The sequence below is a fragment of the Triturus cristatus genome, chromosome 4_1 (genome assembly GCF_964204655.1).
Source record: "Triturus cristatus chromosome 4_1, aTriCri1.1, whole genome shotgun sequence".
In the NCBI taxonomy this organism is placed as follows: domain Eukaryota; kingdom Metazoa; phylum Chordata; class Amphibia; order Caudata; family Salamandridae; genus Triturus; species Triturus cristatus.
The window spans coordinates 969,902,422-969,974,510 of record NC_140585.1 but is presented as its reverse complement, the minus strand read 5'-3'; the positions used below and the strand labels follow the sequence as shown (position 1 = coordinate 969,974,510).

The window sequence follows — 72,089 nt, the reverse complement described above, 5'->3', positions numbered from 1 at the left end:
GGTGGTGGTATTGGTGGTAGTGTTATTGGTGGTGGTGGTGGTATTGGTGGTGGTGGTGGTGTGGTATTGGTGGTGGTGGTATTGGTGGCGATGATATTGGTGGTGGTGATATTGGTGGTGGTGGTATTGGAGGTATTAGTGGTGGTGGTATTGGTGGTGGTATTTGTGGTGGTATGGGTGGTATTGGTATTTGTGGTGGTGGTATTGGTGGTAATATTGGTGGTGGTGGTATTGGTGGTGGTGGTGGTACTGGTGGTGGTATTGGTGGTGGTGGTAGTGGTAGTGGTGGTATCAGTGGGGGTGGTATTAGTGGTGATAGTATTGGGGGTGCTGGTCATGGTATTGGTGGTGGTATTGGTGGTGGTGTTGGTGGTGGTATTGGTCATGGTGGTATTAGTGGTGGTGGTATTGGGGTGTTGGTGATATTGGTGGTGATATTGGTGGTGGTGGAGGTATTGGTGGTGGTGGTATTGATGGTTGTGGTATTGGTGGTGGTGGTGGTGGCATTTGTGGTGGTGGTATTTGTGGTGGTGGTTGTATTGTTGGTATTGGTCATGGTGGTTGTGGTATTGTTATTGGTGGTGGCATGTGTGGTGGTATTGGCATTGGCGGTGGTGTTGGTGGTATTGGTATTGGTGGTTTTAGTGGTGGTGGTATTGTTGGTGGTATTGGTATTGGTGGTGGCATTGGTGGTGGTATTGGCATTGGTGGTGGTATTGGTGGTGGTGGTATTTGTGGTTGCGGTGGTATTGGTGGTGGCACAAGTGGTGGTGGTATTGGTGATGGTGGTATTGGCGGTGGTATTGGTGGTGGGTGTATTGGTAGTGTTATTGATGGTGATGGTGGTATTGGTGGTGGTAGTGGTATTGGTGGTGGGGGTTGTGGTATTGGTGGTGGTGGTGGTTTCGGTGGTGGTGGTTTTGTTACCTTTCTTGGTGGTATTGGTGGTGGTATTGGTGGTGGTGGTGGTATTAGTGGTGGTGGTATTGGTGGTGGTGGTAATGGTGGTGGTGGTATTGGTGGTGATATTGGTAGTGGTATTGGTGTTGGTGGTGGTATTTATAGTGGTATTGGTGGTGGTGGTGGTACTGGTGGTGGTATTGGTAGTGGTGGTATTGGTGGTGGTATTGGTTGTATTGGTAGTGGTGGTATTGGTGGTGGTGGTATTAGTGGTGGGGGTGTTGGTGGTATTGGTGGTATTGGTGGTGGTATTGGTGGTGGTATTGGTGGTGGTGGTATTAGTGGTGGTGGTATTGGGGGTGTTGGTGGTACTGGTGGTGAGATTGGTGGTGGTGGAGGTATTGGTAGTGGTGGGGATGGTGGTGGTATTGGTGGTGGTGGTATTTGTGGTGGTGGTATTGGTGGTGGTGGTATTGGTGGAAGAATTAGTGGTGGTGGTGGTATTGGTGTTGGTGGTGACATTGGTGGTGGTATTAGTGGTGGTAGTGGTATAGGTGGTGGTATTGTTGTTGTTGATGGTGGTGGTGTTGGTGGTGGTATTGGTTGTAGTGTTATTGGTAGTGGTGGTATTGGTGGTGGTGGTAGTGGTGGTGGTGGTGGTATTGGTGGTGTGGTATTGGTGGTGGTGGTATTGGTGGCGATGATATTGGTGGTGGTGTTATTGGTGGTGGTGATATTGGTGGTGGTGGTATTGGAGGTATTGGTGGTGGTGGTATTGGTGGTGGTATTAGTGGTGGTATTGGTGGTGGTGTTAGTGGTATTGGTGGTGGTGTTGGTGGTGGTGGTATTGGTGATGGTGGTATTGGTGGTGGGGGAGACGGTGTATTGATGGTGATGGTGGTGTTGGTGGTGGTATTGGTGGTGGTGGTATTAGTGGTGGTGGTATTGGGGGTGTTGGTGGTATTGGTGGTGATATTGGTGGTGGTAGAGGTATTGGTGGTGGTATTGGTGGTGGTACTGGTGGTGGTATTGTTGTTGGTGGTGTTATTGATGGTTGTGGTATTGGTGGTGGTAGTGGTATTGGTGGTGGTGCTGGTGGTATTTGTGGTGGTGGTATGTGTGGTGGTGGTATTATTGGTATTGGTCCTGGTGGTTGTGGTATTGTTATTGGCGGTGGTATGTGTGGTGGGGTTCGCATTGGTGGCGGTGTTGGTGGTATTGGTGGTATTAGTGGTGGTGGTGGTATTGTTTGTGGTATTGGTGGTGGCATTGGTATTGGTGGTGTCATTTTTGTTGGTATTGGCATTGGTGGTGGTATTGGTATTGGTGGTGGTGGTGGTATTGGTGGTGGTGGTACTTGTGGTGGTATTGGTGTTGGTGGTATTGGTGGTGGTGTGGATGGTGGTGATATTAGTGGTGGTGGTATTTGTGCTGGTGGTATTGGTGGTGGTAGTATTGGTGGTGGTATTAGTGTCGGTGGTATTGGTGGTGGTATTAATGGTGGTGGTGGTATCGTTGGTGGTGGTGGTATTGGTGGTGGTGGTGATATAAGTGGTGGTGGTATTAGTGGCGACAGTGGTATAGGTGGTGGTATTGGTGTTGTTGATGGTGGTGGTGTTGGTGGTGGTATTGGTGGTAGTGTTATTGGTGGTGGTGGTGGTATTGGTGGTGGTGGTGGTGGTATTGGTGGTGGTGGTGTTGTTAATAAAACAAGCTTTTGAAAACAACCTGTCAGTTGGCTTTAGTACAGATGACATGTAATATAGATGTGCTGTTGTCAGTTTCAGCCTATTAGCGCAGTATTATGTGCTACCTTGAATTTACATGACTTAATCTCCTAATCATTTCTAAATCCATTTTACTTGGGGGAGAGGAGGTTGAAACAGACACAAGATAATGCTGGGTTAAAGTGATTGAAAGCAGGCACCTGTGTTACGGGGGCGGCCTGCTGCTTCAAAAAACAAAAGCAGTTACAGCTGTAGAGGCGCATGTCCGGCCTGTAGTAAGAGAAACTCAAGATAGTAAATAGTGCTTACAGACTAAATAACAGGTCCCGTGTAACAACCCAAGTAAAAGGGCCATTTGCCATTAGAGGGTACAAATGAAGACAAGGCAGCACTAAGGAGGGACTAACAAGCCTATTAACGAATCCAAAGTTAGCATTTATGAAAGACAATAATTCAAGCCAATGTAAAATATGGGAGGAGAGTGGGCACAGCTTCCTACAGCAGTATAACAGAGCGAGCAGCTCATGCACGCTGCTGCTAGGCTCGACCTAAAAACGGCTTAGCTGTTTCACACCAGAAAAAAACCCAGTCTGATTTCTGCTCAAGCTGCTCTTCTGTGTGGCAGATTCTACCACCATAAGGAGGCAGTTGAATTACTTTTACATATCAGTTGCGGGTGACAGCATTCTTACTGTTGAAAGTGATCACGGCCAGTCAATCGCCAACTGGTACCCAATTTATGAAAAGAGAGATGGTGTTCAGTTGCAGAGACATAGCCTTGCAATCCGAGGACAACAGTTTGAGTGGCAAAACAGAACAAACAGGCAGGCGAAGACCGAAACCCCGAGTCACAAACATTATTCCTGGCACACAGTAGATTTCAACCTGAAAAAGGAGTGAAGCACCCAAGATTCACAAGAGGAAATAAATGCACAGTTTATGGACGCAAGTGTGAATGCGTGCCACGTTGTAGTCACTCAAAATCTAAATGGACCTAGTAAGTAAGCCATACCATGGATCAAGTAGGAAAATTATCCAGTTTGCACACACAAACTGGGTAAATCAAGAAACTGGTGAAAGCCAGGCACTGCAAATGATCACGTGCTCCAACAAAGGACAATGTCCAACGGCTAGTTTATTGATTTATAATCCAGGGGCCAATAGACTCACATTTCTGCCTGCCTATCTTGCTTCCTCTAACCTCAGCCTGATGAGTGGTATGGTAGCGGGTGGAAAATATTAAGACGTCTTTGGCAAGGTCACCCCTATAATGCTTGCAGTTCTGCTAAGCAGTGTTGCTATGATTCGGCTGCTGAGGTCTCTGTAAGTGGAATCCGTTAAACATAACTTTTCTCTTTTGTGACAGGTTTAAGCTGCCAAAAATGGACAGCATTGCTATCTTTATCACACCTAATAATTTAGTGTGAAATCTTAATTTAAACAGATGATAATGAGATTATTGTAGATTTATGCGATGACATACAAGACAACCCCTAGGTCTTCCAGCACCTCTGAAAAATTAACCAAAAAAGGATGATCAGACAATAACCTTTGACCATCTACTTGAGGGACTTATCCCAAAACAATGTCAACAGCCAGAAAAATTGGCATCATCAGATAATTGTCCTTAGAACCCCAGATTGGTGCCACCACCAAGTCCTGTTTTTTTCATTGGATATCTACGCCTACTCTAAATTGAACTATAGCAATGCAAACTATCTTGGCTTAAAAAATGCATCTCAACTACAGGCTAGGCAGACAGCTATAATTGGAATTCAATTCAATTGAACAAATGTGATCATGTCCCACAACATCTTAACTGCTGCATACCTGCATTGGCTCCCTGTAACGAAGGGCCTGATTCCGATGTTAGTGGGTCCGACACCGATGGCTCATTGGTGTCGGACCCACTGACATCTGCCCCTGTGTTTTCCCTGCCACATTACGATGCAGCAGGCAGAAGCATCTGTCAGAGGAACCATCCGCTGTGCTTCGGACCGGCTCAAGGAGCACGTAGGTTCATCGGAGGGTCAGTAATCCCTACAATGAGGGGGATGCCTCCTCAGGCACCTCTGAAGGGATTACAATGTCCCTTTTTGCTTGCCCTTTCAAGGCCGTTCACCCGACATGAAAAAGCAGGAGTTAAGTGACTCTGGGGGCCCCTAGCAGGTCCCCCTTCCCCCGTCCCTCCAAAATGTGGCCAGCGGGGCACCTATGGTGCCCCATAAACATCACTGCACCATGTGGCAGGCACCGTATGGTGCCTGCCACATAGTGCAGAGATGTTTTTGATGTGTTTATTTTCTATTGGGGAGTGTGCTGCAGCCCGCAGCACCTGCCGCAATAGAAAAAATACACATTGCGACCTCCATGAAGGCGGTTGCATCGTAATCAGGTCAGCGGGACCGCTGACTTCTAGTTGGGTGGTCCTGCTTCTGCTACGTGCTAGTCAGACGAGAGTCCAACCGGCATTGTAATCAGGTCCTAAATTACTAAATGAATCGTGTTCAAATCAGCTTGTAGTCCTTATAAAATATTTTATAACAATGGTCACTCCTTCATTGCAGCTAAATTTAAAAAAATAAAACACTATCCCGCTCATCTTCTGAGACCTCAGAACAATTTGGAGGTTTCCTAGAAAAAAAATTAACTCTTAAAATGGGGCACAATATCCTTTCTAGGTCATGGAACTCTTTTATGGAACTCCTTTCCTTTTCCGATCAAATCTGAGGTTGTTTGATGTTTCATAAGCTTCTTAAATCTTAGCTCTTTAAACTTGAACTCTATGCCTTTTTCCTAGTTTGTCAGTTTGTTCTCTCTTTTTAGTGATATTTTTTGCAGCACTAGGAGACTCTACTCATGAGCAACAAAGTACTCCACAAAAATCTCAATTAGATAAATAAATAAGTGAAAATAATACCTTGTTATGAGAATCCAGAGCCCTGCATGTTGGGAAAATGGACTGCACAATCTTCTAATTCTGCCATGGTGATGTTGGACATCTTTATTAAGTATACATGGTTTTCTAGGTACAGGGCCTTGGATGAAATTAACAAATTTGCAAATGCTTAATGGATCATGAAATACAGAATATTAAAAATTATTTCAAGAAACAGTTTGATATAAAACTGTGGGTCACTGTAAGTGACAGACAGACTATGTTGTGGTCAAGGTTTTTAATTTTGTAAAATGCTTCAAAACCATGTGACAAGAAACAGAGAAGTTGAAAAAACACATATTGACCACAGATTCCATTATTGAGCCGAGCTTGGATTGAATACTGAGGGTCCTAATACTGAAATGCCAGACACTACAGCAGGCAATAATTATAAGGGAACATTTTAGACAAGATATAACTTCTGAAGTAGGGCTGGAGAGGGTTGATCAAGATGTGGAAGACCCACAGAAGAGAGGTGAGTAGAAACTATAAAAAGGAATAGGCCAAAAATATAGTAGAACATCTGTAACAAGAGGGACTTGCAGCCACAATGGAATGACTTGCAAAGCCAACTAGAATGATATTAACTGAAACTGAAATAGGACTTTTGGTATTGGGAATCTCTTTTTGTCATAAAGTGAAGTTACATTTTGTATGGCCCAGAATAGCATATTTCAATTTGGACACAAATCTTCCTGCGTATTTGTTCCTGTCCTACATGGAATACAGAGGGCAGTGGGAGCGGGGCACGGTGTGGGAGCTCATAGTGCATATATATCAAACACGGAGGGAGTTAGAGGATAAACTGAGTTCATCCTCCAAACTAAATTCATGCCGAAAAATGGGGACCCAGCCTTGAGAAGGAGGAATAACTCTCTGTTTGAAGAAAAATAGTACTTTTAATATGCTTCATCATTGGGTCTACCCTGCTCCGCTTCAGTTCTAGGCTTGCTACGGCCTACGGAATACACAGGAGCACTTTTGGTTCTCAACGTGCTATAGTCAGTTGTGTTCCTCCTAGAATTTTTTTCACTAACTGGATATAAAGCGTGGTGTTTTGTTGCAGCCTAGGTTTCTTTCTGACTTTGTGTTAAAAGCTCTGTTAAGTACTTGGGGGATTTATGTTGTTTGGCTTTCTGGGTGATACAGAGGGTGTTTAATATCACTTTTTGTTCGATGGACAGCTACTTTAGTTTGGAACAATAGGAAGCTATCTAATCATAATTTCTCAGACCAAAGATGATTCGAATGGTTCCTTTTTGCACCATTTGCAGTTTTGTGAGGGTCTTCAATAAACTGATACACTGTAGAAAATTACCCCTCTCATCTACATTGCCATCTCCGAAAGTTGGTAAGTTTGAGTTAGAACTGAAGAGTTGTTGGAGTGCTGGAGGATGACTCTGAGGTAAGGGCATGGTTCTATTGGATTGAATTGGACTGGGACCAAGTGTGTCAGTATAGCTATGCCTTTGGGATACAATCTCAGCCTATGTGCCACCTTAGATCTTGGTTCCAAATTGGAAGTCTGCTTTGCAACCAAAGCAGAACCAGAGATGGGTTTAGGAGGCACAGATGGCATTGCGGACAGATGTGCCAGTCGCAACCTGACTGGAGGCTTCCGTGGAGATGGAGGCATTCTGGTATCCTCGCAACTTCTCATTCTGAGACAGAGCTTGAAAGAAAAGAACCCTTTGAGGCAAGCTGAACATCTAGCATACGTTGGAGCTTTTTTAGAGGATATAATGTGTGTTTTCGGGTATTGCTTGTGCTTGTGGTGTAAAAATGAAATCTGAATAAATGATAACTCTCAGGTCATGTGCTATTGTGACAGAGACACGACCTAAGGTTCAAGATCTGATGGCTAATTAGAGGGAAGTTTTTATTCATTCAGGTTTTCATGGCTACCAAGCAAGGACCAATTGCTGAAATGTCAGGATTGCCTTGGTAGAGGTTGATTAGGATTTAAGTGTCATCAGCATACATTTGAAATGTTATAATATATAAGGAGATCACATCAGCTAGGGGCCACGTGTTGGAATTAAAAGGTAAAGGGGAGAGGTCCTTACAGGTTCCCATGATTTTTTTTTAAACCGGTTATTAAATTAACAAACCTGGCAGCATGATAGTCAACAAGTACATTCAATACATTTACATTGATACACTGTTTGTTGTTCTGTTTTCTTTTTCTTGTTTTCTTTAACATCTTTTAACATACTAGGCAGAGTCAGTACACCAAGGCAAGGGTAAGTACATTTCAGTGTGTTATCGTACATAATTGCTCCCGCTACTCCTGCACACGACTAATAAGTCCCGGTGCCAGTCCTCTGTATTGCACCCATCCTCCCTATATTTTGTCCCATTTCTTTGGGCACCCCCTCCCCTGGAACACCACTTTCTCTGCGCTGCAGCACCAGTCTAGATCCTCCTGCCATTTCGTCATGCTCGGAGGCTGGCTCGCCCCCCACTCCCTTGCTATATTGCATTTGGCAACTATGCTTGCTGTTGTAAGCCATATTTTAGAATATTTAGACCAAGTTACCTCCCCGTCACACAAAGAATATGGCATTTGGCCTCGCATGGGACCTCTAGAGCGATTACATCTGTCGTGACACTTACAACATCCTTCGAAAACTGCTGTATCTTAGGACATGACCACAATATATGAAAGAAGGTGCTTACCTCTCCACATTCCTGTGTGCACTGGTCAGTGTCACTGCGCCCGATCCGGCGCAAGAGTACATTGGAGGTGTATGATCTGTGCAATATTTGCAACTGTATTAGCCAGAATCTTGCCCTTATTGCCGCCTCCCTTGGACTCTGTATCGCCTCCGTCCAGTCGTCATCGTCCAACGTCTCTAAATATCTTGTCCAGGCCTCCCTAAGAGCCACCAATGGGTCAGCGGAATCAGGATCCCATGATTGATACAATTTATATGTGCTCTGTTAAAGTTTGATGCATTGTTTCCTGTATGTTAGAAAGGATTGTCTCCAAGCGGAAGTTTTTCCAGTGTGAAGAAAAGCAAGGAGAATTTCATGATCAAATATATCAAAGCCTGTGGATGGAACTAATAGTATGAGTGTTGCATTGTGACCTTTTTCACAGATGCTACATAGTTGTCTCTGATGTTTAGGATTGCAGCTTCTGTGCATTGTAGTCTCTGAGTAACTGTTTTGTCTCCATATAGCTTATCATCTAGGAGGTGGTTAAGGACTCAATGATTTTGGCCAGGAATTCAAGGGGAGGAAAGGGGTCTAAGTTTTCAAGTACTGTAGCACCTGAACTAGGTTTTTTCAGATAAGGGTAATGTTAGCTTGGTTTAGATTTTCAGGGTATATCCCTTGCTGTGGTGAGGTATGATTTGGAAAAATTCTGCTATGGTGTAGATGGGTGACTTAGTTAGAAGTTGGGGTAAGCTGCCATAAATAGATCCAGGAGGGAGGGAATGCTAATGAGAGCTATAACATCAGTTGGGAATATTAGGTCAAAGTGGTTGAAAGTGGGATGGCTGTGATGTTTGTTCATTTGTTTGACTGTATGGTTTATGATGGAAGGGTTTAAGATGGAAGCCAGTTGTAATAATTCTTCTACTGTACCACTATTTTTGTGTGAAGTGAGACCAAAAGGTATTACAGAGCTCATGGGACAATGCAAACTGAGTTGAGGATCCTGGTGGTGCTATACTTACTTGCTAACTTTTGAAAATCAATGCTTTCTTTGTAGGAAGCTATTTTAAGATAAACCAATTTCCTGTTTGTAAATGTAGTTGTGGGCTTTGCATTTTTGTTTATTTCTGCCGATTGTGTTGCAGTACTCATCCTTTTTGTTTCAATAGTTTCTACGATTTGGGGCATTTGTGACTATTTTATCAATCTGCATGTTGAAATGGACTATGTATTTGGCAGAAAGATGATTTATTGTAACCTGAATTATAACAAAAAGGTCCTTATTGAAGGTGGGTAAAAGCAACCCTGACTGTGAATAAGTTCACCTCCCCATAGGGAAATGTGCTCCTCCCAGACGGGGAAGACAGTTGAAAATGTCAGCTTAGGAGTGCAAGTGCATCATAGGACAACATAGGCACAACATTGCTAGCCTGGGTCCAAAATATGGAAGATATGTGGTGGCTTTATGTTGATCAGCAGGACATTTTTTGTTTTCAGAAAACATTGACCCTTAATGAGATCACAGTAGAAGAATTTGTGTCCTAATATGAACTTTCAGTAAAGTATAAGTTCGTAAGGTAAGTGGATGGTTCAATTACTTGATTCTGAGTCACTCTGTGTACAAATTTCACATATTGTTGAGCTCTGACTAGAATCATATAACCCATTAGACTTGAAGGTGCATATACAATAGGAGTAACGATTTACATCTTTATTACATGCAATCTCCAGGGAACTCTGCAGATGGTGAGCTGCTATTAAACGTCCTAGAGGCCCCCACTGAGCAGCTAAGGCCGAACTTCACTATTGGAGACATACTAATATGTGCTAATTTTAATGTAACGCTGGGTAGGTTGGTTGATGAGATTTTTTAGGAATGTCCACCTGAAGACTTCAGTGGCAGAGGTACCAATGGGTCTAAAACAGTTGGAAGAGGGCCCAATTCACATCAAGCATGGTTGCAGGCAGCCTTTATTTTCTAGATGGCTGTACCCATGCTAATATCCTGGAAGAACAACTTCAGAGCAATAAATATATGAAGCTTCATAGATTATGATCTTATTAATTTGGAAACTTGGGAGCCGATTATGATGGCCCGGAGACCGTGGGGAGGGACAGGCTGTCGGTGGCGGTCTCCCCGCCATCGGAGACATGTTTCCCACCCGAAATATTACAATGGCGGGCGGGGTGATGGCGGTCGGAAAATCCAACCGTCATGCATCCGACAGGCTCCTTAAGCCTGCCGGTGCAGTGGAGGGGCTTGTAGTCCCTACAATGTTGCCAGGCACCGCTGTAGGGATTACAATGTCCCTTTCCACCGGCCTTTTCATGGTGGTTAACCCGCCAAGAAAAGGCTGGCAGAAAGAGACTTTGAGGACCGTAGCGGGCCCCCCTTCCTTCCTGGCCCTGGACTTTGGTGTTGGGGGGCACCTATGGTGCCCCCAACATATCCCTGCACCATGTGGCAGCCACCGCATGGTGCCTGCCACGTAGTGCAGGGATATGTTTCCTGCCCATTTTTTGTATTGTAATCACAGAAGGATGCATCCCCACCCTCCCACAAGCAGGACAGTAGAAATGTGTCTTTGAATGAGCAATTGTCCGCCTTGTGTTTTCAGTGCAAATGCAGGACTGGTTTTAATTTCAGGCTGGCACACATAATTTATCGATGTTTGTCTTGTGATCATTGGTTTGTTGTATATATTTTTGTCACAAATAATGTTTGGTATTGTGTATGTGTTGTATATATTGTCTCACAAAAGAAATGATTATAAATCACGCATACAAATGTGTTGCAATTGTGTGATTTACTACTGTGGTGTTTCCTTTTAAAAGACATGTCCAATTGATTTATGAATGCCTTTTTGAAATATCAAAACTAAGCAGAATAAATGCTCACAAACTTCAGAATTAGTGGTCTCAGATTTATCACGAATATTTAAAATAAACCTCCCTTGACACCTTTCTGTGATTTCAATATTTGTGTGGTCCAGTCTGGGGAGTTCAGGACTCAAACCTTCCTTGTTTTCACTAGTCGTAGAGCGGACGCTGGTCCGCAAGGCTACACATATTATCTCTCAGTCCAGTAACTACACACATTCAGGGTTCCCTAGTCAGGCCAACGCGGTCCCCTAGGTCAGAGAAGGAAACACTATCCTTTAGCGAGGACCACATTCAAAAACTTATCTCTGACCCCACCTTGTTTGCCTCAGTCGCACTAAGTAATACTGCTAAACAACAGAATGCTTCTTATAAACTCATTAGACTAAAAAAGAAACACATCAGAACAGAGCTCCACGGGCATTTCTTAGTCGAACATTTAAAAGGGGGCACAAATCCATGGGGCCTCCAGGTCAAGAATGTTCCAGTAGTCTTCACAGAGGACCCACAGTACAAAAAGGGTTTCAGCTACATCAGTACGAAGTGCAGCCGGGGCTTGCTGGTCCACTTCGTTGAAACTGCACACAGGATTTGCAAAAAGGAAGCCGAGGAAATAGAGGAGCAACTCCAGGCAATAAAAGACAACCGGAGGCAAAAGCTCTTATAGAAGAAATTGAAAAAGATATTGCTGTGTTCAAGGACAACACCATCAACTTTAAGGTGAATAAATTTGAGAAGGATAAAAAATCTTTCAACCTTGAGACTGGAGATCCATATCTCAAGGAGGACTTTTACACAAAACCCAATTCTAGGAGGTTACTATCTGAATACCAAGGGAGATCTAGATGCACATTTTTGACTTTTTTGGACACGTCATCCTCTGAGTCAACAGGTGACTCGGATGCAGGAGAGGGATCTTCCGGTCGTAATCAACAGAAGAAGCTTTTTTAGGGGATGGCCAACAGAAACCCCCAGGGAGATACAAACCTCCGCCCTGGGAGATGAGAACACGGAGACAGCATTACAAATCATGAAAAATTCCGCAATCATCAACCTCTCGGACATGACACTGTCAAAGGAACAAACTGAAGTCTTGGAATTAGGTCTATCGTTTGTTCCGGGAGTCGCTATGGCTTTCACAAAGGTGAAAATGGAGATTTTAGAACTGTTCCGGATGATACGTCTCAAGGCATTTTTCATGAATAAAGAAGAGAAGACATTTCCAGAGGCCTCTGGGTTATGAAATAAATCCACATTTTGCCCACCAACATACAGTACACCTAAGAATATCATCGCTTTTGAACATGCTGTGCTGTCCCTTAGATGGGATGGAAAAGAAGCGAATTCATGTGACAAGAAACATCACGCAAGAACATAGAAAAGCAATACCTGCATTGAAGGAACAACAAATGGCAGTGATCAAGCCAGTGGACAAGGGTGGGGCCGTTGTACTCTGGTCCCAACAAGCCTATCTATCTGAAGGAAGAAATCACATGCAAAATCCCCTATGGTATTGGAAATTTCACAAGAAATCGCAAAGGTGGTGACTGAAGGTGTTGAACTGGGCATATTAGGACCAAAAGAATCTGAATACTTAATAAAAAAACATCCCAGGGTGCCCCTACTCTACTTCCTCCCGAAGGTTCACAAAGGCGCAACCAATCCGCCGGGTCGTCCAATTGTTTCTGGGTGAGATTCCATCCTGGAACCACTGTCCAAGTACTTGGATATCTTTCTTAAACCATTCCTGCAAGAAATTCCATTGTACCTATGAAACACCATGGACTTCATTAAAAAAATAGAGGGTGTCCCTTTGATCTAGAAACCAATCTACTAGTCACAATGGACTTGTCATCACTATACACTCAGATTCACCAACAAGATGAACTTGATGCCATGGAAGTATTTTTGGAATCTAGACCTAGACCTCATCAGGTTCCGACGGAATTCATTCTGAAATTAGCATCAACCTCACTGAAGAAGAACTTCTTAAAATTTGACAATTAATTTTTTATCCAAGTCAAATGCGTAGCCATGGGCTGTCCATTTGTGCCTGAGATGGCAGTCCTCTATATGGATAAGTACGAGGAGCAATTCCTGTATCAGAACAATCCATACAGTCCATACCTGAAACAGTGGTACAGGTATATCGATGACGCTTGGTTCCTGTTGGAGGGGCCCGCCAACATCCTACAAGAATTCCGCACATGGTTGAATGATCGCAGCCCAGAAATCCAATTTAGCCTTGAATACAGCAATCAGAGTCTTGCATTCTTGGACGAGAGTGTGAAAACTTCACTCAGTGGGTTAATTACCACACTTTACACAAAACCCACGGATAAAAATAATGCCCTCCACTACAGAATTTACCAACCCAGAAACCTCAAAGACAATTTGCTGTTTGGCCAATTTTTGCGCATAATTGCTGAAGAAGGGAAGACTACGAGTTCCATGCAGAAGCACTTGTTAACAAACTTCGGGAAAGGGGGTTTCCTAAGAAATTGTTAAAATACTCTCTCTAAAGGGCATGGTTCATACCTAGGGAACATTTGCTAACCCAAAAAATCAAGTCACCTACTGATCGTATTGCATGTGTTTCCACGTTTGGGCCCTACACACAACCCGTGAAGAAAATTATACGCAACAACTGGCACTTGATTGAAGGTACAATTCCTATCATCGGACCACCCCTCTTCGCTTTGAAAAAAAACAGAAGTATTGGGCAATAAGTTACCAACACAGCAGACCAAAGTAAAAAACCGTCTCCACTTTGCACCATGCTAAATCTTCCACCTGTGCAGGGGCATCATAAATGTGGAACATGTTGGGTATGCAATTCCACCACTGAGGGTTGCACTTTCACTGACAGCCAGAGACACTGGCATCACAATGAATTTACGAATTGCAAATCCAAAAACATGGTGTACGCAGTTACATGTCCGTGCAAAAAGATTTATATTGGAAAAACTTCGCAAGAAGTACGGAATCGGATTGTGCAACACCGCTCACGTTTGAAGAATAAAATTCTTACTGCCCCCATGGTCGAACATTTCATAACTTTGAACCACAGATTTGATGACTTTACATTTACTGTATTGTCACTGATAACAAAGAACAACCTGAGAGGTGGTGACCCTGGGCAAGTATTGGCACGAAGAGAGGCCTTTCTCATTATGAAATTTAACACGGCCTTGCACGGCCTGAATGAGTTATCTGAAATTACTAAACTCTGAAATGTCACCTGTTTTGAACATGGCATACATGGCCCACCATCCCCGGGGCCTTTGACCTCACAGTTCCGCTTCCAGGTTGTTTAAGGAAGTATCAGTGGCAGTTACCAAGTGCTGCCGGTTTGAATGAGAGGAGCCAGATGATTTTCTAACTGCCTTCGCATGGCTGAAATGAAAGGCAAGTCACAATCTGCTGTTGGGATAGTTGGGGTTTCACAAAATCCAGGAGCCTCTTTTCATGTAGTTTTCCATTCACACAGGAAACAGTCAGGATTATTGGAGAAGAAATTCACAGCGTTGCGCCCAGGAGCTCTAACTACATTTCACGAGTCTCAAGGTAACATTGTAGCGCGAGTCAGCTTTTGACTGTTGAACTCTAATGCGCACACAGAATGCAGGCAGAGTCAGTACTGATAATAATTTCACTTACCATTCCTAGATCCTGGACCGTTTTAAAATCATTGTCAAGAGTTTCCACACGCCCAGAAAATGTAAGGTAGGAACTCCGTTCCATGATCCTTTGAAATACGATGTGTTTCTCATGTAGTACATCGTACATTTAATGCCCTGATGTCTATCTTTTTGTAGCCTCGATTAACACTATGAATTGAAGAACAGATAATGGACATCTGTCTGCAGCACAATTGAGGTACCTATCATACATGTGCTGGCCATTAAGTTCTGGTCATACAAGGGGTCATCAGATTTATAGCAACATTTTTTCTTTTCATTTTATAGAGCCCAAATCAAACCAAGTTCAAGTCCTGAAGAGAATCCCGGAATTATTCGAAACGCGTTGGCTGTTGAGTGTGGGGGGCGGTAGAAGAGGGTGTGCCACGAGGGGACTGAATAGAAATTATTTCCCCCTTGTTCTCGGTTGTCAACACCCTCAAGTAGGATATCCATCCCCACCCTCCCACAGGCAGGACAGTAGACATGTGTCTTTGAATGAGCAATTGTCCGCCTTGTGTTTTCAGTGCAAATGCAGGACTGGTTTAATTCAGGCTGGCACGCGTAATATATCAATGTTTGCCTTGTGATCATTGGTTTGTTGTATATATTTTTGTCACAAATAACGTTTGGTATTATGTATGTGTTGTATATATTGTCTCACAAAAGAAATGGTTCTAAAACATGCATACAAATGTGTTGCAATTGTGTGATTTACTAATGTGGTGTTTCCTTTTAAAAGACATGTCCAATTGATTTATGAATGTCTTTTTGAAGGATCAAAACTAATCCGAATAAATGCTCAAAAACCTCAGAATTAGTGGTCTCAGGTTTATCGCGAATATTTAAAATAAACCTCCCTTGACACCTTTCTTTGATTTCAATATTTGGGTGGTCCAGTCTGGGGAGTACAGGACCCAAGCCTTCCTTGTTTTCATTTTTTGTATTGCTGCGGGTGCTGCTGCACGCAGCACCCGCCGCAATATAAAAGATGGACAGTGCGACCAACTTGGAGGTGGTAGCATTGTAATTTGGTTGACGGGACCGCCAACAGCATATCCCCTCCCCTCTCCAACCTTCCTCCTGTCTTTACATCTGAAGCAGATGCAAGGAGGAGCACACTGAGGGATATGAGGGAAGGATAGTTGGAATGGGATAAGGAGGACTACGAGTCAGGATAATGAAGATTACCGGTAAGTAATGTGTTCATTATCACCTCTAGTATCCTATTTGATAATACGGTGTTAAAGTTGCATTGCTTCATACCACCAAGGACTTGAAATAGCACTAGTCAAAAATGTGTTGTGATCTGGCCCCTAGGGTCTAAATCTAGCAGAGATCTGGAATCTCTTTTTCAAAAGGTTTGAGTATGGATAAGGAGTTGTCAATCGAACTTTGAAAAACATATTTCTTATTGATGAGATCTGTGGACTGATTAGTTTAGGATCCGATATCTATTTTATTATCATGTTAATATGAAATTGTATACTTTGAATTGTGTTGAGTGTTGTGTGTGTTTTTTGTTTAATTTCACTAACGTTTTCATTGATCAGGGTCATTAGAAAACAGAGTGATAATTCAAAATCATGAAACTGGAATGTCTAAAATCTGCTCACTAGGGCTGAAACGTTTTCCTTCTATTTGCACAAATGGTGAATTCCCTGTAATAAATAATATTCAGGGAAAGTTGATGAACAGGCTATATTTTACCACCTTAGCATTTCGAGAATGTATCACTGGAGAAATGATAAGTGGAACAGAAACGCAATTTGATGTCAAATAGCATTTTTGGCAGCTGCAAGTGATTGACTCTGAAATGTATGGACAATAAACAACTCGAAAAATGTGATTAATACGAGTAATACTATCTAAATTAATAATGGGCCAAATGATGGTCCAATGGAGTAGCTTCTCTGTCGATGAGCCTTTCCTTTCTCTATGTGTGGGTGAAATCCTTTTTTTCTACTTAAAAAGGTACAACACAAAAATAGTACATGGACTATGGCATTATTCTACATAATGAGAACGTCTCCAGGGAACAGAAGCGTGTTGTTGTTTAGCTGCCTTTATCATGAATTAAAGATGACATTTAATTGCCACAATGAGTGAATGCATCCCTTTGCTTGCCGCTTGTGCATGTACACATGCATGGGGAGATATCTTGTAATGTCCCAGAAACAGAAAAAAAAAAAAAGAAATTGCAAAAAAGAAATTTAAAAAATGCCAGAGGAGTGGGGAAAGTTCCCCCATGAGTTTTAAGATTATTTATTTTAAGATTAGTTAAAAAAAAAACAATCATAAAAAGCTAATTAATTAAATACATTAAATATTTGCATTATTCACCCGATTCTATGAGGACGGTGCATCCAATTGGCATTCAGTCGAGGCGACTGCATGTCACTAAGTAATCGCAGAAAAAGAAGCAATGACAAGTTAATGAAAGTCAGAAATTTAGTAGCAACAGGACCTAATGAAGTATCTATAAATATTTTTATGAAGGACCCCAACGTGTGGGCCTCTAAAATTACACCTTTATTTTCAATCAGCCTGAAATTTTAATTTGTTCCAGACTCCTGGAGAAGTTCAGTCGTAAATTCTGTATTTAAGAGAGGGAGTGTAACTAACCCAAAGGATTATCGCCTTAAAGCCTTATGTGATTCAGAGGAAAAGTTGTAGACCAGATTCTATTGGAAGAATTAGGAAACTATACCAAAGAGGCTACAATATTCCACTTTGATCAAGCTGGGTTTAGGAAACATTGTGAATCTCTGGATAATGTAATAGTCCTTAATGTTGTCAGTCAGAGGATGGTTGGGTACCCCAAGAGGGGTTGCACAATTGGCTGGGTACATTCTCCCACTCCACCACAGAGGCGCCATTTTCAGTCGACGTGCTCTAGTAGTTGGAAGTGGGCTTTTCCTAACTCTTTAAAAGGAGGGCTATGCAGCCCTGCAGTGGCGTTTTTTGCTGGTAACCTGACTGTTTACTCTTTTTTATCAGTTGGTTGGTGGGTGTCAAGACTGTAGAGAGCTACTTATTTTTAATTGTACTAGGTTTTTAACAAATTTTAACGGTTTAAAAAAAGGCATAATTCTTTACTAGAGGGGCTGTTCAATTGCCTGGGTACTTTCTGGTTATCCCCATGCCACCACAGACAACATTTTTGGTCAACGCACTCTAGTGGGTGGAAGTGGGTTTTTCCTTACTCTTTAAGGCTGTGCTGCGGACGCAAAGCGGGTGTGCCACTGCCACGCTGGAGGCATGCCAAAGGGAACCCCGTCTGAACTGGACCGTGTCTGGATCACGTCCAGTACCAGCCATGCTGCTTGTGAGCTGGGCAAGCACCCTCTGTTGCAGATATATTCCAGGGATGAGCTGTTACTGGCTCAAAAGTCTCCTGCCATTCCGGTGTGTACTCATACATTCAACTTCTGCCCTGACTCAAACGTGGATGCTATAGCCAAGTGCCCATCCTGCGATTTCTCTTTTATTCATTCGAGTAGCATTTTGCTGTGCGCACTCGTAAATTCTTCATCTGAGTATGAGGGTCAGCAGAGCCTTACTATTTTGGCTTGCTTGATTAGCTGCAGATTCCTTCCAAAACACTCTTTTGAGATTTGTATGCTGCTAACAGAGGATAATTTGAATGTATCGTTCTTGACGGAAATGTGACTTATGCATTCCTTTGCACATGACATCGATTTCGCCATCCTGCAGGGGTTCCGAATTAAGTTTATTAATAGGACTGACAAAATAGGTGGTGGAATGGCTACAGTGTACTGCAATACTTTTAGATGCTCAATATCTAACTTGGCTAACATTGGGACCATAGAAGGCCTTTCCTTCTCTATCATTGTGGATCACTCTTTCACAGGGGTTGTGGTCTTGATTTACAGACCTCCAAACTGTTTTAATGAGTTCCTCCTCCTACTGGTAGATCTGATAAGTCAACTCTCCATATTGCACTCAAACATCCTAATGTTTGGAGATTATAACTTACATATTGATGATTTAAGCTACTCTGTGAACAAATAAATTCGGACTACTTTAGAGGGTTTCAACCTCGAGCAACACATGTGTGAGCACACCCATACGGCGGGACACATTCTCGTTCTCAATTTTCTCTCACTCCTGAAATTCTAGATCTCATTTTCTCTCACTCACGAAATTATTTTTATTGGCACCCCGGGGGCCCGCAATGGGCCCCCAAAGTTTTCACTGCATGCCGTTCCTTCCGCCATGGAAAGGTATTCAACCACAGGCATACTAATATGGATGGCAGTGCCTGCAAGGCACCGCGCCGCCATATTGTGTCCCTTTTCTGCCCGGCCGGCCGGCAATCCGACGGGCGGAAAAGCGGCGGACAGTCTTTCTGTCCGCCGCGGTACCCCTCGCCATACTAATATGGCGGGGGTGAACCAGGGACATTTGGCGAGTGCGACTCTAGTCTGTCTGTCAAAACTCAGGTTAAGGCTGTGTCTGCTAGTTACTTCTTCACATTTGAATTCACTCAGGAAATTCTCCATCTTGTGTCTGAGGGCTAGTTGTAAAACCATTGTGCATTCTCTGGTTACATCCAAGCTGGACTATGTGAATTGTTTATATCTGGGACTGCCGTCTTATTTGTTGCATCATCTGCAGATCATCCAAAATGCGGCAGCTCAACTTATTCTTAAGGTTCCGGTGTGTTTATCAGTGTCTGTCTACCAGCGTCAACTTTATTGGTTGCCCATTAATAGCCAAATCAAATTCAAGGCATTAATTTTTGCCTATAGAGCCTTTCATCTAAAAGGGCCTCTGTATTTAAGGCAACGGCTTAATGTTTACTGCCAGTGCCGATCTTTGCGATCTAATGCTGTGCAGCTTTTGAAAGGGCCAAGGGTGTGCAAGGCGAGAAGAGGAAGGAGACCCCTGGTGTTCCTGACTACTAAACTTTGAAACTTCCTCCCTGTTGCTCGCCGCTCTACTTCTCTGAATTGATTTTTTGCAAACATCTAAAGATTTACATTTTTGCTGCTTAGGCTCTATGTTCTGGATTTGGGAGAGTTTTGGTCATTGCTGGTATCTTGCAGCAGTCGCCGGGACCCTTCTTTAGAAGCAGCTGTGTGCTTTATAAATTTTATTGTAATGTATTTTATAGTAAGAGGGAGACTGTATGGCTGCTATACTGCATTTGTTGACAGCATTGACGGGCACAGTCTCTGGAGAAAACTAGTAGGATAGGGGATATCTAACTTTAAAGAGTAGTGCAACTTCTCCATTGGTATAACTAGGTCCACTTAAAAGCAAGTGATGGTACAAGGAGGAGAAAATTAATTGTAACAAGCCATAGACTGAAGGAGGGTTGCTTGCTGGCTGCCTTACTGTTTAATCTATATGCAGCAACACATGTTTTCAAGTTGAGATGGGAAGAGAAATGTCCCTCTAAATTAGGGCGACAGCACATTATCCTATTACAATAAACGGAACTCCAGTCTAAGCAACAGTAGGGAAAGCATTTTCCCTCAAAAGGATTTCATGTATGGAAACATGTCTTATTGATTTCCTAAACAATTGTAATACTGAGTGCCCTATTATGATGTCGGTCAGTAAGTCTGAGACCGCTCGTCGGAAGCTTACCCACCAACATTGTAGGTTTACATTCCAACTGACGAATGATAATGACGCTGGTCAGAGTGTACACTGGTCGTTCAAACCGACTGGGTTCCGATGGTCTCAAACAGCCCGTTGGCTAGTCTGAAGCTGCACATAATCCCGAACAGGGATTATGATGTCGGTTTCTGACAGCCTTCCTATGTTGGCTTTTCGTTTCTGACAGCCTTCCTATGTTGGCTTTTCGGGCGTGGAAAGGCTGTAAGAAAGCAACTTTGGTGGGTTCTCTTCCCCCCCTGGCCTTACAGTCGAGGCCTTGGGGGGTCTTCCCTGCACCATGTGGCAGGCACTATGGCGTGCCTGCCCCTAGGTGCAGGGATGTGCAAAAACTTCCATTTCACAATGGTAGCTTGTATTGCGGGTAGGCCTGGGCGAAGCACTACGCTACGCTCGCGTAGTTTGCGAAGTTCGCGCTACTTCGCACTACGCGAACTGCACGTAGCACAGTGCGAACACGCGTAGCGTAGTGTTGCGTAGTGCTGCGGTCATTTTTTGCTTGCTCGCGGTCCTCAACGTCAAGTTGGCGACCGCGAGCAAGCAAAATGACATCTTGGCGAGACTTTTTCCTTGTTCGCGATCGCGAGCATGGAAAATAAACCTCCCGGCGAGATTTACAACGCGAGAAGGTCAGGTTTCTCATTGCGAGGGGTCGCGTATGCTCGCGACCGCTCGCGATGAGAAACTACCAGTTCGCGTTGAGAAAGCTGCAGCTCGAGGAAAAATCTACTCGAGCAGCAGAAAACTACAGCTCGCACTGTGCAAGATGCCATTTTCAATGACTGCACAGTGCCGGTTGCTTGTCCGCACTGTGCAATCATTGAAAACAACATCTTGCACAGTGCGAACATGTTACTTCGCAGTTCGCGAAGTGCTACGCGTAGCTCGCGTAGTGCGAACTTCACTTTGCGTAGCTTCGCGAAGTGCTACTTCGCGAACTACGCCCACCCTTAATTGCGGGTGGTTTCTGACCGCTGCAAAAGCTCCGATTGTGAAATGGAAGTTTGCGACCGCACCAAGTTTCGCACCAGAGGTCGGTCGGTTCTGCATCCGCGACGATGTTGGTCAGAGGGAACTCCGACCGATATCGTAATGAGCCCCTTAATATAAAACATTGTTAAATCACAGTATACCGAAATATGTATATACCTGATTTAACAAATACACATATATATGTTTAAAAAGAAAGAAAGAAAAAAAATTACATCTAATAATGTCAACTTCCATAATTCCCTCCCCAGAAAATTACATCATTACATATTTATTTAATTTCAATTCGTACATAAAAAAGCTGAATAAAAAAACAACAAATATCCTTCCACAAACAACAACATTTTACAAACGCCTACTGTTAAATAAATTAAAATAAAATAAATAAATATAAAAATATTTAGATAATTAATAACAAATTAATAAATTATCGATAAATGCCAAATAATGTAGCAAATAGTATATATATTTTTTTCCTCCCAACCTACTCACCTAAAAGATAACACAACATGTAACAGACATATTAAAGCTAAAATGCATTTTAAGAAATAAAAAAGCACAACAATGATGTCAATATTTATAAATTAAGTAATATACATAATTAATAATCAAAAAATATTTGGGAAACAATAACATTATATTAAAATACATTTAATTTACCTTCCCACCAGTTTCCTCACTATTACATTATTTACATGTTTACCAATCAATGTAATAATTATTTAACAATTAGAACTTAATTAAGAATAATTTTCAATTATTTATAGCGGACTAACTTCCCACCCTATACCCCTACAAACCCCAAAACCTGCTACTAAAATATGGCTACTAATGAAACAAAAATAAAAATTACTATTGCAATTTCAAATTCACAATACAAATACTTAAAAATGTACATAATTAATAATCAATGAAAGAATTATTCAACAATAAACAAATACCATTACATTAAAAATCTATATAATTTAAAAAACATGCCACCCTATTCCCCTACAAACACAGCAATCCAGTAGGACACTATAAATTACTAAAAACATAACATTTAATAAAAATAACTGCATCACTAAAAAGTACAAACTATATTTTATATAATTATTTATAATAATGCCAACATTACTAACAAGCACTTTTAATATATTAACTAAAATGCATTAAAATAATTACAAAAAATAATTTGACAACTATATTACTGAAAACCATAGTAAAACAGCAGTAGTCTTATAAAAGACATTATTTACCCCAAAAATGATATTCTTCACAATGATATTCTCTACCACGATAATTTTGCATCATGATTTTCTTTTAGATTTTTTGTTTAAACACCACAACCCTAACTACAGAATTCACTATGTACCGCCCCTCTGGGCCCTGGGTGTAGAGCGTAGGCAAAGGCCATGCCCTGTGCTCAATCCTCTTAACCTTCAATAATGTTATGACACTTTCTGAACTACGTGTCTCCGATTCATGTTGTCATAGTTTGATAATCTTTTTATATACGCTGTGCTTGTCTTACAGTTTATTTTATACTTACGTTTTTTTTATTCGGTTGCTTAAACTGTGTATTTAGTAGGAAGTGAGTGTCTAGATTAATGGATGCCAAAGTGGTTACGGTTCTGTGGATATGAATACATTTTTGTTATGGAGGGGAATACAACTCTTCATAACTCAAACGTAATTTCACTGAGGAGCTTTATTCAACCCAGCTCGAACAGCATTAGGAACAAACTACTACTGCTTGGAACCCACAGCACCCCCCCACACATTCCAAACATTACAGAACACAGATCACTGAAATGCAGTTGTTCTTAAAGACACATCACCACAAAAGCTTCCCCTCTTCACCTACAAACTAACAATAATAGCACTACAAACTACACAAAAGATTACAATACTATCTGTCCTCTAAAACCTTTTTTTTTACAACTGCACTTAAATCAATGTGTGTATTTCAAAAATCTTTTACTTGTGTAGTAACATGGAACATGCAATACATCAAACAATGAGGAGAAAGTAATAATCAATGCATGACCCTAAACATCACAAAATCTTACAGGTCTCTTAATAACTCTTTCCCTACTGTATTTTAACACATTGCTGCGATTCTCGACACTTTACTGAGATGGATCAAAATGTTGATCATCAGATACATCACACAATTTGTGATTTGATTCACTAAGTTTTGCCACTTGCCAGATAGCATTACCATCCTCAGCCTCCACTCTAACCGGTGCCCTAAATTTTAACATTCCTTTCATCACATGAGCCAGTTCTTTGATGCGCACCCAATCCCCCACTTTTATACTATGAGTAAACTCTTTAATTGTATGTGTATCATCATAATCACAATTCAATTTGATTTGAGGCTCTTTGACTTTTAGCTGAATTATGTTGTCCATTACATGAACATGATTGACCTTAGGTTGCCATTTCCTCAACCAAGCTGGACACAGCTTGCATGCTGGAACTCTCCCCCTCATGATTCCAAAAGGACACTTGCCCGTGACACCATTCAGACATGAATGATGAGACCACAAGATACTTTCTAATAAATCAACTCTGAACCACCCATTAAACACATTCAACCAAAATGTGATTCATTTTCTCAATGAATCAATTTCCCTGTGAATGAAAAAGTGCAATCCTTCTAGGTCTAATTAAGTTTTTCTCTAAGAACTCTTTTGTACACTATTGTCTGATACAATCTTCCTTGGACAACCTTTTATTAAAAAGTTTGTACTTGGAAACTAGATGAAAGCTCTAGTATTTGGCTCTTCCAAGAATTCAACTTCCCACCTCTTACTGTAATAATCTGAATCACAATGGCAAACTACACCTCAGCGGCACAGCATTAAAAGATCCAATGAAATCAACTGCCAACTTAGACCATTGACCACCAGGCAGTACACTAGGCTGCAAGAGATGCAGTTCTCATCCCTTTATCAATGGTAGCACAAATAACACAAGCTTTGACCATTGTGACAATATCCGTATTCATACCTGGAGACCAATTACTGGCCCTTATGTTTCTCTTTGTGACGTTCTGTCGCAAATGTCCTTCATGACCAGCCAGCATTATTCTCTCTTGTAAACCAATTGGGGGTATAAATTTGTAACCACGCATCAACATTTCATTTTCCTCTAAGGACAAATACAAAACTTCTCTTTGAGCCAACCCTCCTTAATATACTTTTTACCCAACTTCAAATCTTCATCTTCCGAAATACTGGCAAACTGCTCATCTTCAGTGAACCCATACGCTTTGCATACATCAATAGTCACTATTAAACACTCTTCATTCCCTTCCTCATTACCTAATCTTGTTCTTCAATAGGAATAGGAGAACATGACAAATATTCAACCTAAATATTTTTTCCTCCTGGGATGTATTTACTTGGAAATTATTCTGTAACATTTTGGAACTCAACCTAGCTATCTTGGGCGTATGGTCTTTAAATACTCCTCCACTCAAAATGTTCACTAAAAGTATTTGATCCATCTTTATTGTGAACTTTCTTCCCCAAATAAAGCATTTAAAATGTTCAACAGCCCAACAACATGCCAATAGTTCTTGTCTATAAGTGAAAACTGCATTAATTGCCCCTTAGTGCTCTGGGTGCAAACACAATAGTCGTTTCAATTCTTCCTCCAAGTTGGCCAAGTGTAGGACCCAAACCATCTTCACTAGCGTCAACAGCATTAATGTGTTCTTTAGTGGAAGCAAATGGTGCTAATACCTGAGCAGAAATGATGTCATTTTTTAAAGACAAAAGTTTAGTTTGACATTTTTCAACCCACACAAAAAAAAATCTTCTTAAGGAGAGCCCTTAAATTGACTGCTTTTGCTGAAAATACCTGATTAGTTTTGCACAAAACTCACATACTCCTATGAAAAAAGCAGCTTGTCCATGATTATGTGGAGTAGGGTCCTTTGTGATAGCTTCAACTAAACCTGGACACGGTTCAACCTCCCATTCAGAAATGATAGGCTCTGAGTATTCAATACTGATCTTCCCAAAGTCACATTTGCACATATTTGCAACAATTACTGCATTTCCTCATCCTTTCCACACAATATTCATTAACTTGTCATGTTCCTCCCAGTTTTTGGCCACAACCAAAATGTCATCTTGGAACATAATGACTCCCTTGATGTCATGGAGAACACTTTCCATGATGCACTGAAAAACGGAAGCAGCTGACGCCAAACCAAATGCCATACCTCTTAAATTGAAAAGTATCCACGGAGAAATAAATGCTGTAAGTTGTCTTAAAGAAGCATCCAGCTCAACTTGATGAACTGCAGATGTTAGATCGATCTTGCTAAATACTGTAGAACCCACAAACATGGTTATAAAATTGTCAATCCACCCTTACCACTCTGTTCGAAGTCCCAAGATCGACACAAACCTTCACTTGATCATTTGTATGCCATGCTATAACCAACAGACAAACACACAAGGAAGACTGACTCTATCACATCATCACAAAGGTATTTTTAGAACATCCAACAAATTGCCTCTGACACTAAATGGCACATTACTTAATTTGTGTTTGAGAAGACTTGCCCCACTTTGGACACAAATCTTATGCCCTGCACCCCTTAATTCTACCTAACTGGTCAATAAAAACAGACTTGTTGCTCCTGTCCAAATGTTACAATGTATGTGTGTTAATAGTGTTTGACCCTCCTCTGCAACCAAAGATGCTTGAACCTTTCTTCCCAGTCTCAAAGTAATTCCAAATAACCCTTGATGGTACCAACCAAAAATATTCAAACCTTTCTTTGCTACATATACTATCCCGAAAATCTCTCTCTCTTTAAAATTCATATGACACTCAAAATAACTTGCAAGTTCAATTTTCCTCCCATCATACGACACAGGACTTCTGTCTGAAGCAAACAACACTTTTCGGGAAACAGCTCATCTGTTATTATAGTCATCCTTGTTCTAGAGCTAATTACCAATTCAAAACTTTCCCAGTGACAATTATGTTCTCATAAGGATCAACACAATTTGATTCACCTCCTTGCACTACCAATACTACCTCTCTGACATTTTCTTGTCTGTCATCAGAAACTTTGCTGATCTCAGTCTTCAGTGCAGAATTAACTTTACCCTTACTGCTTTGACAAAACTTGGCAAAATGCTCCATCTTACCACAATTCCCACAGTTGAATTTTTTGCAGGACATGGTTGACTATTGGGGGAATAATTAGGATAACGACACTTGAAACAAATATTCCTCTGCTTAAACAAAACACTCTTTGCATCTTTCTTCTCAGACTTTTTCCTACTTTGCTCCCTTTGTCTATCGTTCCAAGGATCTTTTACTGGAGCAACCCCACTCTGCTCCTTTCATGTAAATTATTTACAAGATTTTTGCGATAGCTCTCTAGGTTTTACAATCTGTTTTGTCTTTGTTAGGGAAGGATTCTTAACTGTAAATAACTTCTCTTGAACCTTTTTATCCCAACATCCCACTACAATCTGGAACTGTATTAATTGTGCAGTGAAATTTTCAAACTTGCATATCAGCAGCAAGTATACATAACACTGCAACATAACAATCAATTGACTCATTCTGATGCTGTTCTCTAGTAATAAATGAATGTCTGAAAATTAAACTAAGTTATAACATCAAACTGTTTTCTAACTTCTTTATAGTTAATTGACACTCATCTATGGCTTCCTCATCTACCATCAGTTTATATGATGGAAGATGTTCATAAATAGATTCCCCTTCAAAACCCAAATTGTGTTCTAGAAGGAACCAAGATACTTGGTAAATGCTCTAAAACAAGTTTTCCATGCTATGGGTGGGTCTCGCGGCGTTCAAATTGTGTGTGTATCATAGTGTAAACCTTGACATGCTGATATGAATGCTGGTAAACCAGTGCCACATAATGAAGATGTGACTGTGCCACAGCACACCATGCATACTCAAGACCAAACCAAGAATAATAGATGATTCAGAACTGGATTGTGTGCCTGTTACAGTAATATACAACTTGGAGACAACCAGCAAGAAATTTTGGCAGTTTAAAATTCCTATCATAGTAAATTGTACATAGATCAGATTACCAAACCAAAATGGCTGAACTCTGTGTCAAAACTTTGTCTAATTGACGTTGACCTGTCCATGAACTATTCACCCTATAAAAGCATGAGACTGAGAGCCTCATCAAAGATGGCGGCTAGTATTTTGAACATGATGATGCGTATGCACGTAAACGTTGTTGCTCAAACCAGAAAAAACATGCCAACATTGCTGCACCCCGCGAGACAGTGAGTCACTGCTGCCCTTTGATGTACTGCTCGAGACACCAGTCCTCAAAATGCTGCTGTTAAAAAATGTCCCAATCAATAACGCTTGTATGTGCAGAGCAATCTGGTCTGACAGAATAGGATCCACATCCTACTATATATTCTTGTCACATGATGATTACTTCTAAAAAGGCTCAAAGATCACATGGGTGTTGGGCTGTGGTAAGCCAACTCATCGCCAAATTGTTTTTAGTGGGGATACACCTCTTCATGACACAAAAAGTAATTTTGTTGAGGAGCTATATTTGACACAGTCCAAACAACATCAGGAACAAACTATCTCTGCTTTAAACCCACAGCAAACCCCTCAAACATTCCAAATAATATAGACCACTGAAACATAGGTGATGTTAAGACACATCACAACAATTTTGAATTACATTTTCCTTGGCGTTCCACTAACTCCCACTACGTGTTTCAATCCTCAGTCAGATTTTAAGTGTCCATAATACCGACATACCTAGAGTGCTTTCTGCCCACACTGTCTTCTCCCCAGAATATTCCCGAACAGGAAACCTCTTTTTTATAACAGCATTGGTTGCTATTAGGAAAAGGGGCTGGTTTAAGAAAATATCCCATATGGGAATGCAAACACTGTTTTTTGCAGGATACTATTCCTGTGTTTCTAGCCATTCACAGGGATCACAAATAGTGAATTTCTCAATTACTATTGATTAAGCAGTTGTTCTGTGACCCCCATCAACTTTAGATGTTGGTATGTGTGACGTATTGGTACAAAGGTTGCTTTGCAACTAGAGATGGTTAGCAAGTCCAAGCACAGACATGAACAAATGTGTCAATCAAATGGATTGAAACCTACACATTAGCAGTACCAGGGATGTTACAAAGGGCCTGATTTAGATCCTGATGGATGGTTTACTCTGTCACAATGGTGAAGGATATCCCTTCCACCAAAATAATAAATCCCATAGGATACAAAGGGATTTATATGTCCACCAAGATCTAAATCAGACCATAAGTTCCCATACCCCGTAAGGTTACACATGAAAGCAACTGCATAGCTGGGTCTAAAATTGGGGGTAGGAAGTGTAGGCATCTGGGCAGGAGCAGTGCTAAGCAACTGACCCAAAATTCCTTCATTCCGCATCATTCGGCCTACTGTAATTGAAAAGAAAAGACAGGCATCATCTATAGAAACATTCGGCACCTAAAGAGGTGCAAAACCAAATGTGTATGAAAACAAGAACAGATAAAAACAGTAAGAAACAGCAGCCCCAAAGGACACATTCCTTCAATCAAAATAAGTAGTGGGAAAGCGGAGGAGTTGGCATAAAGACCAATTTGGATTAGTCATCATAACAGAAATATACAGTGCCATAATGTAGCGGCAGGGATGCAAACGAGGAGGGAAGAGGACATGAGAGGGACTACCTGTGTGAGATAGAACAGGTCTTTAGAGGGTTGGGGGATGAGGTGAGAAGGCCAGAAAAAGATGGGAGGGTGGTAGAGGGGGATAGAGATAGCGGGCCCCCAGTAGTTGTACCCTACCTATAGGGAGAGTGGTTGGCATTGCAATGGAGGGGAAGTAAAGGAAGCACAGGGAGTGGATTCTGGATAGTAGACATAATTGCATTGAATATCCATGGGTGAAGCAGCCCATAAGCAGAATAGGGCATCAGATCAATTATCTAAGCCTCTACTACACGCAACATTCGAGTGATGTCCCTTCTGGCAAGATCCCCCATAGCTGAGGGGACAGCTATGTGATTCATTGCCCAGGGTCATGGTCCTCCCAGGATGGAGCATACAGGGAGTGGGGTGTAAGTGAGAGTTGTGGCAGTGTGCATGTCAAGCGACCAGGACCAGGATCGGGTCCTCTTGAAAAGGTGACCATATTTGTGTGAAGGTTTGCATGTTATCCTAAATCTTATGGATCAGTTTTTGTATGTCACCATCTTATACATTTCCATCACAGTTTCATTGTGAGAGGGTCTCTCTTGTGAGCTCCAATGTCACAAGTGGCAGATCTTAGCAGTCATCAGATCTGTGCCCAATAGGTATCTCATATGGCTTATAAGCATCTGTAGGTAAGTCGTGTAGTGGGGGGCGACCAATTTTTCTGATGGGGGAAAGAAAGGTCCATCTTATTTTAAGATTGTTCTATATCAAAGACCAGTATCCAGAGTTTTTCAGGCATCGAAAGAGAATATGTAGTATGCTGCAATCAAGCTGGAAACAACTGCAACAATTTTTGTGGTGTAGGTGGTCTTCTGACAAGAGTTTTTGGCAGGCCAGTATGAATCTTGTAAAGATTTGTAGGGTAAACTTTATTCTGGATTCCCTTATCCCCTATGGAGGTTTTCAATCATCTCTGTCCAGTTACCTCGAGATAGCCTATCTGCAGGGTTGCCTGCCACATAGCATACAAGTGTGACATGAGAGGTCGGGAATGCGGATGTGAACTATCAGGTAATAGAATTCCAAGACTACTCCTTTAAACTTACCCCAGGTATTCAGATATTGAAATGTGATGTAGTCTCCCACTTCCCATGGAGATGTATCGAGCCTACAACTAAGAGAATGCCTCAACTGGAAATATTGCCACCTTTTGGTTGGGGTGAATTTGGAGTTCTGTAAATGATTTCAGCTCTCCTGTGACAGTAAGCGATCCAACGTGAGGATTTCCTGCTGCTTCCATATTGCCCATGAGATAGATCGTCCTCCCACTTGTATATCAGAGTTGTGCCAGAGAGGCACATGGAAATGTAGCTGGGAATCAGAGCAAAAACGTCTATGTTATGATAGCCAATTCTGTTTCATTGCCTGGATGATGGGATTGATGGGCCGAATCGTCAAGGAATCCTGGCTGTACACTATATGAAGACAACACAAAGAGCCTGCTGTGACTGATAAAAATTAAATATGATCATTGACAGCAAAGGATTGGCTGAATCAACAGCAAAATACCAAGGGTTTCAGCATTGTAGAATAATGTCAAGGATGTCAACTTGAAAGAGTAGTCTCAGGAGTGCCATCTTCAAATAAAAGTGTCAAGGCAACATGTTGGAAGTACGGTCATGGGGTGTGAGCTTAGAGAGTACTGTCAGGAGTGTTTTCTTGGACGAGTGGTATTAAGGTCATCAGCTTTGATTAGGTAGGCTCAGTGGAGTGAGGTTAGAAAAGCAGTCTCACTGGTGACAGCGTAGACATTTGAAGAGGGGTATAAGTGTTTATAGCTTTGAAGGGTAATGTTCGGGGCATCACCTTGAATGATGCTGTTAGTGGTGTCATCTTATATTCTGTGCCGCCAAGTACAAACTCCTGCAAGAGGAGCTGGACTATCAGGTTCAGATAAGGAGGGCATAATTGGGGAAATGGAAAATGGTTAAAAGTTACCAGAGGGACTAAGGGCCTGATTTAGTACTTGGCGGATGGGTTACTCTGTAACGACAGTGACGCATATACAGTCCGCCAAAATTTAAATCTCATTATATCCCATTTATATTTTGGCTGACAGGATATCCATCACTGTTGTGATGGAGTAACCCATAATCCAAGATCTAAATCAGGCTCTAATGGTCCATGAAGTTGGCAAACAGCATTACACATCCATATTAGGAATACGGATAACATTGTGATGCATAGTGGGAGACATGATTAGCGGAGTTCATGTTCTCACAATTCATGAAATTCATTTCAATAATAAGCCCACACCTTGAGAAACGTTTGCACTTCTGCCAGCCAGGTCAAATGAAAGAGGAAGACTGACTGAAGACAGTCCCAGGGTGGGTAGGGTGTAGAAGAGATATACAATAGAGGTCTGCAAACAATTTTCTCAAATATATGGGTGAACAAACAAAGTCATAAGTTAACACAAAACCTACAATGGTCTGTGTTAGACCTGTTATCCTTAGGGTGGTCTTCCCCCTAACCTTTTGCCTTCCTCTCCCATAATTTTCCTCTCCCATAATTTTTTATCTCGTTTTTTGTTGGTCTTAGATCTCTGTGCACTTTACCACTGCTAAAGTGCTTGTGCTCACTCCTGAAAACATGGTAGTATTGGCCTATCCCCAATTGATACATTTAGTTTACTTATAAATTGCTAGTAAAGTGGTACTACATGTACACAGGCCTCTATATTAAATGCTACTAGTGGGCCTTCAGTACTGATTGTGCCACCCACTTATTTAGCCCTTTACAAATGCTGTTGCTGCCTGTGAGTTTGTAGTTTTAAACTGCCATTTTGACTCAGCAAATTAATCCTTTTGCCAGGCCCAAACATCCCTTTTTAATACACATAAGTCACCCCTTGGGCAGGCCCGGGCAAACCCCGATGGCAGGGTGCAGTGTATTTAAAAAGTAGGACATGTACTTTTATGTTTTACATGGCCTGATAGTGAAAAACTATTAAATTAATTTTTCACTATTGCAAGGCCTACCTCTCCTGTAGGATAAGATTGAAGTTACCTAATTACCTTTAATAAGCTGTAACTTCCAAATGGGAAGAGGTCAACAGTTAATTTTTGGTGAAGTCGGATTTTTGATTACAATTTTGAAAATGCCACTTTTAGAACGTTTTACTCTCAAGGGGGTTGGCCCTAATACAGACAGCTAGATAGGGCCTAAACATGAGAAACAACAGAGCATCTAGCTGCCATATTATCATACTGTTTTTTACTTTAACAGACTACGACCATTTACTCTCCAGTACACCAACTTCATACTAGGATTGACAGATTTCTCTGCTCCCTTAATATCGCTAACCAAATACACCAGTCCACATACCTAGCCAAGACATTCTCTGACCACAGCCCTTTAGAGATCACACTTACATGGGGCAGCGTACCCACTCCAGTCCCCACTTGGAAACTATGGCCCCAACTATTGGAGGATGCCCCCTTTCGTGCCACGCTATCTGAGACTATCACAAACTATTTTTCTGAAAACTGGAACACAGCTTCCTTTTATCTAATCGAATGGGACACACTCAAGGTAGTCATGAGGGGCGCTGCAATTGGGTCGACAGTGGGGGCTACGCAAGAGATACATAAAAACCTTACCCGTATAGAAACCCTAATGAACGAGCTTGAGCACGCTGCAGCGAATGAACCAAGCAAACAGGCCCCTCTGTGAGACGCACGCATTCAGCATGCTGAGATCCTTGAAACTCTCCGGGTCACAGACTACAGGGCATTTACACAACTAAAGCACGTCGAGGCTGATAAGTCTGGATCATTGTTGGCCCAGATATTGCGGGATAGCCCAACACCTCCCATCGTCACCCGGATTAATATACCTAACAAGGGCATGGTCCACACTTAACTTGAGATAAATGATGCCTTTTGCAACTATTTCAGCAATCTTTCTAACGAACCTGCGCATATTGATGACACTTTAGTGGATGACTTCTTAAACGGTTGAACATACCCATGTCTTTCAGCAGACACACAAAAGGCTCTCTCAGGCCCCATCACTAGACACGAAATACGGGCCGCTATCAAAGGTCTAAAGCGAAACAAGGCCCCGGGTCTTGATGGCCTGCCCATAGAATTCTTTGAAACTTACTTAGACACTCTCGTCCCTAAGTTAGAGGAGCTATACAAGACAGCCTTGGAGTCCGGTCACTTACCCCCGTGCAAGCACGAGTCATTTCACTCTCCAAACCGGGACGTGACAGCACTGACTTATCTAGTTACCGACCCTTGTCCCTATTAGCGTCCGAATACAAGATTCTAAGCAAGGTCCTAGCAAATCGACTCCTGCCCTACCTAACTACCCTAATTAACAAAGATCAATGTGGGTTTCTCCCCGCATGCAGCACCTCCCTAAATATTAGACGCTTACACCACATCTTGCTGGCCACCTCAGCAGATTATGACAATGCTGGTTGTATAACGTTAGACCTATGCCAAGCTTTCGACTCCATTACATGGGGGTACATGTTCGCGGCCCTGTGACGTTTCGGTCTCCTCCAGAATACCTTAACTGGGTGCGTTTACTGTCTACTGGCCCCACCGCAAGAGCTCGCACTGGAAGTCATATTTCACGAGAATACACTATACACAGAGGCATGCAACAGGTTTGTCCCCTTTCTCCTCTGTTATTTGTCCTTGCCTTAGAGCCGTTAGCGATAGCATTGAGGCAAACTGCCGATCACCTGGGGATACTAATAGACGGCACCACACATCTAATATCAATTTATGCCGATGATATAATCTTCTACCTACGTGACCTCTCTGCCCGGGCGGAGCCCCTTCCCACCATTTTTTCTACCTTTGAACGTATCTCTGGTCTGACTATTAACGAAGGGAAATCGAACGCCTTCTATCTCCAAGACGGACCCCACCCAAACATGCTCCAATTTGGTAAATCTAATCTGCCAGTAGCACACCATACATTTAAGTACTTAGGAATCCAGATATACAGAGCACAGGCGGACCAACTTGATGGTAATATGGCAAAGGCAATAACTGCAATACGCTCAAGTGTATCCTTTTGGACATCCCTGCCATTGTCAGTAATGGGGCGGGTTACAATCTCTAAGATGGTGGTGCTCCCCCGTCTCCTATATTACTTTGTGAATGTACCACTAGTGGTTCCTCAGTCCACCTTTTACACACTCAACACAATCCTACTAGAGCTTATTTGGGGGACAGGCTGACGCAGGGTGAGCCTCAAGAAATTGCAGTTGGAACCTCACAAGGGCGGGTTGGGGGTACCCGACTTTAGGGCCTATTATTATGCTTGTCAGCTTCAATGGCTATCTTATTGGACAGCAGGCAGGAACCTGCAGGAAATAGGTTACAAGACCCGAGACTTAGAGTGAGGAGCCCCACATACACTACTGTTACCGAAAGTAAAAATTCCCCCTGCTGTGCCTCCATTACTTAAAACGGCACTCCCCTGCTGGAAGAAGGCTCCGCTATACACCTCAGATGTGATTCCGTATGCTGGTAATATTCCACTATTAGGAATACTGACCACTGATGGCAGGCTCATGAAGGCTCGGCTACGTGACTGGGCGGACGCTGGCGTGGAGGAGGTCGGGTTGCTGTTTGGCGATGGGACCCTCCTTGATCATGACACCTTTGTACAGACCACTGGCATACCAGATCGTCTTCATTTAACTCATGCAGCAGTTTCTCACTATGCTAGGAAGACATGGGCACCTCAACGTGATGAAATCCCCTAGCTGCCCTACTTTGCCCGCGTGGCAGGAAGAGGTGATACGATGGAGCGGTGCGGAAAGCGCAGCAATTAGGTGCAAGGAGGCTTGCGGCATACCTAAACACCCCATTTCTATGGAGTGGGATCTCATGCTGGAGGGTTTTAAAACTCTAGATCTTCTTCCTCCACATATCACTCCTACTCCATAATGTACTCAGTTGTGTGCGGCCCACGGGTTAAAGAGCTGTTAAGGGTCGTATTCACATTTCATCTGCTCACCAGCAGCAACTTGTAGCAATTGGTATATATATACAACACACAAGGTCGAGTGGCACACAGGAACCGGCAGGTCAGGAGGGAGGCGGAGGGTGGGGGGTTATATGTTATTGAGATTGTTTAGAAATATAATGCATAATTGTACAGAGTGTGATTTTTGTATCTTATATGTATGCACTCATTTTTTCATAGCCACAAAGACTGTCTTATTTTACTCTGGCATACGCAAGCAGATCGTTAGTCTACACAAAGGAAATATTTGTATATGATTAGAAAAAAGAAAATGCCATGTTGTACTTGTTATGACAACTTGAAATCACTTTGTGGTGCTCAATAATGTTTGTTTAAAAAAAAAACAGACCACGACCAAACACTGATTGCATTGGTCTTCATAGTTTATTTACTTATTTTTCGAGATTGTTTTTGGAAGACCATTTCATTTTATCTATTAAACTAGAGACAGGAAAACACTATTCGTTTTGACAAAAAAACATGCAAACAAACTGCAACAATATCTCAAACATAAAAATAAATTGATTGCAAATGAATTACAGTTTTTAAACCAGTAATTGTTTTCACAGCAACAATAAACTCAATTTTTACTTCAGTTAATAAATCCTCTGTACGTTGCTGACCAATGGGAACAAATGTTCAAGTAAATTAGTAAATTATTTATCATGCATGATTAATTAAAACTTTTGCATACACGTGATATTAAGAAATTTCTTGTTCATAATTCAATGGGTAAAACAGTATTACAATAGTCATTATACATTGTTTTAAAATTACACACATGGGCATTACGCTCTGAAACGGGTCTAAGGTGCATGTGCATCAGGGAAAGCTGGGCTGGCGGTAGCTTTCCAAGTTAAGCTGCCGTCCTTGCGTGTCCTTTCAAAGTGCATGTTTTTGGAATTACAACCAACGTTGGTTTAAAATGCCTGTGCGACTGTAAGGTGCTTTTGTTAGACTTTGTCGGTCTAGCGTCAAGAGATGCCCAATTCAGCTGTGTTTGGTTGACCAGTGTCCACTTGCAGAGATGTTTTGAGTCTCTTGGCTAATGTGTCAAATGTTTTGTGAGCCAGCAGTTTAGCTGTACCTCAGCTGGATTAAAGCACAGCCTCACTGCCAGCCTACAGGTCCTGGTACCATGCTGCTTGAATAATGGTCGTAGTAAGGTGCTTCTTATGTCCCTTAGGTTGCGGCAGATGTAGATGATATGGATAAGATCCTTATTGCATCTTCTGCATAGGCGACATAACTGCAGACCTCCTCTCCTTTCCCATGATGGAAGATGTGGGATGATCGGAACGACGCCTCGCCATAACTTTAGGAATTTTTCCTTTGTGCTCGCTTTCACGCCCATTTTCAAATACGATTGAGGTTTGAGTGCTTCATAGTCGTTGAGCACTACCCAGCCGTGCGCCCGTTTGGAGAGTGTTTCCTTGTCTTCTAAGACAGATACCACTTGTGTTGCCTTTGAAACAATTGTTTTGAAGAATAGGTGATCTGTTGGGGTTCCCCAAAGGTACGCCAATCCCAGTTTAGGGAGTCAAGCAAGTATTACCTGGCTGGTGATTTTCCGTGATGAAACTACTTGATCCAAAGATGGGAGCTTAGGGATTGTGCCTTGGCGCTTCGGATCTTGTGCCAGCTTTTTATGTACGCGCCCCTTCCTTCCACAAATTTTTTTTGGAGCCCAAATTCTAACCGTGTTTGAGCCGGTGAAACATATCTTGGTAGATGGAAAATCGCTCTGTAAGAATTAGCTATTACTATGTCCAGAGCTGCAGCATAATTTCCTTTGAGAGATTCGCTCCAGTATGTTAAGGTTGGCTGCAATTTTGCACGCAGTACCTTTAGCAAGGGATCGAGTGTGAGGTCAGGCAGAATCTTCTTTGGGGGCTTCATTGCTAGATAGGTCATGATACCCTTTCCCCGCAAGGACTCCAGCTGGGGTTTAAATGAGCTTTTGTGGTCCAAAAGTATTCCAAGATATTTGTAGCTGGTTGTCTGGTCCAGGCATTGCACGTCTAAGTACCAGTTGATTTCTTTCTTCCTATTATAGTTTACTGCTATGATTTTAGTTTTCATAGGATTTATTTTTAGGGCGTTCTGTTGTGAAAAGCTGTTTGTCGTGTTCAAGAGATGTTGAAGACCAATGGGGGTCCGACTTATCAGCACTAGGTGATCCACATGTAGGAGGTTTGCCAATGACATTATCCCCAGTTCTGGGGTATGTGACATACACTTGGCTAGTTCCCTTCAAGATCAGCTTGGAAAAGGTTGAAAAACAGAGGTGATAGGATGCACCCTTGCTTTAGCCCTTTGGAGGTGGGGATTCGTTTTGAGAGGTGTGTCCCTGCACCTCGTTTTATCCTGATCCAAGTGTCAGTATGCAACTGTTTAAGCCGGTCTAAGAGAGGTTTAGGTACCCCCCAACTTTCCAGTTTTTGCCAAAGTTTGGCTCCGTCAATATGGTCCAAGGCTGCGATGTAGTGTAAAAAGCAAAGAAATAGAGAATGTTTTGCCTCTTTTGATGCATCCATTAGCAAGGCTAATGCCATGATGTTGGTTGTGGTTCCTTGCCCCCGGCAATCCCCGGTTTGGTTTATTGGGATTATAGAGTTTTCGGAAGCCCAAGATGTTAATTCATCCAGAATTGTTCCCGTGTAGTACTTTGACTCTATATCAATGAGAACGATTAGTCTGTAGTTGTTTGGAGCTTTCCTTTTGCACTCTTTAAAAATTAGGCTGATGATTGATCCTTTCCAGGACTCCGGGATTGTTGGTGCGCAATTTATGTCCCTAAAAACCAGTGCTAGTGTTTTGCTCCAGTATTTCGCGTTGTGTTTATACAGCATTGGGGGGTATACCGTTGGGGCCTGGGGCACCTGCAAGCCTGCCCCTGGCTATTTGTCTCTTTATCTGTGTTGCTGTTGGGCCGCAGTGCTCTTCTTTAGTAGGCAATGAACAGTCTGAGCCTGCTGCCAGTTCAATCCCCTGATGTTGTTGCATTTTCCTGGGAGAGTCATTGTGCTCTGCTAAAATGAAGTTGTGCGTCATACCATTCCTGTTAGTGTTGCCTCTGTCTGTACTTGCGTGCCCCAGCTCTTTAAATGCATCATCAGCATTTTGCACTTTGTTGTTAAAGTCGTTGAAGAGGTAGTCCACCCAGACTGCCTCTGTTATGTTAGAGTTTATTCCAGGGTGGTTTGGTAGCTGCATTCTGTTGATTGTTTGCCAGAACTTGGCGCCGTTTTTTGTTTGGCGCCGTGGTGCAACTTGGCCCATAGTTTGTCATTCTTTGATCTTTTTTTCCCATTTGTTTCTTTTTATTAGTGCCTTCGATTTCCTAGGGGCACATTGCAGGCCCAAGTCTTGCAGAGTTTTGCGAAGCTGCCTTAGTGTTTGATTTATGGTGCGTTTGAGGTTTTTTATTCTGGGCTGGATGCCATCCTTGTTGGGGTGGCTGCTGTTTGTCTCAATTTTGTCCCTGTGCCAGTTGCGAGTTTCCCTCCAAGGGTCGTGATGAAGCTTTCCCATGCTTTCACTGGTTGGGTTGGTGTGTCTTTCCCTTGGTTGTGTAGTGCTTTAACTGTGATTGATATTCCTACGATGTTACTGGGTTTACACCTTTTCCGCCTGAGATTTGAGGTCCCGTCTATGCCGGTGGTTATGCATGTCTCTAGTGTGAAGGCTGTATTTGCTTTTAGCATCACTTCCTGGGGCAGGTGATCACTGTGTTTGTTATTGCCTATTCTGAAGGAGGCAATTTTATTACAGTGGTTAAGGTTGTGCAGGTAAAATCTAGGTGAGAGGAGGTTTTTGATGACTGGAAGTGGCGACCTGTGGATTGTTCCCCTCAAAGCGGCCATTTAGTTCTCTCAAGTGTAGATGTTCGAGTTCCTGAAGCAGGTGCTTTGAGCATCTTGTTGGTTTATTAATTTTTGCTAGGCCCTGATTCGGGATTCCCGAGGTGGCAGTTAGATCAGCCACAAGGTCCTCTTCTTGTCCATGCCCTAGAGGATGCAAATAAAAGTCGCCTGCCACGATGATGTGATCGACGTCCTGGTCCTCCGTAACCCTTTTTATTTCTTTGACCACTTCTTTGGCTGCTTTTAGTTTTTGTTTGAGTGTGCACGTAGGTGTTAATTATTATAACTTACTCGCATTCCTTGTTAAACTTGAGCCTTATCATCACAGCGTGGATGGCACTTGGAGCTGCAATTTGGGCCATTATGAGTGAGATTTCCCCTATTGTGGTTATTGGGTCCAGTATCGTTAGTCCCCCCGAGGGATGGCCAAAGTCAGATCCCTTTGTAGCTGTAACGAAGTACGAGGTGTATCCCTGAAGCTCGAAGGCCTTGACTTCCCAGGTTTCCTGGAGCAGTATCATATCGAATGTTTTTAGGTAGTTTAATACCTCAAGGTCTTCAGTTTTACTGGCTAGGCCATTGATGTTCCAAATACACATGCAGGTTTTGTCTTGGTCTACTGGGGCTGCCGGCGAGCTACGCATCTCTTGTCAATTGGGTCGCTCTGTTGTTATTGTTCGCTGTATATGCATCCAGTTCTGAGTTGTAGGTGGTGGAGTTATGCCTAGTTGTCGAAGACCTTTGTGCTGCTCCTTGCTCCTTTTAGTACTGAGGTGGTCCTTTTGGGCGGTCTGTTAGTATAGGCATTTAAAAAGGGTGCTGGGTAGGGTGGTTTTGGTTCCGCTTTCAGCTTTATCCCCCGGTTTTGGAATTTGTTTTCTTCTTGGTGATTTTGTTTACCATCTCGCTAGTGTTCCATCTTGTTTTAGTCACATCTAGGCATAACGGGTTGTTAGTTGGTTGAAATTCTATGGAGAGCAAGTCCACAGAGCTTATGTTTTCTAGGCTCATGATGGAATGTAGGAGCCGTACTACGTTCCCTCTGTTTAGTATATCCGCTCTTCCCCGGGGTTTATACTCTGGGATGAATATGATAGTGTTTGTACCCTCTGCGTCTTTTGCCTCCCTTTCCAGGGTCAGGGTTTCCTTGGTGGGAATTTCCTCGTGAGGCGGGGGCCTTAGTTGGGCATGATTTCTCTTGTCAGTTCCTTGGTTGGCGCTAGTGTAAAAAGTTTGCAGAGGATCAATTGATAACCGAATTTTGTCTTGCTTGTTATTTCTGTGCTCGTTCTCGCTCATCAACTGTTGTGATAACTCCCTATGGTTGTTCGATGGGTCATCTCACAGGTTCAGCCTTGGGTTTTGTTCCACTTTGGAGATCTTGCTGGGTTCTTGTGATGGTGCGGTTAACTCCTTTCTTATTTGAGTGGTCTCCTGGTTGTTGTCCTTAGTTGTGGTGCTTTGTGTTGGTGATCTTGAGGATAGCCCCATGGTGGGTGCCTGAATAGTGTTGGATTTTGCGGTGGGGTGTTCTGACCTGTCAACGAAAGTCGGAGTGATGGCCTCAAAATTGAATACAAGTTCAGCGGGGGTTGCCTGGGGCTTGTCTTTGGCACAAAGACCCAAGGCAGCTAACTTCCTGTTTTGTCCCTTCCTTTTTTACTTGTGGCGGACTTTCAGAGGTGAGTTGTTCTTATTGGCTGCTCTCTCTTTAGTTGTTTCTATTACCTCGCTGCCGCCGGGGCAATGGTGTGAGTTAATTGGTGTCGACCCCGTTTGTTGGTGCTCTGGTGTTATTATTTCTGTCCTAGATGGTTCGTCACTCGGGTAAATGTGCGATTTGGCATTTGCTTTTAAGTCAGATAATAAATCTCCTAGCACTGATGGTAACTTGAGTAACGTGTCAATTATTGGAGTGCAGGTGCATTCTGGTTACAAAGTTTGAGTACCGTGAGCCGCTTCTTGCCCCCGCTTTATGGGACCGTTGAGTTCTGCTAGCTTCCTATGTATCCCTGAGGTAAAATCTGCTACAGTTTAAGGGCTGCAAGCCGTAGGTCCAGTTTGTGTGATTGGAATTGGAGCGCCATTGCTGAGTATTGCATAGTACTTAGTATTGTGGCCCATATTGGTTCTGTGTGTGTTAGACCTGTAGAGTTGCTTCTCTCTACCTGCGGCGTGTTTGTGGCTGCCGTGGTGAAGTGAGTTGAGACAGATTTTATATTGTACAAGGCAGCAAGTTCCTCCCATTCTTGCGAAGCTAAGAAGGTCATGTCACCATTCATTGAATGGGAATCTTCGTATGGAATCGTCAGGTGGCTCACTGGTGGTGTGTTGCCGGATGGTTAGTTGAGGACCGCCAGGGCTGCTAGGGCGTCACCTTGTGTAATTAGTGTCTGTAAGGGGAGCTGTTTTTCGGTTGTGATGATGGGACCCATGCTTTTTGTTCTGCCCACTGGCTTGCTTCCAGGGAGAGGGCTCATTGGACCTTGTGGCCCACCCGGTCATTCCCCCTTGTTGCAGCGGTTTTGAGGCCTCTATATCTAGTTGACTCTTTGTTTCTGCGTTGTTGTTTTATTTTTTAGCATTTTGGTGTCTTGTTAGGCTACCTTTTGTGCTACCAGGTGTTGTCTGGACTGACTCACTGCCGTCTCCACCGAGTCTGTCCCCTATTGGGTTGTTGACCTCTTTGTTTGTTTTTGCGTCTGTTTTTTGTTTGGTGATGACCAGGTCTACATCCGTAGCCTTGGTCTTTCCGCAAAGTTTTTCCTTTATGTGAGATGGAGGTTCAGCCGGTTTAGAGGTGATCTGTAACGTAGGATTAAGTCTCCCTGGTTGCAGGGAGTTTGCAGCCCTCTTATGTTTTCACTTTTGGCGTAATTTTGTGCTCCGGGGTCTTTCAGGATAGAAAATATTGTATATATTTTAGGTTGAAAGGTGCATGGATTTTTCCCTTGAGATGACCTCTCAATGCTTATAAGTTCTTTGGATTCCTGGCTTACCGGTGCCGGCTTCTTGCGGGTTGTAGTTTGCAGGTTTTTTGTCGCCGAGCTGTGAGCTTTACTAATGTCCATGCCGGCAATGCAGGTGCTGACAGCGGTGCAAATGTCCCTGCTTTCCGTACCTGTGTCGCATTTTTTTACTTGTTTTGTTTTGCCGTTGTCCGGCCCAGATTCGAGGGCGCCTTTGTCCTTGCCCTCGCACTCTGGAATTTCCTTTTTGTTGGTTTGGATTTTGGTCTTGTTGGAAATCTCCTTTCTCTGCCTGACCTCATTCTCTCCTTGTTATCCTCCTTATTGCCTGATTTGCCTGGTTTGCTTGGTTTGCCTGGGTTGCGCAGTGCTTAATGCTTGGTGCTTTATCGTTAGTGTTTGATGCACACTGTCCTTTGAGGGTGTTCTTTTTGGGGTGTTCTTAATTGGCCCCTGAGTGTTCCTTGACCTCTTGGGCCCCTTTTCTGTTTTTGGTTCTTTTTGGTTTTATTCGGTCCCTCTGGGCCTCTCGAGTGGCCAGCCGCTCTAGTTATTCTAATAATAATATTAGTCTAATCGCTCTGGTTGCTGTAGTTGCCCGCTGGCTGGTTCGTGTGGGGTGCCTGGAGTGTTGTTTTTTTTGGGGGGGGGAGTGTTTAGGGAGAGTCAAGGGGGCTCCTGAGGGACCTAAAAGGCCGGGGAATGATGAGTGATGAGAGGTGATTAGGTGACTAGCCCGCCCCCCAACAACTTGTTGTCGCCTACCTCCCGATCTCCTCCTGACGTTGGTCGGTCTGTTGGTTGGTTGGTTGGCTGATTGGCCGGTCGGGTGGTTCCAGAGGACATGCCGATTTGTTTTGTAGAGCTTGTTTACTGCTCATTTACTGCCAAGGTCCTCAGGGCCACCAACGAGTGTCGTGTCCTGTTGTCACCAAGGTCCTCAGTACCTTGACTGGTTAATTATAAAAGGGTGATTGATGGGTGATTAATGGGTGTGATGTCGGTGACTCTTCTCCGTTACCGCAATTTTCGGCATCAAGCTAGCTACCAGCTAGCTTATCTGTGGCGCCCCAGGTTTGGCAAGATGCGGCCGGCGACTGAGAGCATGCACTGGCCCACTGCGCGGTTGCTGTGCTCTTGCCTCAGGTGTGGTGTGGTGATTGATCCTGGGACGGAATGGGAAGGGAAACCAGGCAAACCAGGTAATTACTGGATAGTTGCCTAAGTAAGCGCAGGTAGGCTGTGAGCAGGGATCACTGGTGAGCCGCCAGCCGCACCCAACCTGGTTGGGCCACTTCCACAGACACACCGGCACACACTCAGCGGCCACCCCTAATGGCGGCCGCGCTCACTTCTCGCTTGCTAATCTTCCCTGCGGCTGCCTTCACTCCCCTTCGTGCGCAGTGAGAGGTTCGCTGTTTCACAGGGCTCTCGGGCCCGCTTTGATGTTGGAACTTTTCCGGAATGCGTCCGCCTTACAGGGGGGACTCTCTGGACCGTTGGTTTAGCCCCCGGTGTAGCCACAGTGCTCCCACTCCGCTCCTCTGCTGCTGCTCCGTTGTGTGCAAATGTTCAAGCTCATAAGGTATGTGGACTTTCAATAAGGTCCCTTAAAGTGGATCCTATTTCTATACTAATGTTTCCCAAATGCTGAAAAGCAGCGACGCGTTTCAAACCCCAATATTATTCTTGGCATTTTCCTCAGGGCTATGACTGGATGTGATCTGCTACATCCTTCATTTGTGTGTCTTTCTCTCAATAAATGAAAGTGCAACGCACATGTCGTCGACCATCTGGTTTCCCAGTGCATTTAGAAGGAATTTGAACTGGCGAACTACTCATCTTTATCAATTTACGCAGGTTTTCGTCAACTCAGAGCCACATAAATGACAGTTATAGTTGAATTTTCTTCAGCAGTTCTTTAATTCGATGTTGTTTTTGCGTCTCCTCCAACTGAGTCGGCCAAAGTAAAAAACAGCATGATAATATGACATCTAGATACTCAGTTCTTCCTCACTTTTAGAAAGTTGGCATTTTCCTGTCTTAGCCATTTAGGGCCTGCAGCCAGTTTCTTTGTCACATGACTGGGTGTAGTTGGCAGTTGGACTTTGAGTATTCTTCCAATATAGACAGCCACACACAATAGAGAGCTTATGTGTGCCTTGATGGGCAAACACGTACACCTGAATAGGCGGTGTCCTGCCTTCACACAAACCATTGCATACCTCCTGTAGTTAGTCTGGAGCCAGGGCAAGGTATGCAGGAAACCTGTGCACTTCAAAGGGACTCCTCTAGAAAGTTTATCCCACTTCAAAGGAGGCATCAGGTATAAATAATTGACCTCAGCCACCAACTCCTGACTTCACTCCTGGACCAGTAGTTACTACAGAAGAAGGTCTGCTGTTCTGCTTTGCTGCTGGAAGGACTGCCACAAGTCTTCCCTACTACTCTGCTGCTCTACTGCCCTGCTTGCTGACATAAGGAAGATTAGATGTGCACCCTAATCCCAGGCTGAAGTGTCGCCATAGTCAGCCAGCTGACCTCCTGTTCTGAATTACAGGTACATTACAGGCTCCAGAGGCTTCCTGCAACTGTCAAGCTGAACCTGCAACTGGACCTTTTTGAGTGAGTTCCTGACCCACAAGTGGTGTCCCTCAGGTTATGGACCCTTGGTCTGGCTTCATTTGAGCTCTCCTTAAATTTTTGGACTCTTCGTGACTGTGAATAGGCATTATTGCCAAACTATTTCTGCCCGCGTCCATAACCAATGAAAAGTTCCGGCGGACCAACACTTTGTGCTACAGCATCGACTGCCGTAGTGACTACCAATGCAAAGTTCCAGCCCCGACCATCCCTGACGCTAACAGGAAGTTTGCGCTACAGCAACTACTATCTGCCATGCTCAGCCTGTTCTTCACTCTTCTTCGATGGACACCCACGATGCTCTCTCTGCTCCTCACGGCCCCTCCAACAGCAAACAGATCTCTTGACACTGGACTGAAAAGGTAACTCTTTCATCGGGACTCACCTGGTCTCTGTATCTGATCCATACTCCATCATCCTCGGCCTGACCTTGGGACTTTTTCCTGGTCTCTCATGATTAGATAGCTGCGACTGACGCTTTGGGTTTTTTGGAGCTATTTCCACTTAAATCTGTAATAATTCATAACTCCGGTTTTACTGATTGGGTATTTGTCCTTGTGGTGTCAAATCATTTATTACATTTTGCTCTATTTTCCTAAATTGGTGTAAGATTTTTCTTCAATTGTGTTTTCTGTCTGAAGTGCTGCATAAGTGCAATCCTTTGCACATTGCTCCTAAGTTAAGCCTCACTGCTCTGCACCAAGCTACCAGAGGGTTGAGCACAGGTTAATTTGAGGTTGCTTGTTACTTCATCCTGACAAGGACTGTGGTTGGTGCCTGAGAAGAATTCACTCCCTCGACCAGTAACCCAAATTCTTACAACCTGAATGTACAAAGAAAAACAAAGCATAAAAATCTATGCCACTTATGAAATGTTAGAGTGCAAAACAATTTTGCAAGAATATTCTATTTTTTTCTCCAATTTCTCGCTGACGCCACACAAAACCCCTCCTCAGAGATAAAAGAGAAAGACTGGGCACAAATAAATGCCACATGCAATTTGAGAGAGTCTAATGAGTACAAACAATTAATGTAATCAGCTTTTTCATTCACGTTATTAAGAATAATAGAATGGACAGCTGTAGCAAAGTGTTGAAAAAGATAAATGGTAGTAAATTCCAGACGTAGCCTTGAAGTATATATTTAAGTAGAGATTTATTAGTCGGTCACCAGATGGTACAAGGTAGTTCAGTAGATGATAAGATTAGTCAAGATGATGGCCCCACCAGGAGCAGCATGGTTGCTGCTCAGCCCACTCTCTCCAGCTGTCACTCTCTCCACGCAAGCAGGCACACCAACATTCCACTCTCTCTCTCATCAGGCATTCCAACATTCCACGCATCCATCACATTCATACTGGCTGAGCAGCTAAGAGGGGAATGCACTTAAGGGAATTAAGGTACAACATATCCCCTTCCCTTGGCAACAATAATTGCGACATTGCAGCAAAAATAAGGATAAGTATGCATGTAACATCTCACACAATAAATAAGAAGAATAAATATGAAAATGCAGTGAGATAGAAGTAAGGGATGAGTAAATAGCACAAAAGCAACAAGAATGAAAGAAGAGTGGTAGATAGCAAGGATTCAAGTTCAAAACATACAAATAGCACTTCCCCTTCCCTTGGGAAAAAACAATAGAACAAGTTGGAACCTTGAATGTAAAACATTCAAGTGTGATTAAAGTGAAAAACAGAATATAAGTAGATAATAACAGAGATTAGAGAAGGCAGAACAAATAAAGTGGGTAAAAAGAAGTGCAAAGCGGTAGCGTAACTGACAGCTGGGGCAAAAAAATAAAAACCAAAAGGTCTGACACCCCAACTACATTTCTACACACAGCACCATGGAGGAAATAGTGCAGGACTAGGAGAGTGAAGAACCCCGGGAGATGTTTAACACACCTAATATACTAATACATTAAATAAGAGCCCCGAGAGATGTAAATACCTATACACTCATCCTCTTTTGCACGCCTCATGTACTAAAACATTAAAGCACCTCTGAGTATAACAAACTAAAGAGTGGGTACATGCCCATTGCGCATTACAAACAAAGATGGGTACACTGCCCATTGCGCATTTTAGTTAAAGATGGGTACACTGCCCACTACACGTTTTAACTTAACTAAAAAGGAGTACACTGCCTGTTACCTATTACTAAAGAAAATGTGGGTATACTGCCCATTGCGTATTTTTCACCAAAGATGGGTACACAGCCCACTGCGCAAGTAATCACTGATAGATAACAATCTAAAGGGTAATGCAAGCGTAACACTACTGCTAGGCACCAAAGACTGTGCAGGGTGAAATCAGTGTGAAGGGTGTGCGCACCACCCCCACCGAAGAATGAAACTAGTGTAAGAAGACCAGCTCCTAAACAACAAACACCCTAAAGAAAATGCCAGATACCCTGAAAGTATCTACATCAGGAAAAACAAATAAGGCAAAGCGTAACTCTCAATGAAGTATCAACCGCAACCATAATATAAATATTATGAAGAGTGAAAAACTCACTACTGTGCGATGTCACTAACATTGTAAAATAACTAATGAAGCATACATTACACATAAAGAAAGCATAAAACTTATACAGTAACCACAGTGCAAAACACATGTCAAGAAACACTGTCCATTGAAATTTAATAAACTAAAACAAATAAAGTTGTCACCGTAGTTCCACTTTTAAAGGTACTTCTCTGCAATTGTACCAAATCATCCAGACTGGAAACATTCAGCGTTTGTATTACTGTGTGTGCTTCAATGGTTGGCTCTCTGTTTCCGTATTGAAAAATGATTAAATCAGTTCACCAACGCGACTGTTCACCAATGTGACTGTTCAATACTCCACACTACTCGAATTCCGCCGAACATCTGAGCTGACAAGCATATGAGGAATTAACAGGATACGATGTCCTGGTGTTTTTCCGTAAAAAAAAAAAACTTTATTGTCCTCCAAAAAGAAAAACAAGCGTGGTTGGCAGAAGGAGCACCGCTGAATGAACAGCAGAAGACAGCGCGGCTAATGCTCCTGGCTCTGGTGGAAACGCAATATGGCGGCACGCTTCATGACGCAGTGCCGGATGGCTCACAGTACGTCCATGCACACAGGCGACAAGGAGCAGCTCCGACAGGCATGGAAGCAGAGACGCTTCACGAGGGAATGCAGGTGAGCTCGAGCGCGCTGAGGAATCCACGCGCAACATTTTCAAATGGCAAACAGCAACGCGCATTGCTAACGGCTCACACCCCCAATAAGGCTCAAAGTTTGAAAACTAACACGGACAAAAACTCACCCATGTCCTAGGTATGGTTCCATACTTGCCCTTGACTCAAGACACACGACACCTGTCCAATCTGAATGATGTAATGTCAGTTGAAAAAAATATCAGCAGGTGATGGTAGATAGAGCTTGTCATGTCCGTCAGAGAGCACTCGCTTCCAAACACTATAGATAAGCTAGTCAATGCCAAATCCACATCCATGGTGATAATAGCAGCTCTGCAAGAGTAAAGATGAACGATGTCTTCCAATAATATATGACTGACAACAAACTTCAGAGTGGACAGTACTCTCTACACACCAAAAGATAATCCAGTTTGCCGTAACAGCCTCTAAGAGTTGCAAATGAGAGCATCTCCAAGTGTTTGTACACACTGTTAGACTCTGCTGAAGCCAGTAGTTTAAAGATCGTGAAACATTTTTCCGTTTTATTTTTTTAAGAGTTCACGGTTCGGTAGGCAGGATCTTGAAAGTTAGCCAGTCTTAAGCATATATTTACTAACGCTGTATCTATATTCCATTGAAGAATAAATCCGTTCCTTCTGAAATATAAAAAAGGAATGTGCCCTGGGTAGGCTGTCCAGATGGTGAAGGACACTGGTGGGACCTGCGAGGGCGTTCTTTTCCTTGCTTTCTTTATAAAGTTGCTTTGCTTTACGTAGTTTCATGTACCAATAAAATCCTGGATAAATGTAAATTTCTTCACCTTCAGTAGTCTTGTCACGCAGGGTTTCTTCCAGATCGTCGCCAATGTTGAAAATGATAAATGGTAGTAAATTCCAGACGTAGCCTTGAAGTATATATTTAAGTAGAGATTTATTAGTCGGTCACCAGATGGTACAAGGTAGTTCAGTAGATGATAAGATTAGTCAAGATGATGGCCCCACCAGGAGCAGCATGGTTGCTGCTCAGCCCACTCTCTCCAACTGTCACTCTCTCCACGCAAGCAGGCACACCAACATTCCACTCTCTCTCTCATCAGGCATTCCAACATTCCACGCATCCATCACATTCATACTGGCTGAGCAGCTAAGAGGGGAATGCACTTAAGGGAATTAAGGTACAACACAAAGGGGCAGATTTATGAGCCCCTTGCGCCACTTTTGCACCACTTTTAACATGGGAAAAGTGACGCAAAAGTGGCGCAAGGGGCTCATAAATCTGCCCCAAAGTTCTCAATGTCAAGATCAGTTTAAGCCCAAATTCCCTCAAACCACCCCTCAAAATGTCAGATACCTTCAAAGATGATTTAGAAGCTATTTCTGTTTTATATCTCCTGCAAGATCAATACTACATCATTATGGTTACTGTAAGCAATTGCTTTATGGCACCTTCGCAAGACAAGCAACAAAAGGCCTCAAAAGAGGTCTTGTTCCTAAAGGAGGGGTAGGACCTAAATGGAAAATGGTTGCTTGTTTCCATACTTGAAAATCCTTTTACCAGAACTAATCTTCAGCAAGCATCAAAGGAAATGCCCAGATTTACAAAGAAACTGAGGGGATGATATGTACAAGTAAGTGGAGGAGAGAGGCGTTAGCCTTCCTGGCCTAATGCCTCTCTCCTCCACTTCTGAAATGCAAGGCTGCACCATATTTACAAGAATGTGTTACAGCCTTGCGTTTCCCCCTGCCATGCCGCTATGTTTAGCAGCTTAGAGCCAACGTAGGCAACCTTGCACCAGGGTGCAAGGGTTTCTGCGTGCAGGGGAGGATTGTTTATGTGTAGGAAGGCGTCACTTCCTGCACATAAACAATCCTAGATATGCCATTCTGTCACTTTCATGAGGGTTGCTTCATGCAGCACACATAAAAGTGACAAAAAGGCTTTTTTTTAAAAAGTTTGTTTATGTACAGGAAGGGACACCTTCCTGTACATAAACAAATAATGACATTTTGCGTTTTTCAATGTGTGCTGCAAAATAATGCCAGTCAGTCAGTCAAAATTACTTTATTCGGTTCAATTCAAGAACCATAAAATAACATTAAAAATAGACATTTACAAATATGTTTAAAACAATAATAAAAATAAGACTTGGTCAGATTTAATCAGAGTTCAAAAAATGCTTAAGAACAACACTATGCCCACTCAATTTTTTTCCTTAATCTCATCGCAATAGCCAGGAAATTAGCTATATTGAATATCTCCCAAGTAGTGCCTAACAACTGGAGATACATAAGAGCAGGTTTGACTTGTCTAAATCCTTTATTTTTAATAAGGAGGATGATAAACTTTTTGCGGAGAGGGGACACATGTTCATAAAATAAGATAAAATGGGCAGTATCGTTAATGGAGAATCTGTCACAAGAACAGATCTCCAAATCCCTGTCCTTCATCCACCCTGGAGATTCAGTGAGCAAAAGATGGAATTTGTTCAGTCTAAACCTGGTCAATAAAAAACGATGGTTCATATTATTCACAATAGTCAAATAAGGTTCGATATTACTAGAAGTAACAATTAGCTGATGAGCCTTAACTGTGGGTTTAACTAGCTCCTTTTTCTCCCTGGCTAGGGTTGTCCGATGTTTGTGTAGGTCTTTCACCCATTTTGTGTCCCCCTTTAACAGATTGTTTGGGTTGTCAAATAATTCTGGGCGGCCTAATTCATTAGTTAAATTCTTAACATAGCTCAGCCAAGGGATAGCTTTGCCATACTCAAGGGTTAAACAATCCTTTATAATTTCACGGTTTAACTCAAGATCCGGATTTTGCCAGATTGATAGCCATTTTAATAGAGGAGCCAGTGCTATCCGGTCTGTTAAATACTCAACCCCACATTCTTGATGGACAATATAACCGGGGGTTGCCTGGGGAAGTGATAGAATGGATTTAAGAAACTTGTCTTCTACCACCTGAAGATCCTTTACATTTTTAATACCCCACAAGTCCGCACCATACATAGCTATGGAAATGCATTTAGTTGCGTAAATATTCAACATAGCCTGCATTGGCTTTACCCCCAATTTACGGGCAAAATCCAAGACACCTGAGATTGACCTGGCAAAGGCATTTCGTTTGGCTGCTAATTGAGGAACCCATGAAGATTTATCATCAAAAATGACCCCCAAATATGGGAAACTAGTAATTCTAGATAGGACATGGCCCTCACAGAGCATGGTCTTAGCTCTCTTGGGTTTGCAACCTACAGTCATAACATGGGATTTGGCGAAATTCACGCTTAGATCAAGTCTTTTCATAAAATCAGCAAAAGAATCTAAAAGACTTTGCAGCCCTACTGCCGTACGTGCTAGCAATGCAGCGTCATCTGCATATAGTAATGCAGGAATACAATACTTCCCTGCCCTCGGGATATCCTTACATGACTCGATTAAGGCAGTGGCTAGGTCATTAATATAAAGGGTAAAAAGCAAGGGGGCTAAAATACAGCCCTGCCTAACTCCCTTAGAAATTCCGATCTTGCCTGTACTGTTACCCAAGCGGTTGAATCTAACGGTGGCAGTAAGATCTCTATGTAGATCTGCTAAAAAATAGACGATGTTTTCATCTAAGCCACGCTTTAGCAGAAGTTCCCATAGTTTCGACCGATTCACTCGGTCAAAAGCCGAGGATAGGTCCATAAAGGCAAGATATAGCGTCCCTTTCTTAGCTATGGTATATTTACCTATTAATAGGTAAAGATTCAGGCTTTGGTCTATGGTACCCCGACCCTTTCGAAACCCATATTGTAAACATGAAAGGGTGTTAGTATCTTCCAACCATTCTGTTATTTTACCCAAGACTACTCACCCCAGGACTTTTACTGCGGAATCAATGAGGGAGATAGGACGGTAACAACTGGGATCCCCCCGTTTGCCCTTTTTAAGTATGGGTATAATCACGGACTCGGACCAAGTGTCCGGAATGCCTGCGACACAGACCCTGTTAAAAATATTCATTAGAACTGTAGACCAAGTCTCAATATCTGCTTTAAAAAGGTCCGCTGGGACGCCATCGGGTCCTGGAGCCTTATTACTCTTTATCTTACCGATGGCCTCAGCCACCTCAGCCTTGGTTACCGATAAAGTATAATGGTTTAAAGTGGGGAGAGGGAGGTTCAACCCTCCATTTGTTTCCACTTCATAGACTGACTTAAAATGAGCACACCACTGGTGTTCCCCAATACCGCAATCTAATTGGTCATTGCAGGGATCACGGAAAAATGGTTTATTAACCACAGACCAGAACTTCGCCCTATTACGGAGGACGTCAACGGAAGATAGTTCTTCCCAGGCGTCCTCTCGGATCTCTTTTTTCCTAAGCTCCAGAGTTTTAGTATATTCTTTCCTAAGCCTGGCTACGGTGGGCCGATTCACTGGTTTACAGTTCAAAGCTGCTCTCAACTTTCTGTTTGCCAGTGAACAGTTTTTGTCAAACCATCCCAACTCGGCCTTATCCTTTACTTTAACAGGACACCGAAGATCTATTGAAATCTGTGAGCAGATTGCAGAGTACGCCTCTAATACTTCCACATTCCCGGCTTCTGGGTCAAGGCACGTGATCAACTCTGGACCAACCTTCCTTTTTAAATTGAGGAAAAAATCACCAGGGATGACTTTATTCCACCTGATCCTACGGTCCTGGTCTGTGAGGTGGAAGTTGGATTTATCCACCTTATCATGGGTTATAACAGATTTTAAAAAAAGGTCAGGCAAAGTGAGGACCACAGGATTATGGTCACTATAATGTGTCCAAACAGCTGAATATCAGTTTATCCTATCCCCCAATGCTGTACTAACAAAGATATAATCAATCACAGAATGCTTGCCTTTCCCTTTAAATGTAGGAATATTATCATCCATCTTAGGTGGAAGTATCAGGCCATAGTCAGCGAGGATTATTTCCAAAAGGTCACCCTGTACTGAATGCTCAAAATGGGCCTCCCCCGACTCTATGGGCCCGAGGGGATCTATGGATAGGCATTTTTCTGGGCGTCTGTGAATATTAAAATCGCCCATGATAATAATAATAGTTATTCTCGTTATCCTCCTTAAAGTGTACCAAAAAACGATTTAATGCGGTGAGGTGTTCAATCGTGGTATCTCTATAATAAGAATTATAAAAATTAACAATTAAAAACTCACTACCCTCAGTCAGGGAAATTTTAACTGCCAAACAATTACACGAACCTGTGTCTAATTGAGTCAGCAAGCCAGATATACTTGCAGAGATCAGAGTAACCAACCCCCCCTTGGCCCTCCCTATATTGGACGGTAATGCAGAAACAAAAAAGCTTGTATACCCATCTATGGTCAGGGTATTATCAATGTCCCAGGTTTCTTGGAAACAAATCACCTCACCAGAGCATATAAGATCTCTCCAAGCTGGATCATCTGTTTTATTTCTCAGACCAGCTATGTTCCAGGTAACCAGTTTTGTTAAGGGGCCCAAAGGCCCAGGATCACATCCATTAATTACTGGTATCACTACTTCGGGAACAGCGAGCTGGCTATCAGAGACATTAAATGCTTCTTGTGACCCTAGTCACTTGTTTTCATCTAAGGTGGAGAGGGCAGAAAACCTATTTGAGACAGGAACTGTATAATCCTGAGAGCCACTATTCTTTGGGTAATCAATGATCGCCCTCCTATCATGAGCTGGGGGATAAAAAAAGCCCAAGGGAAGGACATTGACATACTCATGGTGAATTCTAACTGAACCAGCCTGCCTCAAAATGTCCTCAACCAACCTAGGAGATCTAAAACTTATAACAATACAATCACCGTCTAAACACTTGTTAATCTTGCCCACCCATGGGACTCTTCTTATCATCAAAAAATTGCTATGAAGGTGTTGCCCCAAAACAGTTTTACTTGAAAGATAGTGGAGGGCCTTATTTTTTAAGGAGGTCCAGTGCTCCCGTTTCCCGTCCACTAGCTTTGGTACATTAGCTAAAATAATTGAATAGGGGCAAGCCTCAGCTGGTAAGTGTAATGACGGGTCCCTTCCAAGGGGTTGTACTGGGAAACAGGACCTCCCCCTTGTGTTCTGTGTGCATGTTTCTTTACCCCGAACTATTTCTGAATCATTCTGTGGTTGGAATAAGGTACTGGGGCCCATGCCAGGGGTGGTAGTGGAAAGTACAGGTTGTTGATGCAAAGTAATCATAGAATCCAAAAGATTATCAACTGTGGCTGTGCGCACATTTAGTGTGTCAGCTGCCGAAGTACTTGGCCCGACATTTAAGGCCATTATGTAAAGATGTGACTCAATTTTAATGATGCGATCCTCTATTCGCTTCAAGGTCGCCATTAGCGGTAAAGTAAATAATTTAAGGCGGTCATCTATGATTGTCGCTAGCTCTGGCCCTAAACTTTCCGTGACAATCTCGGGACCCCCGGTTAACCAGTCAGTTGTTCCCTCACGCAGTGTCTCTCTAACAAACTGGGGAACACTAGTATTGTCCTTGGCCAGCCTAGGTACAGAACTGCTAATTCTCGAGATTTTCGCCTGTTTACGGTTTCCCAAGGGATTATTCTTAGCCTTTCTTTTGCCTGACATAATTTTACCCCCGTTTAGTGTCAAATCCGCTTTAGCCCTTGATTGTCTTGTGCGGATAGCCACGGGAGAGGGGGCAGAACTCGTTTTGGGCAAAAGTGTTGATATAACCCTGGGACTATCTTCAGTACCTAACCCATTTTGGGACATACGAGAGTAAGCAACCTCAGGGGGTACATCACTAGCATCACTATCAGCTATAGCCAAGGAAGGTGTAACAGACAGGGGTTGTCTAGATGGTTCTATGGACAGTCTGCGTTCCACCGAGGCTATTTCTTTAACAATGGCTGATTCTGCCTGTTTAAGATAGCTATCCAAAGTCCCCAAACCCACAGCTCTTTTGCTTGTTTTGGTATTCATTTTCGGCAAAAAATAGTTTGATGAACAGAGCCGTAGAAAATACAATCACCCACCTAACTTCAGTGCACAAGAAATTGTTCACAACGTTACCGATACCATATAGTCCTTATTAGTGCAGCAGTCGGTGTCCAAGACCTTAGATTGAAGGGGAATAGTCCCAGCCCAGCCTCGATCGGCCTCTGAGGGCCTAAGAGGGCCCGCCCTTTGCCCGGGCTTAGCCCGGCGCCGCCCGCGCGCGTCCCGCGACGCGGAGGGAGCCGCGGACTTTTGTGCGCCTCCAAGCGCGTAGCTGGCGTCAACGGGCGCTCAGGCACCTGGGAGTTGTAGTCTCCCCTGAGTGATTCCCGCAAGATGCAGAAGCGGCAATGGCGGCAATGGCGAGGGACGACACAGCCTTCCAGGTCAGGAACGACAGCAGCAGTGAAGGTGAGGTAGGACACCTGGAAGCAACAGTAAGATCCCCCCGGTCGTCACTAAAGCCTCTGTAATTTGGACAAAATAATGCATTTCTCCTAGTTTTGCCATCTTAAGTTGTCAGGTCATTCCCAATGGGTGCTGTGGGGGCACCAGCCAGCCCCCAGCTGCCTTCTACCTGATCAGCCTTTATGGAGTATCAATTTAAAAGTGTCAAAAAAACCCAGGGGCACGTGATTAGGAGACACGTGTTCCATTTTGAAGACGATTGCTGGTACGAGAAGACTTCGCAACCTTCTGAGGTTTTAGGTGAATCATTTGTGAAGGTGATTTGGAACCCCATAGCCCTGAAGAAGTTGCGTGATGGGTCGGCAACGAAACATGTTGGCATTATAGAACTGGGTATGGTTTGATTGAAACCATTTTTAATGTGGGAGCTTACAGCATTTAATAAAGTCACGATAAGCTAGTAAGCACCACTGTTTTTTAATTGTGAGAATTAAAAACTATTATGTTCTCACTGGGGTTCATTGGACACATATGAAAACACTTGGCACTATTATCTTCACCACTTTAATATACTAAAATTACATGTTATAATTTCTTTGTTTTTCACATGGAGTAAGAGCAACCGATGATGATAAGTGGGCATGCTGGTGAGTACCAACCAGCAACCCCCCTTGGTGTTACTACCGTGAGGTGCTCTCTCTCCTTTCTCACCTTTTTTTATTTTTTTTATTTTTTTTAGTCAATTTGGGGTAGAATTGGTGTTATGATGGTTTTTTTGACACTTTTAAATTGATAAACCATAACCTATGAATAGTGATAGGAAACATACACTGGGGAATTATAAAAGATTGGAAACCCTGTTGACCAGTGTATAAATCGGTGTATCCTAGAGCAGGCCATCGGTTTTTATAGTGTATTGAGTGGGGGGGCGTCCTTGCTCATTTCTTCTCCCCCTGTGGCTCCTATTGTGTTAGTGCAGCCTTTTATGGAGCCAGGCTTCCCACAGAGCAGGCAGGTCTTGCAAAGTGAAAATTCCTGGGCAGGACAGTCTGCTCGGTGTACCTGGAAGTCTTGGGAGAGATCATTTGATACTTCACACCCAGCCAGAGCTCTATAAGGTCAGATACATTTGCTCAAATGTGTCCCTTTGTGCAGGTATTACAAGAAATACTCCAGTTTAGTAGGGACAAGGTACTTCAGCCTATTGTTCATCTGTTTATTCTTCGTGGGAACTGCAAAGACCCTGTCCAGCCGCCCTGGGCCTGTGTTCATCCTCCACCCCTGCCTGAGGAGTCTGTCCAAGAGCCAACCTTCCAGGAAAGCAGAGAGTGACCTGAAGTAAACATTTCAAGCAGGATGGCCTGCTCAAGGACAGTCCAGTCAGCACTATACTAAGATTTATTGGGAATACTTGGTCCATTCAAGATGGATTTCCTAGCCTGCCTTGGTTGTTGTTTTAAACAAGAGTTTTCACCCTACCTGGGACTACCCGACTACCCGACTTGAAAATGTGCCTTCTGGGGAAGCTCATCTCTGAAGTGGTCCTCCCCATCCAGCAGAGCTAAGGACAAGCTGCCTGGCAACTTACATCCTAATGGTCTGAGCACACTCGATGTAGGGGTTGGGTAGTGATAGACCTGGGTGTGGCCTTGTAGCGCGGGCCCAGGGTGCCACACCATTGCCATTTCTCCAGTCAATGCATTTCTTAGGCAACTCAGTATGATTCTTCTGTGGGAGGTCCTTACTGACTCATGCTGGTTATGAGGCCAAAACCCCTGAATGATCCTGCCAGAAGCATATGCTTGTTTCAGAGAATAATCTATGCATGTGCAAGTATGCACTGCCACTTCTGTGAAACTGTGAATGTCTCAATAAATCAGTTATCGTTCCATCGATCACTCCATCTGTTACTTGTTTAACTGTTGCAATTCTAGAACTAATACATGGTGATGCAAACTGACCTGGTATGCGTGGATTCATCAGACCAAGAAAAGTGTGGGCTCGCCCAGCCGCTTTGGTGACTATAATTTCAGGCCGATCGCACCTCTTTGTGATGTTGATGATGCATTTGGATGTCTGCCCAATCAAATTTTGATGGTGCTTTCTCTGCCTACCACAGTGACCACAGGTGACGGAGAATCAGGGTTTGATTCCGGAGAGGGAGCCTGAGAAATAGCTACCACAACCTAGGAAGATAGAATGCATGCAAATTACCATCTCCCGACTCAGGGAGGTAGCGACAAAAAATAACTATACTTGACTCATTTGAGGCCCTGTAATTGGAATGAGTACACTTTAAATCTCTTAATGAGAATACAGCCAGGTAATTCTACCTATAATAGCATTTATTAAATTTGCTGCAGTTAAAAAAACTCATAGTGGGATCTTGGGATCAAGCTACTGAGAGGCATGCTATCACCTGTCCCATTCCCATTCTCTAGGCACCCCACCTTAATGCTCTTGACAGAGTGTCCTGGGGTCCAAAGCATTTGCTTTGGAAAAATGTGAGTGTTCAAAGCATGCCAGTCACCTGAATACTTTAGCTAGGAATAACAGAACAGCATACTTTAAGTTCTATTTTGTTCGTTTTTGGAACTGGGGTCATGAATAAGATGGATGGTGAGATCACTCGTACTGTCCCAGCACAAGATGAGCCACAGCAAAAGCATTTACCAAGAATGTTTTTATTAATCAAGAACAAAAGTCAGAGGTTCGGAGACAATCAATACCATTGTAGGTCTGACCTGAAGCAAAGCCGACTAGCGATTCGGCAAAGCTGTCCTCATGACACACCAAGCAGCTGCCAGGAAACCAAAGTCATTGGGCCAGAGGGGAGTGTAGTTGCAAAGCTGAAATTTGAAGGAATTGACAAAAAGGCCCCACCAGGATTGGAGCATGCAACTTGAAGTGATGAACATGGAAAACCTTAGACAGCCCTGACATGGAAAGTATTGATAGAGTGATTTGTCTGGCTGATTCTGACAACAAGTGAAATTCTTCCATGCTAACTAATTACACAACCCTCAGTGATCGGTATTCAACTTCTTAGAGGGACAGGTGTCATTCTGCCACACAAGATTGGGGAATAACAGGTTTGTGATGCCCTTGTGTGCCTGCGACTGCATGTGTGCTGCACTAAACGGATCAGCATGTGTATACCTTTTGATGACAGGTGTGGGTAACCTGTTGAACCTCATTCGTGAATGGTATTGGGGATTGCAATTATTTTCCATGAACAAGAAATTGCAGCTCATAAGCTTGTGTTGATGAAGTCCCTGTCTTTTGTACACACTGTCAGTTGCTACTACCAATTGGATAGCTTAGAGTGGTTCTTTAATTGGCTCTGCCAGAGATTCCGATGAGGGGGATAACCTGACTTTTCTCCACCTGTACCTTCCCACTGGGCATGTGGGCACCCAGCCTCATGGCAATACTCAGGGCTGCCAATTAGCAGGGGACTCTCAATGCTCAGAGGTTGAGGCCTGACTTTGGTCAACTGTAGCAAAGAGTAAATGGCTGAACTGCAAGTGTAATGACCCACCTTCTTTACCAGGTAACTAGTTGCCCAATCCCATGTTAATGGGCTGAGGTTTGAAGAATTGCACAGACCCATCTGGATGTCTGGGTGGGCCAGTGGTGGAGTTGCCTGCCTTGATGGCCATAGGAAAGCTTAACTGCCTGGCGATGGCGGGGGCTTGGCCCAGGGTAGTACTGGGACAAGTGCCCATAAACTTTTTGATTGAGGCTGACTTCTAGAAGTGAAGACTGCATGAGCAGTAGACAGGTTGTGTTACCTTCTTCCCACCTCTAATGCCAGTGGATCACTTGGCTCGCATGTCTATGAAGAACACAGCTAACTGAGAAAATTAGTGTGAACTGCAGGATAGATTATTCATTGATACTTCATCCACACTTTGGTTCTTCCGGGGACTATGCCTTTCTGAGAATCGCTTGAACATCAATTGTCCATCGACCTTACCAGGGAGCAACTGGGGCCATTGCAAGAGGCTCTGCTCTCTTCTTACCCACAGGATTGCGAGGATCGCCCATTTCAGGTCCTGCCCCACCTGGTCATAGTGCAGAGCTATGCTGTCAGTGTGATTGGCCTCCCTAAGGAGGGCGGGTTCTTGGACTGAACTGGGATGTGCTGTGTGCCTTGGCTGATTATCTCCTCTAAGAAATTGGGTTGTAATTTGAAGAGGTGATGACCCCACTCAAAAAATAAACACAATCCTTGTCAGGGTGAACCCCAAAATCCACTAAATAAACCTATACTTGGCACAAAAACAATCACGCTGAACTTAGGGGCCATGTACAACATTATGTATGCAGTACTCAAACCGTAATAACAAAACAGTACAACAGAAGACAAATCCCAAAACAGTTTAGAACAGTAGAGTAATTTTTTATAAATATAATGACTTCAAAAGAACTAAAATCGAATATGTAAAACCGGTGCTATGAATCTGTAAAGTTTCAGGTGAAAATAGTGCCAAAAAGCACAAAGCGCCACAAGGGGTATTTGTTTGCCCCGGACCAGCTCAAAGTTACAAGTTCAGTCAACCACGATGGAGCGCTGGTCAGATATAGGGATATCCTGGTGAAGAGTTTACCTTTGCACACAGTCCAAGTCCATGCCAGACGCCTCATCCAGAGCTTCACTTTGGCAGGAGCCGCTAGGAGATCATTGTCAGCCCGATAAGCAAAGCGCCACTAAAACTTCGCATTGGTAGGAGACGCTGGTGATCACTGATGACGCAAACACCAGGTTACCATTTGTATTAGCGAGAGATGCGGGCAGTTGTTGCTAACTCAAAGAGTCTGATTGCGGTGGTGAAAATCCCAAAACTTATGGATATTCACCTGTGAGCCAGTCTTGTGGTTTTAAAGTGTGAGGAGTACACTCTGATGCTAGGGAAGAGTCCAGGACCTGGAGGGGCACCTCTTGGGGATTTGGATCTAGCAGGTCTCAGGCAGGTCCAGTTGGTGCTGGTCAGCTTGGTAGTTGCAGGGACGGCCTCTGGGAGCATTATGTGAGCCTCTAGCTCAAACAGGAGATAAGCCAACTGACCCTTGGAGTCTCTTCTGGGGATTCTGTTTTCAAGGGAAGTAGGTCCAGGAGTGTCCTGATTAGAGATTTTGAGGGTGCCACTTTTATACCCAGTGGCAGCCTGTGTATGTAAATTCCCCTCTTTGTCTACTCCTAAACTGGTTCTGGGCAGTTCTGCCCCTTTCCCCAGGTTTGGCTCCAAGCTAGCTAGGGTAACAAAGGACAGTGACAGAGCAAGCAGCTTTAGAAGCCTGGAAGGAGGTGGGCACAACCCTCAGGCTACCCTTTGAAGCTCAGGAGGGCTGACTACAAACCACCAGGTCATCATGCTCAGGGAAGGAACATCCTTCCCCAGATCCAAGACCCTTGTGTTCTCTGTCTTGAATAAATAAATATCACACTACAGGAGAGCCACTCTCAGTCATGTGACCCTGTACACTAGCAGAAAGGCAAATTTGTCTGAGGCAGAAAAATTACAACTTTCTAAAAATACAGCAACACAAAAGGATGATGGACAGAATGCTGATTATTGTCAAACATTCACCCCAGTCACAGATCCCAATTAAATCCATCGTTCTTTAGTCACTACACCACCCCAGTTTGAACCCAGCCATACGCAAATCAGTATTGACCGCGCTCCCCATGGGAGCAGTCCAGCCTGAACTGCCAGGTCAAGTCCTCTGTGGACCAGAAAACAAGCATTTTGTGACTGGTTTCAGGGTATCACCCCTCATCAGCCAGACTAGATTTGTGACTGGGGCGAATGTCTGACAAGGTTCAGCATTTAGTCCATCATCTTTTTGTGTCGCTATAGTCTCCCCAAGTGGGAAGGGAATGCCCTAGCGTGGGTACTGTGCTCGCTTTGCCAACTATATTCGCTGAACCCATATCTGTGATTGGTGGTGAATATTTAATCTGTTCAGCATTCCATCCATCATTTCTTCTTTTTACAACTTTCTAAAAAGGCCATTTTTAAAATAGTAACTTAAAATATAGCTTCGCCATTAAAGAGGATTTAAAATTACAATTCAAATGAGTGGAAGAAGTACTTTTCTATCTACTCCCAAACTGAAGTTATCGCTTAATAAGTGTAGTAAGGTAACCCTGTGTTCGCCTTGCTACAGTGAGAAACAACTTTAGGTGTCTTTCGCCCTCAGGACAAATAAAACTTAAGCACCCATGTCCTACTTTTTAAATATCGTACACCCTGCCCTATGAGCATTTGGGGCCTTCCTTGAGAGTGACTCATAAGTATTTAGAAAGGAAGGATTAGGCCTGGAATTGTTTTTATTTTACACACACTAAAAGACTGACAACTTTGTTAATGAGAGAGAATTCGAGCAGGTCTGAAGATCCTGCTTTTGAAGGAAATTGCCGTCACCCACGTAATAGGTGACATGCCTTATTCTCGGGCCTTTTCTGGCACTGGGTAAAGAAATCTAAGTGCAATCTACAACCTGCTTGGAGGACCAGGAGCTTATGGTGGTTAATGTTTTCTTAATTTTAGGTAGTGTAATGCCTTGCCACTCTAACGATCCAGGAAGTCTGAGGGCTTCCTCCATATGCCATGGTGTGCTCGGGCTAACCCGTGGGCACATCTCCTTGCAGGTTAGCAGGATGACCAGATGGCCGGAGAAAGCACAGGCAGTGGTTCTAGGAAGCAAATTGTTGGCTTGAGGCGGAGTATCATGGAGCTTCTGATCGCTGTCTGCAATGCGCATTTCACTCTGGTTGGTGGCACCCATGTGCCTTGGTCATCTGGCAAATGGCTGGCCTGGGTCATCTGGTTTGTGGCTGGAGGCAAGAATACCGAAGTATATGCGGCTGAGCTTAATAGTGGATGAAAATGGCATCCTTGCTAGGCCCAGAGGGTGTAAAGCAAAGGAGCATAAACCACCTCAGCTAATCAGGGCTGAGTCCCAGCTGAGTGCCAGGATGGTGGATATCATCATTGGTCATCCAGGACAAATTGCAGGGTTGCCAGCAGCCAGCCAGGGAAAGTGTACAATTTTCCCTTCCCAGGAGGCAAGATAGCACCAGACTGTGGAGGCATTTAGGTCCTTGCTGGTCTGACTAGTCCTAGAAATGGCCAGTGAGAGGTGGGGAAGCCAGTGTTTATGCATGAAGGGACCTGGCACTAGGAAGAGACACCTAGCCTGCCCGGGCAGGGTGGCATTGACCCAGGGAGAAGTCTGAGGTTCCTCAATGCTGACCAGTTCCAAGAATGTAAGAAGTGGGTGAAGCCATGGCTTTCAAATTTGAGGCCTGGTCCCCCAATCTGGGATTCAGCCATTGGGCACAGCCTCCTAGCCTGCCCGAGGGAGGGTGGTGACAAATCGGGAGACTTCTCGGGCTCCTCCAGGTTGAAAGTTTCAGTAATTCCCAGTGAGACGCAGGAGAAGCTGTTGTTTTCACTTGGCAGCCCTAGTCCCACAGGCGGGCCACTTAGCCTGTCGGGGACATGGTAGTGTTGGACTAGGAAAGAGTCTGGGGCTCCTCCGGGTGAACAGTTTCACTAATCCCCAGTGAGATATGGGTGAATCCATAGCTTCTCCCGCAAGGCCCGGTCGCTGCGGGCCAGACTCCAGGAACCAGGCAGGGTCATCTTCCCTTATCGGGCCACAATGGCATTATGCTGGGAAGGACTCCTGGGCTTCTATGGTCTGAACAGCTTCAGAAACCACGAGTGATAGGTGGGTGAAGCCACGACTTTTGCCTGTGAGTCCCAGTCCCTGCTGGCCGGGCTACAGAAATCAGGCAGGGCCACCTTTCTTATACGGGACAGGGAGGCATCGGACCAGGAAAGAGCCTGGGATTCCTCTGGACTGAACAGTTCTAGTAATCTCCAATGAGAGGTGGGTGAATCCATCACTTCTCCCTGGAAGGCCAGGCCCCCCAGGCCGGAGCACCAGGCAGTACAGCTCTGGCTATCATCAGTGCAAATCAGTTGAAGCAATGGCTTTTACCTAGGAGGTCCGGTCCCCAGAGGCCAGGGCTTTAGGAACCAGAGGGACTGAGCCTGCTGGAGGCAGGATGGTTCCATACCCGCAAGGCTTTCCCAAGTTTGAAGACTTTAACCTGATTGTTGATCCAGCCAAAGGACATATATGGGAGTGTCAACTCAGAGTCCTGGCGTGAGCCATGTCACCAACCAAGCAGCACTCATTTACATTTTGCACAGTCCTATTCTATACATCTTGTAGATTACTTTGTGTTGGGTACAGGCATGCACATTCATGAAGGGTGCATGTAAAATTGGTTTCAGTGCAAGCATACCCCGGTGATCTAGAGAGCATGGCATGAGACTGAATAGAAGTATGCTTCTAAGAATTGTCAGAACATGGGCTTTATAGAAACCAACCTTTCAGGCAAGGCTGTGGCTGCAAACATAACATATTTATTTTAAGTATTGAAACAGATGCATAGCAAAAACCTTATTATGTAAGTCAGGCTTTAAAGACCTTGGGCCTAATTGTCAAAGGATGATCATACATTCGTCAAAGTAGACATACTACGAAACACAAGTGTAAATGCGTGACTCTTGGGAATTGGCATGGCTTGCAAGGGGTGCGTCTGAAAAGCTGAAACAGTTGTAATGGTCAAGGTGTCCTACTGGGACCGTCACGTGACAATTGATATTTCCCTAATGAGGAGATGTATGCACAGTACAACTCCGCATTTGGGAAATGCAGTCTGTTTTGTAACCGCACATTTTTTCAGTTCCTAATTAATTTTCTTTTAAAGGGAAAGCCTTTTCCCGCGTAGAAACCCCTTCCTCTGTACACCTTCACACATTTGCGGATGATCGCGTGCCATTCCCGCCAAGAAAGGGCAGTTGTCCGTCCCTTCGCTGGACGAGAAAGTATCAGAGAGAAGTTTGTAATTGCCGAAAAGATCACAGGTTTATGGGTGTTCAGTTCACAACTCTCAAGGCAAACTACTCCATAAACCTTTCACCCCCTATTCCCTGCGTGAGGTAATTACTGTGCAATTGTACAATTACAGTCAACCCATTTATACCTGAGAAAAATCATTTAGCGAGCTGACTGGAAAGGGAGTCATTTTTGGCTGTAAACATTGGCTTATGGCCTAAAATGGCTTTGCAAGCTAGCCTTCTGTTGCAGGGATTCTGCTCATGCGCAGAACTATGCACAGGAACCCAGGCCCTCAGTGAATTGTGGTGTACCAAAAACTCACCTCAGAACCCAGAACCCCTCATCCGGCCAGCATCAGTGTCCCATTCGTTATCCGAGGTTTAGCTCGGCGGTCCCAATGTATAGACAACCCAGAACAAGCGACTTAGTATATTTCTCAGGAATGGTGGGAATCAGAAATACCTTTTCGTAATTATTCTCGTACCAGTCCACAACAGAATAAACAGAGACACGGTAAAAGTTTAAAGAGTTTATTTTATAAACCTCGTGTCCTAAGATGCAGCAGTTTGGCTAACATAAGCAGACAAACGATTAAAATCAAAACCATCAGCATAGTTACAATACCATAGAAAATGAAAGGAGCAATCATACTAAAATGACAGTGGATCTAAGCCACCTTCCTTTCTCTAACACACTAATAGTATTATTAGACTAATAAAAGGTCTCTAGGCTTGAATGGGGAACCCCATACCTTAAAGATCAGCTCAGAGAGTTCACATCACAGGATCAGCTATGCTCTGCTCCTAGGAACGCTCTTCTTCCGAATGTAATGAAAACATGTAACACTGCAATATTAAAAGCACTCGACTTTCAGGTATTTGCAGCTGCGTGCGTGTTATGGCTAAACTAGTGGGCCGATCAACCTGAACTCAACAACATGCACCGTCTAGGGACCCAGACTGTTTCTTTTACACTGTGTACAGACCAAGGTCGCTGCTCACTGTTTGGGATGTTAACAACAGACAGTTCTCATGTGAAGCAAAGTCGAGTAAGCATTTCTCAATTGAATAACATGTGACTACAGTGTCATGTGCAAAAGCAGCAAAAGCGGCAAGATGGCATTCTAACATCTAACGCGGTTATGCTAACTTAGCATTGTACATATGTAGATAACGATCTTCACTACACTTCTATATCATTTGTGTTTCATAATTGTCTACAAAGTGCCATTCTCCATGGGTCTGGGGGTAATTATCTGCTGTCACTCCGGAGCCCATTCCTGAGTCCAAACAGCGCTTGGGTTCTGTGTCTGCCTAAAGTGGCGATGCTACTCCATGACATATTGCTTACTCTTCACTGATCCTAAAAGTTGTTTTGTTCCCATTTTTGATATTATGATACAAGAGGTCTTTGCCATAACTGTTTGAACACATTTCTTTCTTAATACTAAAGCCCAGATGAAAATTAAATTATGCCAGTGTAATTTGTCTAATTTGACTAACTTCGCATTATGATTCTTATGTGGAATTCCAACATTTATACCATTGCACCACACCCTGTAATTACGCTGTTGTACGCTGCAAAATTATAGCTCAGTAGTGTCTTCTTTGAAAGGATAAAGCCCCTTGAATAGCAGCGCCAAAGTGATGAAAATCGCTGTTTGATGGTGGCAATGAATGAAGCAGGAAATCTTCAGGTGCAATTCGGTGCAGCGCATTTAACAGGGGTCACTGACTGGCTTCATAGGCCTTACTCTGATCCTGCTTTTGCCACTCAAAGATTGGCGATGGGAAACATCAGAAGTGTACAGTATATTCACAGAGCAAAGATAGCACCACCACTTCCTATAGCAGCAAAGCGTGTCGCAGATGTTTGCTGGCACAAGATGTTGAATAAAAAAAAACCCCACTGTTGATGGGAACCATGCTATATGAAACTGCCAAACATGAGGGTTTCCAATGATGGGAAGTGATTGGAATCTCCAAATGAGTCGATGTCACATCAGGTACTCATATGAGTTGTCATAGAGCTTCACGACTCCTATGATGTGCACAAGCATCAGTCCTTTTGATATCTCCCCTATGCACCACATATTCGTCTGAAAGCTGTCCCTGATTGCAACCTGCTGGAACCTAAGTTCTTAGTAGGTGCCTTGGGGTACAAGAACATTTCAGCGTGGTACTGCTCCATAACTATTAAAACACCGACATTTTTGATCTGGTCAAAATAGCTTGTGAGCTTGCTACAGATAAAGAACAGCTGGAACATCACGAGGCAGCCATTGACACTCAATTTAATATAATGCAGCTACTACAGTTTCTTTGCAGGGTCTACATCACTTGCATGAAACTCTGGCACTTAGGGAATTCAATCCTCTTTGTGGGCCAGTGGCGGTCCTGGGGTCTTCCTCCACACTGTAGAGAGCCATCCAGGCTCTCTGAAACAATGTTGCACCTGTAGCACTCCTCAATAAAGATACCGGCATAGGAACGCTCATGGTCTTTGTCCACCCATCATCCAACTGAATGTGTGAGTGCATTATTTGGGGCTGATTGTAGGCTTTGTATCCCGGGGAAGGCCAGACATTACACTGGCGACAAGGCCATATCTCAACCTGTGCCTCGCCCGCTCACCTCGTCCTTTCTCCCCCGCGCCAGTCCGTGGCACCAACTCGCTGCATGTAAGGCAGAGGACTCCCCCAGCCATTGGTGCTGACCGCATTGTCCAGCAGCCGGCTGCCAGCCCTGGACGCCATTGGAGGCCCTGTCATCACTGCTGAGACCTCACAGAGCTGCCACCGCAGTGTTCTCAGCCCCACCTGTTGCTCCTGGTTAGACCAGAAGCATCCTCCCTGCTCTGGGCCCCTGCAGCTTCACGTATGCCCCACCCTGCACATGCACAACTCCAGAGAGCAGGGCTGTGTGCCGCGCTAGGCCAGCAGGCCACTCCTTTTCCCTGCCACATGGCTGCTCAACCAAAACTGCAGCAAGGACTGACTGCATTCGGGCATGGGTACTCTCCTCAAGCGCACAACAGAGAGAACACGTCTTTTGTGGAGAAAAAAAAGGAAAATTAAATTAGAGGAAAAATAAATTAATAATAAAACGTCAGAAGTGAAATAACGGATCTAAACAAGGGAGAGTCTCACCTCACCAAAACAAAAAGCAAACAAACACACAATAATTTTAGGAAGAAGTGAAATAAGAAGATAAGAAATTAAATTTGCGGGCAAAGGTCACAACGCAAGAGGCCAACATGAGTACAGCCCCTCAAGTGGGTGCGGCTGGTCCGGTAGGAGACAAAGCTGCACCACCCCAGCAATCGGGCGTGGTGACACTGCTCCTGCCATTTAGGGAGCTCGCTGACCCTGTGACGGGAGCCTCATGCTGGAAGTCCAGGGTAGGGTGCCTTAACCACTACTTCAGAGGCATCAGGGAGATGGACGGGGTGATAAAAAGATCTCTACTCCTACACTATGGGGGAGGAGAACTCTATGACCTATTCATGACCCTCCTAGACATGCGAGATGAAAACAACTTAGACGCCGAAGTAGCGGGCCTGGACGGGCATTTTGACACACAAATCAAACGCGTTTCGAACGATTCAGTCAGTCAATGTCATCTACGCCCGGCAAGGAGGCTCGCCAGCACTTGCACATTACCTGTTCTGAGGGACGAAATACAGGCCCAGATCATCCAAGGGTGCCAGTCGGTACTGTTACAAAGGCTGATCCTGCCACAACCCGGAATGTCCCTCGACGACATCTTGATACTGGTGCGATCCCACGAACTGTCCAACTCCCGGGCGCACAAAATGGAGGCAGCCCTGAACAGAGGTGTGGTTGCATCCGGCACCTCCCAGCAGGTTCCAATAAAGGAGGAGAAAGTGAAGGCCTTTCAGAGACTCCCAAGCCAGGCCTGTACGTTCCCGAAGAAGGCAGGTAGCGGGTCCTGTGGAAACTGCGGGACCGAACACTTAACAACAGGTCCCTGCAACACCAAAGGGAAGACATGCTCCTGGTGCGGGAAACTGAACTACTTGGCCAAAGTCTGCCGGAGTGGGAAATCCAGGGCGACCTTCAACAAGCCATGTGGGCCTCTATCCAACCTCAGACAGCTCGAGGAGCACAATGTCCAGGAAGGCACTGCACCCCCAGGGCAAAGCAGGGACACGGAAGAAGGAGATGGCGACGTCTTCGTTGTGTCATTCGCTGGCCATGCTGACCGATGGCGGCGGCCACCCCCCCATGTGCATCCTCCAGTTGGCCAGGTCTAAAGTGCTAGCGCTCATTGACACCGGGGCATCGGTGAATGTCATGGATTCAGAGCAATATGAATGCATCACACCACGCATCCACCTCTCTCCTATGAGTGGAATGAACTACACCTACAGCGGGACCCACCCACTCCCTCTGAGAGGGGTAATGGAGGTAGAAGTGGTTAACGAACAGCATGCCACATGGGCCAGATTCCATGTAACCAAGGGGAAGAAAGGCACTCTGCTGAGCTGCCACACAGCGGAGGACCTGGGCCTGGTCTTCTTCCCCAATCAAGTCCACGACTCCCGCACCGATGCCATCCTGCTGGAGTTTTGCAGCTATTCGAAGGATTGGGGAAACTCAAGGGAAAATAGTTCAAGCTACATATTGAAACCTCGATCAAGCTGACTGCATTGAGGCACAGAAGGTTACTTTTCCACCTATGGCCACAGGTAGAGGAGGACAGGTAGAGGAGGAGTTGAAGAAACCCAAGAATCTCAGCATCATCGAGTGGGTCACCGGCCTGACCTTGTGGGTGTCACCCCTAATCATTGCCCCAAAGCCCAAGCAGCCTGGGGCCATCTGGCTCTGAGCTGACATGCACCTTCCCACCCAGGCTGTGAAGCGAGAACGACATCTGACACCCACCATGGATGACATCGTGGATGATCTCAACGGGGCGAAGTGGTTCTTCAAGCTCGATCTAAATGCTGGCTACCATCAACTGGAACTTGCCCCGAAGAGCAGATACAACACCACGTTCTCCACACATGTGGGCCTGAGAAGGTACAAGCGGTTAAGCTTTGGGGTCTCGACTGCGGCAGAGGTATTCCAAAACACCATCAGTGAGACCGGGTCTGGGCTACTGGGAGTCATAAATCTCAGCGACGACATCCTGGTGTTCTAAAACATTCATGAAGAACACCATCCACACCTGCGGGATGCACTCCAATGACTGGTAGCCAGTGGTCTCACACTCAACAAGGCAAAATGCTAATTCTATCAAGAATCCATAGATTTCTTCAGATACATCTTCTCATGAGCTGGACTACAAGTGGACCCAAAGAAGGCCGTCGCTTTTCGAGCCACTAAAGTACCCACCACTCCGACCGAGGTCCGCAGCTTTCTAGGAATGGCCACATACTGCAGCCGCTTCATTCCAAACCTGGCTTCCCTGTTGGAGCTGCTGTGAGCCCTCAAGCGCTGCAGTGCACCCTGGAGCTGGACACCAAAAGCCAGCACAGCCTTTCATGCCATCAAGGATGCGCTGATGGACAAGACAGTGATGGCCTATTTTCACCTGAAGAAGGACACGGAGCTGGTGATCGAAGCAAACCTGGTTGGCCTAGGAGCGGTCCTCCTCCAAAAAGGGGAAGAAAAAGAGAGGGTTCCTGTCGCCTATTCCAACTGAGCACTTTCAGACACGGAAACAAGGTATGCCCGAATCGAGAGGGAGGCGCTCACCATCAAATGGGCATGCCAGCACTTCCATCTATATCAGTTCAGACAAGATTTCCGGTGGTGCCCAACCACAAACCTCTGATCCCCCTGTTCTTTGGCTCGTCCAGGCTGGCGCCTCCCAGAATAGAAAGGTGGGCCGTCTAACTTCAAGCGTATTGTTTCGAAGTTGTGTTCTGCTCAGGGGCAGGAAATTCTGCCAACTACCTCTCAAGGCATCCAGTCGAGGATGACACGCGGCAACTGCAGACTGAAGAAGAGCGCACAGAAGAATTCATACACATGTTATCCCAAGAGGCATGCCCCAAGGCATTGACACTGGAAGAGATCCTGGATGAAAACCTGATGAAAGTCAAAGAGGCGCTGCAGTCGAGAGGGTAGCCACATTTCCTGGATGGAGCGCCATCCCTAAACACCAAGGCCCACCAGGCAAGACAACAGCTGTGGAGATTCTGTAGTGAACTAAGTAAAGGGATACATGGAGTTATCCTGCGTGGCCATGCCATCGTCATACCGGGCAAGCTACAAGATTAGGTTGTAGACCTCGCACACGTCGGACACCAAGGGATGGCCAAGACCAAAGCGCACCTGCGCTGTAAAGTATGGTTCCTGGGGATCGACGCCCTAGAGGAAGAAATGATTTGGAACTGCCACTCGTATACAATCACCGGAAGTGACCCCGCCTCTGCTCTGGTTATCACAGAGGAACCCTGCACTGAATCATGGTCCAAAGTGAGCATCGTCTTCGGGAGCTTCCCTGATTGTCGCAGCACCGTTGTCTTGATGGATTCACACTCCAAGTTTCCCTTTGTCGAGATGATTTCTTCCACAACATTCGCTCAAGTTCAGGCCGTCTTAGACAAGACATTCGCACTGCTAGGCCTCCCTAATGAGATCAAGTCCAACAATGGGCCCCCATTCCAGGGCCTGGAGTTCCAAGATTACCTAGCAGGAAGGGCCATCCGTCACAGGAAGATCACTCCGCAGTGGCCGCAGGGAGATGGGGAAGTCAAGCGTTTCATGCAGACCCTCAACAGGGAGCTGAGAATTGGAGTGAAGAAGGGGTAAGATGGGGAAAGCTCACTCCACACATTCCTGGATGCATATCGCCAAACACCGCACAACACCACCTGCTGTGCTCTGTCGCATCTGCTTTTCCGGTGTGCCCCGCGAGACGGCATCCTGACGAACCTCGCCTGGCGTCCAGCCGAACTGGACTGCGAAGCCACTCAGCCCCTCTCTCGAGGGGCTCACCCGTTCTTGGTGTGTGTAGGCAACTATGTGGTTGTGAGAGACCGATGCTCCAGATGGAAGTTCTGAACACCTTATGAGCCCAAGATTTGGAAAGTGATCACCGTCCATGGGACCATGGTTTCCGCCAAGAAAGGCAAGCGGCTGGTGACCTGAAATGTGTGGTGGTTCAAGAAGGTCACAGTTCCTTGGCACAGCCAGAGGCAACTTAAACATCCGGAAATGGACAGCTAACCTTTCATAGACCCTGCAACATCCATGACTACAGCCGAAGGAGGCTGTGGCCTCACCGGGACCGGTGGGGTCGCCTCAAGCGCCAGTCCAGCAAGTCCAGACAATCCACTTTGCCGACACCCAGCCGCCCTGATGGGGTCCCGCCCTCATCCAACATCCGGAGCCAGACTTATGGTCTCCGACCCAAACCTGCCCCCAGCCAGCAGTTCAAAGACTTTGTGTGCATCGTGACGCCACCACAAGAACCCAGGGAGTGATGGACATTAAAGAATAGGAGGGATGTAGAAAGCCACCTGGGCTCTCAGAAACAATGTTGCACCTGTAGCACTCCTCAGGGCGGGCTCACCCTGATGAGATAAATAAATGGGCATAGGACCACTCGTGGTCTTTGCCCACCCATCATCCAACTGAATGTGTGCATGTATTGCTTGGGGCTGATTGTAGGCCTTGTGTGCCGGGGCAGGCCAGACACTGCACACACAATATGGTCATGCCATTCACAACAGGTGATTTTTGAGAGGTCTGCTTGCTGTCCCCTCCCATTTCTTGTGACCGACATCCAAATGTAATAAGAGTACTGCCAGATCTCTAAGTGCTATTCCCCTCTGATGGCATCTATATGGCTGAGCACCTCCTTCCAGAAGGTCTTCATGGACTCATGGTCCATCCATATGTTGTTTGGAATCCCTCACTCTACCACATCTACAGTAGGAGTCTGGAATTATGGGATAAGTTTGAATATCTTACCCAGATTTAC

At 44.1% G+C, this 72,089-nt stretch overlaps 2 pseudogenes; both read left to right on the top strand.

Moving 5' to 3' along the window:
• Positions 1–56,978: 56,978 nt before the first annotated feature.
• LOC146855906 (18S ribosomal RNA) lies at positions 56,979–58,639 on the top strand (annotated as a pseudogene).
• A 372-nt stretch (positions 58,640–59,011) lies between these two features.
• LOC146855905 (5.8S ribosomal RNA) lies at positions 59,012–59,156 on the top strand (annotated as a pseudogene).
• Positions 59,157–72,089: the final 12,933 nt, after the last annotated feature.